Below are 72,089 nucleotides of genomic sequence, written 5' to 3'. Positions count from 1 at the left end.
AAATGGCTGGCCTTCTTCTCCACTGCTGATGTTGTCTATAGTCAAGATGGAACTTTGGAGTCTTTTGCTAAGAAGATAGAGACGTGAGTCATTTGCAAAGGAATGACACGGTTCACTACGTGGACCCTATGGAGCTTCGGGATCAGTAGAATGATAGTGCTGGATGATCAAAGCAATATGCAGCATTTTGGCAGGAAGTGTCTGCTTTATGACGTCCATTAGTAGCACTTACCTGCCAGAAAAATGAACATTCCGTGAGGTTTGCCCCCATCGCTGGAAATATAGCAGGTGCGTTTGCAGTGTTTCTCTTTTTTGGAAAGCCTCAATCTGTAAAGATGGAGGCTCAGCTAGTCAGGAAACACCATTTTAAATTTAAGCCATTTTAGAGCCAATCTGGGAATCAGGACCCTTTACTCCAACCCAACAATGTATGAACACAATACATAATTTTACTGAACACTATTTTTGCATAAGATAACAGTGTATTAACTTAATTTGTAACAATGCTATATACAGAGGCAAAAATGCTTCAGTGAACAACATATAACTATTACATAACAATTCAATATTAAAACAATACTGCGGCAATGTAGAAATAATATAGACAATGCACGACGGTAATATAAGCACATTATACTGTGTCATACAGTAAAAAGTGTATAACATATAACAATGTTAAACATAAAGCTAAAATGCAGCAGATAACATTTCATAACAGTGATACATGAACATTTTACATAGGGACAAAATGCTATGTCAGATAACATTAGGTAAATATGATGCCAAACAATGTAATATACCATCGTAATGCAGCGGTAAAGTACACCAATTTAGCCGGAATCTTTCTTTGACCGCTGTTTGGTCTCCACCATGATGCTGAGAGTTAAATGGCTGGCCTTCTCCACTGCTGATGTTGTCTACAGTCAAGATGGAACATAGGAGTCTTTTGCTAAGAAGATAGAGACATCAGTCATTTGCAAAGGAATGACACGGTTCACTACATGGGACCCCATGGAGCTCCAAGATCAGTAGGATGAACGTGCTGGATGATCAAAGCAATATACAGCATTTTGGCAGGAAGTGTCTGCTTGATGATGTCCATTAGTAGCACTTACCTGCCAGAAGAAGGATCATTCCGTGAGGTTTGCCCCATCGCTGGATCTATAGCAGGTACATTTGCAATGTTTCTTCTATTTGGTACGCCTCAATCTGTAAAGAATGAGGCTCAGCTAGTCAGGAAACACATTTTTAATTTAAACCATTTTCGAGCCAATCAGTGAATCAGGACCCTTTACTCCAACCCAACAATGTATAAACACAATACATTTTTTTACTGAACACTATTTTTGCATAAGATAACAGTGTATTAACTTAATATGTAACAATGCTATATACAGAGGCAAAAATGCTTCAGTGAACAACATTTAACTATTACATAACAATTTAATATTAATACAATACTGCGGCAATGTACAAATAATATAGACAATGCACGACGGTAATATAAGCACATTATACAGTGTCATACAGTAAAAAAGTGTATAAAATATATAACAATGTTAAATATAAAGCTAAAATACAGCAGATAACATTTCATAACAGTGATACATCAACATTTTACATAGGGACAAAATGCTATGTCAGATAACATTAGGTAAATATAATGCCAAACAATGTAATATAGCGTCGTAATGCAGCGGTAAAGTACACCAATTTAGCCGGAATCTTTCTTTGACCGCTGTTTGGTCTCCACCATGATGCTGAGAGTTAAATGGCTGGCCTTCTTCTCCACTGCTGATGTTGTCTACAGTCAAGATGGAACGTAGGAGTCTTTTGCTAAGAAGATAGAGACATGAGTCATTTGCAAAGGAATTACACGGTTCACTACATGGGACCCCATGGAGCTCCGGGATCAGTAGGATGAAAGTGCTGGATAATCAAAGCAATATACAGCATTTTGGCAGGAAGTGTCTGCTTGATGACGTCCATTAGTAGCACTTACCTGCCAGAAGAAGGATCATTCCGTGAGGTTTGCCCCATCGCTGGATCTATAGCAGGTACATTTGCAATGTTTCTTCTATTTGGTAAGCCTCAATCTGTAAAGAATGAGGCTCAGCTAGTCAGGAAACACCATTTTTAATTTAAACCATTTTCGAGCCAATCAGTGAATCAGGACCCTTTACTCCAACCCAACAATGTATAAACACAATACATAATTTTACTGAACTCTATTTTTGCATAAGATAACAGTGTATTAACTTAATATGTAACAAAGCTATATACAGAGGCAAAAATGCTTCAGTGAACAACATATAACTATTACATAACAATTTAATATTAATACAATACTGCGGCAATGTACAAATAATATAGACAATGCACGACGGTAATATAAGTACATTATACAGTGTCATACAGTAAAAAAGTGTATAACATATATAACAATGTTAAATATAAAGCTAAAATACAGCAGATAACATTTCATACCAGTGATACATCAACATTTTACATATGGACAAAATGCTATGTCAGATAACATTAGGTAAATATAATGCCAAACAATGTAATATAGCGTCGTAATGCAGCGGTAAAGTACACCAATTTAGCCGGAATGTTTCTTAGACCGCTGTTTGGTCTCCACCATGATGCTGAGAGTTAAATGGCTGGCCTTCTTCTCCACTGCTGATGTTGTCTACAGTCAAGATGGAACTTAGGAGTCTTTTGCTAAGAAGATAGAGACATGAGTAATTTGCAAAGGAATTACACGGTTCATTACATGGGACCCCATGGAGCTCCGGGATCAGTAGGATGAAAGTGCTGGATAATCAAAGCAATATACAGCATTTTGGCAGGAAGTGTCTGCTTGATGACGTCTATTAGTAGCACTTACCTGCCAGAAGAAGGATCATTCCGTGAGGTTTGCCCCATCGCTGGATCTATAGCAGGTACATTTGCAATGTTTCTTCTATTTGGAAAGCCTCAATCTGTAAAGAATGAGGCTCAGCTAGTCAGGAAACACCATTTTTAATTTAAACCATTTTCGAGCCAATCAGTGAATCAGGACCCTTTACTCCAACCCAACAATATATAAACACAATACATAATTTTACTGAACACTATTTTTGCATAAGATAACAGTGTATTAACTTAATATGTAACAATGCTATATACAGAGGCAAAAATGCTTCAGTGAACAGCATATAACTATTACATAACAATTTAATATTAATACAATACTGCGGCAATGTACAAATAATATAGACAATGCACGACGGTAATATAAGCACATTATACTGTGTCATACAGTAAAAAAGTTTATAACATATATAACAATGTTAAATATAAAGCTAAAATGCAGCAGATAACATTTCATAACAGTGATACATCAACATTTTACATAGGGACAAAATGCTATGTCAGATAACATTAGGTAAATATAATGCCAAACAATGTAATATAGCGTCGTAATGCAGCGGTAAAGTACACCAATTTAGCCGGAATCTTTCTTAGACCGCTGTTTGGTCTCCACCATGATGCTGAGAGTTAAATGGCTGGCCTTCTTCTCCACTGCTGATGTTGTCTACAGTCAAGATGGAACTTAGGAGTCTTTTGCTAAGAAGATAGAGACATCAGTCATTTGCATAGGAATGACACGGTTCACTACATGGGACCCCATGGAGCTCCGGGATCAGTAGGATGAAAGTGCTGGATAATCAAAGCAATATACAGCATTTTGGCAGGAAGTGTCTGCTTGATGACGTCCATTAGTAGCACTTACCTGCCAGAAGACGGATCATTCCGTGAGGTTTGCCCCATCGCTGGATCTATAGCAGGTACATTTGCAATGTTTCTTCTATTTGGTAAGCCTCAATCTGTAAAGAATGAGGCTCAGCTAGTCAGGAAACACCATTTTTAATTTAAACCATTTTCGAGCCAATCAGTGAATCAGGACCCTTTACTCCAACCCAACAATATATAAACACAATACATAATTTTACTGAACACTATTTTTGCATAAGATAACAGTGTATTAACTTAATATGTAACAATGCTATATACAGAGGCAAAAATGCTTCAGTGAACAGCATATAACTATTACATAACAATTTAATATTAATACAATACTGCGGCAATGTACAAATAATATAGACAATGCACGACGGTAATATAAGCACATTATACTGTGTCATACAGTAAAAAAGTGTATAACATATATAACAATGTTAAATATAAAGCTAAAATGCAGCAGATAACATTTCATAACAGTGATACATCAACATTTTACATAGGGACAAAATGCTATGTCAGATAACATTAGGTAAATATAATGCCAAACAATGTAATATAGCGTCGTAATGCAGCGGTAAAGTACACCAATTTAGCCGGAATCTTTCTTTGACCGCTGTTTGGTCTCCACCATGATGCTGAGAGTTAAATGGCAGGCCTTCTTCTCCACTGCTGATGTTGTCTATAGTCAAGATGGAACTTTGGAGTCTTTTGCTAAGAAGATAGAGACATGAGTCATTTGCAAAGGAATGACACGGTTCACTACGTGGACCCTATGGAGCTTCGGGATCAGTAGGATGATAGTGCTGGATGATCAAAGCAATATACAGCATTTTGGCAGGAAGTGTCTGCTTTATGACGTCCATTAGTAGCACTTACCTGTCAGAAAAATGAACATTCCGTGAGGTTTGCCCCCATCGCTGGAAATATAGCAGGTGCGTTTGCAGTGTTTCTCTTTTTTGGAAAGCCTCAATCTGTAAAGATGGAGGCTCAGCTAGTCAGGAAACACCATTTTAAATTTAAGCCATTTTAGAGCCAATCTGGGAATCAGGACCCTTTACTCCAACCCAACAATGTATGAACACAATACATAATTTTACTGAACACTATTTTTGCATAAGATAACAGTGTTTTAACTTAATTTGTAACAATGCTATATACAGAGGCAAAAATGCTTCAGTGAACAACATATAACTATTACATAACAATTCAATATTAAAACAATACTACGGCAATGTAGAAATAATATAGACAATGCACGACGGTAATATAAGCACATTATACTGTGTCATACAGTAAAAAGTGTATAACATATAACAATGTTAAACATAAAGCTAAAATGCAGCAGATAACATTTCATAACAGTGATACATGAACATTTTACATAGGGACAAAATGCTATGTCAGATAACATTAGTTAAATATGATGCCAAACAATGTAATATAGCATCGTAATGCAGCGGTAAAGTACACCAATTTAGCCGGAATCTTTCTTTGACCCCTGTTTGGTCTCCACCATGATGCTGAGAGTTAAATGTCTGGCCTTCTCCACTGCTGATGTTGTCTACAGTCAAGATAGAATGTAGGAGTCTTTTGCTAAAAAGATAGAGACATCAGTCATTTGCAAAGGAATGACACGGTTCACTACATGGGACCCCATGGAGCTCCAAGATCAGTAGGATGAAAGTGCTGGACGATCAAAGCAATATACAGCATTTTGGCAGGAAGTGTCTGCTTGATGATGTCCATTAGTAGCACTTACCTGCCAGAAGAAGGATCATTCCGTGAGGTTTGCCCCATCGCTGGATCTATAGCAGGTACATTTGCAATGTTTCTTCTATTTGGTACGCCTCAATCTGTAAAGAATGAGGCTCAGCTAGTCAGGAAACACATTTTAATTTAAACCATTTTCGAGCCAATCAGTGAATCAGGACCCTTTACTCCAACCCAACAATGTATAAACACAATACATTTTTTTACTGAACACTATTTTTGCATAAGATAACAGTGTATTAACTTAATATGTAACAATGCTATATACAGAGGCAAAAATGCTTCAGTGAACAACATTTAACTATTACATAACAATTTAATATTAATACAATACTGCGGCAATGTACAAATAATATAGACAATGCACGACGGTAATATAAGCACATTATACAGTGTCATACAGTAAAAAAGTGTATAACATATATAACAATGTTAAATATAAAGCTAAAATACAGCAGATAACATTTCATAACAGTGATACATCAACATTTTACATAGGGACAAAATGCTATGTCAGATAACATTAGGTAAATATAATGCCAAACAATGTAATATAGCGTCGTAATGCAGCGGTAAAGTACACCAATTTAGCCGGAATCTTTCTTTGACCGCTGTTTGGTCTCCACCATGATGCTGAGAGTTAAATGGCTGGCCTTCTTCTCCACTGCTGATGTTGTCTACAGTCAAGATGGAACGTAGGAGTCTTTTGCTAAGAAGATAGAGACATGAGTCATTTGCAAAGGAATTACACGGTTCACTACATGGGACCCCATGGAGCTCCGGGATCAGTAGGATGAAAGTGCTGGATAATCAAAGCAATATACAGCATTTTGGCAGGAAGTGTCTGCTTGATGACGTCCATTAGTAGCACTTACCTGCCAGAAGAAGGATCATTCCGTGAGGTTTGCCCCATCGCTGGATCTATAGCAGGTACATTTGCAATGTTTCTTCTATTTGGTAAGCCTCAATCTGTAAAGAATGAGGCTCAGCTAGTCAGGAAACACCATTTTTAATTTAAACCATTTTCGAGCCAATCAGTGAATCAGGACCCTTTACTCCAACCCAACAATGTATAAACACAATACATAATTTTACTGAACTCTATTTTTGCATAAGATAACAGTGTATTAACTTAATATGTAACAAAGCTATATACAGAGGCAAAAATGCTTCAGTGAACAACATATAACTATTACATAACAATTTAATATTAATACAATACTGCGGCAATGTACAAATAATATAGACAATGCACAACGGTAATATAAGTACATTATACAGTGTCATACAGTAAAAAAGTGTATAACATATATAACAATGTTAAATATAAAGCTAAAATACAGCAGATAACATTTCATACCAGTGATACATCAACATTTTACATATGGACAAAATGCTATGTCAGATAACATTAGGTAAATATAATGCCAAACAATGTAATATAGCGTCGTAATGCAGCGGTAAAGTACACCAATTTAGCCGGAATGTTTCTTAGACCGCTGTTTGGTCTCCACCATGATGCTGAGAGTTAAATGGCTGGCCTTCTTCTCCACTGCTGATGTTGTCTACAGTCAAGATGGAACTTAGGAGTCTTTTGCTAAGAAGATAGAGACATGAGTAATTTGCAAAGGAATTACACTGTTCATTACATGGGACCCCATGGAGCTCCGGGATCAGTAGGATGAAAGTGCTGGATAATCAAAGCAATATACAGCATTTTGGCAGGAAGTGTCTGCTTGATGACGTCTATTAGTAGCACTTACCTGCCAGAAGAAGGATCATTCCGTGAGGTTTGCCCCATCGCTGGATCTATAGCAGGTACATTTGCAATGTTTCTTCTATTTGGAAAGCCTCAATCTGTAAAGAATGAGGCTCAGCTAGTCAGGAAACACCATTTTTAATTTAAACCATTTTCGAGCCAATCAGTGAATCAGGACCCTTTACTCCAACCCAACAATATATAAACACAATACATAATTTTACTGAACACTATTTTTGCATAAGATAACAGTGTATTAACTTAATATGTAACAATGCTATATACAGAGGCAAAAATGCTTCAGTGAACAGCATATAACTATTACATAACAATTTAATATTAATACAATACTGCGGCAATGTACAAATAATATAGACAATGCACGACGGTAATATAAGCACAATATACTGTGTCATACAGTAAAAAAGTTTATAACATATATAACAATGTTAAATATAAAGCTAAAATGCAGCAGATAACATTTCATAACAGTGATACATCAACATTTTACATAGGGACAAAATGCTATGTCAGATAACATTAGGTAAATATAATGCCAAACAATGTAATATAGCGTCGTAATGCAGCGGTAAAGTACACCAATTTAGCCGGAATCTTTCTTTGACCGCTGTTTGGTCTCCACCATGATGCTGAGAGTTAAATGGCTGGCCTTCTTCTCCACTGCTGATGTTGTCTACAGTCAAGATGGAACTTAGGAGTCTTTTGCTAAGAAGATAGAGACATGAGTCATTTGCAAAGGAATTACACGGTTCACTACATGGGACCCCATGGAGCTCCGGGATCAGTAGGATGAAAGTGCTGGATAATCAAAGCAATATACAGCATTTTGGCAGGAAGTGTCTGCTTGATGACGTCCATTAGTAGCACTTACCTGCCAGAAGACGGATAATTCCCTGAGGTTTGCCCCATCGCTGGATCTATAGCAGGTACATTTGCAATGTTTCTTCTATTTGGTAAGCCTCAATCTGTAAAGAATGAGGCTCAGCTAGTCAGGAAACACCATTTTTAATTTAAACCATTTTCGAGCCAATCAGTGAATCAGGACCCTTTACTCCAACCCAACAATATATAAACACAATACATAATTTTACTGAACACTATTTTTGCATAAGATAACAGTGTATTAACTTAATATGTAACAATGCTATATACAGAGGCAAAAATGCTTCAGTGAACAGCATATAACTATTACATAACAATTTAATATTAATACAATACTGCGGCAATGTACAAATAATATAGACAATGCACGACGGTAATATAAGCACATTATACTGTGTCATACAGTAAAAAAGTGTATAACATATATAACAATGTTAAATATAAAGCTAAAATGCAGCAGATAACATTTCATAACAGTGATACATCAACATTTTACATAGGGACAAAATGCTATGTCAGATAACATTAGGTAAATATAATGCCAAACAATGTAATATAGCGTCGTAATGCAGCGGTAAAGTACACCAATTTAGCCGGAATCTTTCTTTGACCGCTGTTTGGTCTCCACCATGATGCTGAGAGTTAAATGGCAGGCCTTCTTCTCCACTGCTGATGTTGTCTATAGTCAAGATGGAACTTTGGAGTCTTTTGCTAAGAAGATAGAGACATGAGTCATTTGCAAAGGAATGACACGGTTCACTACGTGGACCCTATGGAGCTTCGGGATCAGTAGGATGATAGTGCTGGATGATCAAAGCAGTATACAGCATTTTGGCAGGAAGTGTCTGCTTTATGACGTCCATTAGTAGCACTTACCTGTCAGAAAAATGAACATTCCGTGAGGTTTGCCCCCATCGCTGGAAATATAGCAGGTGCGTTTGCAGTGTTTCTCTTTTTTGGAAAGCCTCAATCTGTAAAGATGGAGGCTCAGCTAGTCAGGAAACACCATTTTAAATTTAAGCCATTTTAGAGCCAATCTGGGAATCAGGACCCTTTACTCCAACCCAACAATGTATGAACACAATACATAATTTTACTGAACACTATTTTTGCATAAGATAACAGTGTATTAACTTAATTTGTAACAATGCTATATACAGAGGCAAAAATGCTTCAGTGAACAACATATAACTATTACATAACAATTCAATATTAAAACAATACTGCGGCAATGTAGAAATAATATAGACAATGCACGACGGTAATATAAGCACATTATACTGTGTCATACAGTAAAAAGTGTATAACATATAACAATGTTAAACATAAAGCTAAAATGCAGCAGATAACATTTCATAACAGTGATACATGAACATTTTACATAGGGACAAAATGCTATGTCAGATAACATTAGTTAAATATGATGCCAAACAATGTAATATAGCATCGTAATGCAGCGGTAAAGTACACCAATTTAGCCGGAATCTTTCTTTGACCCCTGTTTGGTCTCCACCATGATGCTGAGAGTTAAATGGCTGGCCTTCTCCACTGCTGATGTTGTCTACAGTCAAGATAGAATGTAGGAGTCTTTTGCTAAAAAGATAGAGACATCAGTCATTTGCAAAGGAATGACACGGTTCACTACATGGGACCCCATGGAGCTCCAAGATCAGTAGGATGAAAGTGCTGGACGATCAAAGCAATATACAGCATTTTGGCAGGAAGTGTCTGCTTGATGATGTCCATTAGTAGCACTTACCTGCCAGAAGAAGGATCATTCCGTGAGGTTTGACCCATCGCTGGATCTATAGCAGGTACATTTGCAATGTTTCTTCTATTTGGTAAGCCTCAATCTGTAAAGAATGAGGCTCAGCTAGTCAGGAAACACCATTTTTAATTTAAACCTTTTTCGAGCCAATCTGGGAATCAGGACCCTTTACTCCAACCCAACAATGTATAAACACAATACATAATTTTACTGAACACTATTTTTGCATAAGATAACAGTGTATTAACTTAATATGTAACAATGCTATATACAGAGGCAAAAATGCTTCAGTGAACAGCATATAACTATTACATAACAATTTAATATTAATACAATACTGCGGCAATGTACAAATAATATAGACAATGCACGACGGTAATATAAGCACATTATACTGTGTCATACAGTAAAAAAGTGTATAACATATATAACAATGTTAAATATAAAGCTAAAATGCAGCAGATAACATTTCATAACAGTGATACATCAACATTTTACATAGGGACAAAATGCTATGTCAGATAACATTAGGTAAATATAATGCCAAACAATGTAATATAGCGTCATAATGCAGCGGTAAAGTTCACCAATTTAGCCGGAATCTTACTTTGACCGCTGTTTGGTCTCCACCATGATGCTGAGAGTTAAATGGCTGGCCTTCTTCTCCACTGCTGATGTTGTCTATAGTCAAGATGGAACTTTGGAGTCTTTTGCTAAGAAGATAGAGTCATGAGTCATTTGCAAAGGAATGACATGGTTCACTACGTGGACCCTATGGAGCTTCGGGATCAGTAGGATGAAAGTGCTGGACGATCAAAGCAATATACAGCATTTTGGCAGGAAGTGTCTGCTTGATGACGTCCATTAGTAGCACTTACCTGCCAGAAGAAGGATCATTCCGTGAGGTTTGCCCCCATCGCTGGATCTATAACAGGTACATTTGCACTGTTTCTTCTTTTTGGTAAGCCTCAATCTGTAAAGACTGAGGCTCAGATAGTCGGGAAACACCATTTTTAATTTAAACCATTTTCGAGCCAATCAGTGAATCAGGACCCTTTCCTCCAACCCAACAATGTATAAACACAATACATAATTTTATTGAACACTATTTTTGCATAAGATAACAGTGTATTAACTTAATATGTAACAATGCTATATACAGAGGCAAAAATGCTTCAGTGAACAGCATATAACTATTACATAACAATTTAATATTAATACAATACTGCGGCAATGTACAAATAATATAGACAATGCACGACGGTAATATAAGCACATTATACTGTGTCATACAGTAAAAAAGTGTTTAACATATATAACAATGTTAAATATAAAGCTAAAATGCAGCAGATAACATTTCATAACAGTGATACATCAACATTTTACATAGGGACAAAATGCTATGTCAGATAACATTAGGTAAATATAATGCCAAACAATGTAATATAGCGTCGTAATGCAGCGGTAAAGTACACCAATTTAGCCGGAATCTTTCTTTGACCGCTGTTTGGTCTCCACCATGATGCTGAGAGTTAAATGGCTGGCCTTCTTCTCCACTGCTGATGTTGTCTATAGTCAAGATGGAACTTTGGAGTCTTTTGCTAAGAAGATAGAGACATGAGTCATTTGCAAAGGAATGACACGGTTCACTACGTGGACCCTATGGAGCTTCGGGATCAGTAGGATGATAGTGCTGGATGATCAAAGCAATATACAGCATTTTGGCAGGAAGTGTCTGCTTTATGACGTCCATTAGTAGCACTTACCTGTCAGAAAAATGAACATTCCGTGAGGTTTGCCCCTATCGCTGGAAATATAGCAGGTGCGTTTGCAGTGTTTCTCTTTTTTGGAAAGCCTCAATCTGTAAAGATGGAGGCTCAGCTAGTCAGGAAACACCATTTTAAATTTAAGCCATTTTAGAGCCAATCTGGGAATCAGGACCCTTTACTCCAACCCAACAATGTATGAACACAATACATAATTTTACTGAACACTATTTTTGCATAAGATAACTGTGTATTAACTTAATTTGTAACAATGCTATATACAGAGGCAAAAATGCTTCAGTGAACAACATATAACTATTACATAACAATTCAATATTAAAACAATACTGCGGCAATGTAGAAATAATATAGACAATGCACGACGGTAATATAAGCACATTATACTGTGTCATACAGTAAAAAGTGTATAACATATAACAATGTTAAACATAAAGCTAAAATGCAGCAGATAACATTTCATAACAGTGATACATGAACATTTTACATAGGGACAAAATGCTATGTCAGATAACATTAGGTAAATATGATGCCAAACAATATAATATAGCATCGTAATGCAGCGGTAAAGTACACCAATTTAGCCGGAATCTTTCTTTGACCGCTGTTTGGTCTCCACCATGATGCTGAGAGTTAAATGGCTGGCCTTCTCCACTGCTGATGTTGTCTACAGTCAAGATGGAACGTAGGAGTCTTTTGCTAAGAAGATAGAGACATCAGTCATTTGCAAAGGAATGACACGGTTCACTACATGGGACCCCATGGAGCTCCAAGATCAGTAGGATGAAAGTGCTGGAGGATCAAAGCAATATACAGCATTTTGGCAGGAAGTGTCTGCTTGATGATGTCCATTAGTAGCACTTACCTGCCAGAAGAAGGATCATTCTGTGAGGTTTGCCCCATCGCTGGATCTATAGCAGGTACATTTGCAATGTTTCTTCTATTTGGTAAGCCTCAATCTGTAAAGAATGAGGCTCAGCTAGTCAGGAAACACATTTTTAATTTAAACCATTTTCGAGCCAATCAGTGAATCAGGACCCTTTACTCCAACCCAACAATGTATAAACACAATACATAATTTTACTGAACACTATTTTTGCATAAGATAACAGTGTATTAACTTAATATGTAACAATGCTATATACAGAGGCAAAAATGCTTCAGTGAACAACATATAACTATTACATAACAATTTAATATTAATACAATACTGCGGGAATGTACATATAATATAGACAATGCACGACGGTAATATAAGCACATTATACTTTGTCATACAGTAAAAAAGTGTATAACATATATAACAATGTTAAATATAAAGCTAAAATGCAGCAGATAACATTTCATAACAGTGATACATCAACATTTTACATAGGGACAAAATGCTATGTCAGATAACATTAGGTAAATATAATGCCAAACAATGTAATATAGCGTCGTAATGCAGCGGTAAAGTACACCAATTTAGCCGGAATCTTTCTTTGACCGCTGTTTGGTCTCCACCATGATGCTGAGAGTTAAATGGCTGGCCTTCTTCTCCACTGCTGATGTTGTCTACAGTCAAGATGGAACTTAGGAGTCTTTTGCTAAGAAGATAGAGACATGAGTCATTTGCAAAGGAATGACACGGTTCACTACATGGGACCCCATGGAGCTCCGGGATCAGTAGGATGAAAGTGCTGGACGATCAAAGCAATATACAGCATTTTGGCAGGAAGTGTCTGCTTGATGACGTCCATTAGTAGCACTTACCTGCCAGAAGAAGGATCATTCCGTGAGGTTTGCCCCCATCGCTGGATCTATAACAGGTACATTTGCACTGTTTCTTCTTTTTGGTAAGCCTCAATCTGTAAAGACTGAGGCTCAGATAGTCGGGAAACACCATTTTTAATTTAAACCATTTTCGAGCCAATCAGTGAATCAGGACCCTTTCCTCCAACCCAACAATGTATAAACACAATACATAATTTTACTGAACACTATTTTTGCATAAGATAACAGTGTATTAACTTAATATGTAACAATGCTATATACAGAGGCAAAAATGCTTCAGTGAACAGCATATAACTATTACATAACAATTTAATATTAATACAATACTGCGGCAATGTACAAATAATATAGACAATGCACGACGGTAATATAAGCACATTATACTGTGTCATACAGTAAAAAAGTGTATAACATATATAACAATGTTAAATATAAAGCTAAAATGCAGCAGATAACATTTCATAACAGTGATACATCAACATTTTACATAGGGACAAAATGCTATGTCAGATAACATTAGGTAAATATAATGCCAAACAATGTAATATAGCGTCGTAATGCAGCGGTAAAGTACACCAATTTAGCCGGAATCTTTCTTTGACCGCTGTTTGGTCTCCACCATGATGCTGAGAGTTAAATGGCTGGCCTTCTTCTCCACTGCTGATGTTGTCTATAGTCAAGATGGAACTTTGGAGTCTTTTGCTAAGAAGATAGAGACATGAGTCATTTGCAAAGGAATGACACGGTTCACTACGTGGACCCTATGGAGCTTCGGGATCAGTAGGATGATAGTGCTGGATGATCAAAGCAATATACAGCATTTTGGCAGGAAGTGTCTGCTTTATGACGTCCATTAGTAGCACTTACCTGTCAGAAAAATGAACATTCCGTGAGGTTTGCCCCCATCGCTGGAAATATAGCAGGTGCGTTTGCAGTGTTTCTCTTTTTTGGAAAGCCTCAATCTGTAAAGATGGAGGCTCAGCTAGTCAGGAAACACCATTTTAAATTTAAGCCATTTTAGAGCCAATCTGGGAATCAGGACCCTTTACTCCAACCCAACAATGTATGAACACAATACATAATTTTACTGAACACTATTTTTGCATAAGATAACAGTGTATTAACTTAATTTGTAACAATGCTATATACAGAGGCAAAAATGCTTCAGTGAACAACATATAACTATTACATAACAATTCAATATTAAAACAATACTGCGGCAATGTAGAAATAATATAGACAATGCACGACGGTAATATAAGCACATTATACTGTGTCATACAGTAAAAAGTGTATAACATATAACAATGTTAAACATAAAGCTAAAATGCAGCAGAAAACATTTCATAACAGTGATACATGAACATTTTACATAGGGACAAAATGCTATGTCAGATAACATTAGGTAAATATGATGCCAAACAATATAATATAGCATCGTAATGCAGCGGTAAAGTACACCAATTTAGCCGGAATCTTTCTTTGACCGCTGTTTGGTCTCCACCATGATGTTGAGAGTTAAATGGCTGGCCTTCTCCACTGCTGATGTTGTCTACAGTCAAGATGGAACATAGGAGTCTTTTGCTAAGAAGATAGAGACATCAGTCATTTGCAAAGGAATGACACGGTTCACTACATGGGACCCCATGGAGCTCCAAGATCAGTAGGATGAAAGTGCTGGAGGATCAAAGCAATATACAGCATTTTGGCAGGAAGTGTCTGCTTGATGATGTCCATTAGTAGCACTTACCTGCCAGAAGAAGGATCATTCCGTGAGGTTTGCCCCATCGCTGGATCTATAGCAGGTACATTTGCAATGTTTCTTCTATTTGGTAAGCCTCAATCTGTAAAGAATGAGGCTCAGCTAGTCAGGAAACACATTTTTAATTTAAACCATTTTCGAGCCAATCAGTGAATCAGGACCCTTTACTCCAACCCAACAATGTATAAACACAATACATAATTTTACTGAACACTATTTTTGCATAAGATAACAGTGTATTAACTTAATATGTAACAATGCTATATACAGAGGCAAAAATGCTTCAGTGAACAACATATAACTATTACATAACAATTTAATATTAATACAATACTGCGGCAATGTACAAATAATATAGACAATGCACGACGGTAATATAAGCACATTATACAGTGTCATACAGTAAAAAAGTGTATAACATATATAACAATGTTAAATATAAAGCTAAAATACAGCAGATAACATTTCATAACAGTGATATATCAACATTTTACATAGGGACAAAATGCTATGTCAGATAACATTAGGTAAATATAATGCCAAACAATGTAATATAGCGTCGTAATGCAGCGGTAAAGTACACCAATTTATCCGGAAACTTTCTTTGACCGCTGTTTGGTCTCCACCATGATGCTGAGAGTTAAATGGCTGGCCTTCTTCTCCACTGCTGATGTTGTCTACAGTCAAGATGGAACTTAGGAGTCTTTTGCTAAGAAGATAGAGACATGAGTCATTTGCAAAGGAATTACACGGTTCACTACATGGGACCCCATGGAGCTCCGGGATCAGTAGGATGAAAGTGCTGGATAATCAAAGCAATATACAGCATTTTGGCATTAAGTGTCTGCTTGATGACGTCCATTAGTAGCACTTACCTGCCAGAAGAAGGATCTTTCCGTGAGGTTTGCCCCATCGCTGGATCTATAGCAAGTACATTTGCAATGTTTCTTCTATTTGGTAAGCCTCAATCTGTAAAGAATGAGGCTCAGCTAGTCAGGAAACACCATTTTTAATTTAAACCATTTTCGAGCCAATCAGTGAATCAGGACCCTTTACTCCAACCCAACAATGTATAAACACAATACATAATTTTACTGAACACTATTTTTGCATAAGATAACAGTGTATTAACTTAATATGTAACAATGCTATATACAGAGGCAAAAATGCTTCAGTGAACAGCATATAACTATTACATAACAATTTAATATTAATACAATACTGCGGCAATGTACAAATAATATAGACAATGCACGACGGTAATATAAGCACATTATACTGTGTCATACAGTAAAAAAGTTTATAACATATATAACAATGTTAAATATAAAGCTAAAATGCAGCAGATAACATTTCATAACAGTGATACATCAACATTTTACATAGGGACAAAATGCTATGTCAGATAACATTAGGTAAATATAATGCCAAACAATGTAATATAGCGTCGTAATGCAGCGGTAAAGTACACCAATTTAGCCGGAATCTTTCTTAGACCGCTGTTTGGTCTCCACCATGATGCTGAGAGTTAAATGGCTGGCCTTCTTCTCCACTGCTGATGTTGTCTACAGTCAAGATGGAACTTAGGAGTCTTTTGCTAAGAAGATAGAGACATGAGTCATTTGCAAAGGAATTACACGGTTCACTACATGGGACCCCATGGAGCTCCGGGATCAGTAGGATGAAAGTGCTGGATAATCAAAGCAATATACAGCATTTTGGCAGGAAGTGTCTGCTTGATGACGTCCATTAGTAGCACTTACCTGCCAGAAGACGGATAATTCCCTGAGGTTTGCCCCATCGCTGGATCTATAGCAGGTACATTTGCAATGTTTCTTCTATTTGGTAAGCCTCAATCTGTAAAGAATGAGGCTCAGCTAGTCAGGAAACACCATTTTTAATTTAAACCATTTTCGAGCCAATCAGTGAATCAGGACCCTTTACTCCAACCCAACAATATATAAACACAATACATAATTTTACTGAACACTATTTTTGCATAAGATAACAGTGTATTAACTTAATATGTAACAATGCTATATACAGAGGCAAAAATGCTTCAGTGAACAGCATATAACTATTACATAACAATTTAATATTAATACAATACTGCGGCAATGTACAAATAATATAGACAATGCACGACGGTAATATAAGCACATTATACTGTGTCATACAGTAAAAAAGTGTATAACATATATAACAATGTTAAATATAAAGCTAAAATGCAGCAGATAACATTTCATAACAGTGATACATCAACATTTTACATAGGGACAAAATGCTATGTCAGATAACATTAGGTAAATATAATGCCAAACAATGTAATATAGCGTCGTAATGCAGCGGTAAAGTACACCAATTTAGCCGGAATCTTTCTTTGACCGCTGTTTGGTCTCCACCATGATGCTGAGAGTTAAATGGCAGGCCTTCTTCTCCACTGCTGATGTTGTCTATAGTCAAGATGGAACTTTGGAGTCTTTTGCTAAGAAGATAGAGACATGAGTCATTTGCAAAGGAATGACACGGGTCACTACGTGGACCCTATGGAGCTTCGGGATCAGTAGGATGATAGTGCTGGATGATCAAAGCAGTATACAGCATTTTGGCAGGAAGTGTCTGCTTTATGACGTCCATTAGTAGCACTTACCTGTCAGAAAAATGAACATTCCGTGAGGTTTGCCCCCATCGCTGGAAATATAGCAGGTGCGTTTGCAGTGTTTCTCTTTTTTGGAAAGCCTCAATCTGTAAAGATGGAGGCTCAGCTAGTCAGGAAACACCATTTTAAATTTAAGCCATTTTAGAGCCAATCTGGGAATCAGGACCCTTTACTCCAACCCAACAATGTATGAACACAATACATAATTTTACTGAACACTATTTTTGCATAAGATAACAGTGTATTAACTTAATTTGTAACAATCTATATACAGAGGCAAAAATGCTTCAGTGAACAACATATAACTATTACATAACAATTCAATATTAAAACAATACTGCGGCAATGTAGAAATAATATAGACAATGCACGACGGTAATATAAGCACATTATACTGTGTCATACAGTAAAAAGTGTATAACATATAACAATGTTAAACATAAAGCTAAAATGCAGCAGATAACATTTCATAACAGTGATACATGAACATTTTACATAGGGACAAAATGCTATGTCAGATAACATTAGTTAAATATGATGCCAAACAATGTAATATAGCATCGTAATGCAGCGGTAAAGTACACCAATTTAGCCGGAATCTTTCTTTGACCCCTGTTTGGTCTCCACCATGATGCTGAGAGTTAAATGGCTGGCCTTCTCCACTGCTGATGTTGTCTACAGTCAAGATAGAATGTAGGAGTCTTTTGCTAAAAAGATAGAGACATCAGTCATTTGCAAAGGAATGACACGGTTCACTACATGGGACCCCATGGAGCTCCAAGATCAGTAGGATGAAAGTGCTGGACGATCAAAGCAATATACAGCATTTTGGCAGGAAGTGTCTGCTTGATGATGTCCATTAGTAGCACTTACCTGCCAGAAGAAGGATCATTCCGTGAGGTTTGACCCATCGCTGGATCTATAGCAGGTACATTTGCAATGTTTCTTCTATTTGGTAAGCCTCAATCTGTAAAGAATGAGGCTCAGCTAGTCAGGAAACACCATTTTTAATTTAAACCTTTTTCGAGCCAATCTGGGAATCAGGACCCTTTACTCCAACCCAACAATGTATAAACACAATACATAATTTTACTGAACACTATTTTTGCATAAGATAACAGTGTATTAACTTAATATGTAACAATGCTATATACAGAGGCAAAAATGCTTCAGTGAACAGCATATAACTATTACATAACAATTTAATATTAATACAATACTGCGGCAATGTACAAATAATATAGACAATGCACGACGGTAATATAAGCACATTATACTGTGTCATACAGTAAAAAAGTGTATAACATATATAACAATGTTAAATATAAAGCTAAAATGCAGCAGATAACATTTCATAACAGTGATACATCAACATTTTACATAGGGACAAAATGCTATGTCAGATAACATTAGGTAAATATAATGCCAAACAATGTAATATAGCGTCATAATGCAGCGGTAAAGTTCACCAATTTAGCCGGAATCTTACTTTGACCGCTGTTTGGTCTCCACCATGATGCTGAGAGTTAAATGGCTGGCCTTCTTCTCCACTGCTGATGTTGTCTATAGTCAAGATGGAACTTTGGAGTCTTTTGCTAAGAAGATAGAGTCATGAGTCATTTGCAAAGGAATGACATGGTTCACTACGTGGACCCTATGGAGCTTCGGGATCAGTAGGATGAAAGTGCTGGACGATCAAAGCAATATACAGCATTTTGGCAGGAAGTGTCTGCTTGATGACGTCCATTAGTAGCACTTACCTGCCAGAAGAAGGATCATTCCGTGAGGTTTGCCCCCATCGCTGGATCTATAACAGGTACATTTGCACTGTTTCTTCTTTTTGGTAAGCCTCAATCTGTAAAGACTGAGGCTCAGATAGTCGGGAAACACCATTTTTAATTTAAACCATTTTCGAGCCAATCAGTGAATCAGGACCCTTTCCTCCAACCCAACAATGTATAAACACAATACATAATTTTATTGAACACTATTTTTGCATAAGATAACAGTGTATTAACTTAATATGTAACAATGCTATATACAGAGGCAAAAATGCTTCAGTGAACAGCATATAACTATTACATAACAATTTAATATTAATACAATACTGCGGCAATGTACAAATAATATAGACAATGCACGACGGTAATATAAGCACATTATACTGTGTCATACAGTAAAAAAGTGTTTAACATATATAACAATGTTAAATATAAAGCTAAAATGCAGCAGATAACATTTCATAACAGTGATACATCAACATTTTACATAGGGACAAAATGCTATGTCAGATAACATTAGGTAAATATAATGCCAAACAATGTAATATAGCGTCGTAATGCAGCGGTAAAGTACACCAATTTAGCCGGAATCTTTCTTTGACCGCTGTTTGGTCTCCACCATGATGCTGAGAGTTAAATGGCTGGCCTTCTTCTCCACTGCTGATGTTGTCTATAGTCAAGATGGAACTTTGGAGTCTTTTGCTAAGAAGATAGAGACATGAGTCATTTGCAAAGGAATGACACGGTTCACTACGTGGACCCTATGGAGCTTCGGGATCAGTAGGATGATAGTGCTGGATGATCAAAGCAATATACAGCATTTTGGCAGGAAGTGTCTGCTTTATGACGTCCATTAGTAGCACTTACCTGTCAGAAAAATGAACATTCCGTGAGGTTTGCCCCTATCGCTGGAAATATAGCAGGTGCGTTTGCAGTGTTTCTCTTTTTTGGAAAGCCTCAATCTGTAAAGATGGAGGCTCAGCTAGTCAGGAAACACCATTTTAAATTTAAGCCATTTTAGAGCCAATCTGGGAATCAGGACCCTTTACTCCAACCCAACAATGTATGAACACAATACATAATTTTACTGAACACTATTTTTGCATAAGATAACTGTGTATTAACTTAATTTGTAACAATGCTATATACAGAGGCAAAAATGCTTCAGTGAACAACATATAACTATTACATAACAATTCAATATTAAAACAATACTGCGGCAATGTAGAAATAATATAGACAATGCACGACGGTAATATAAGCACATTATACTGTGTCATACAGTAAAAAGTGTATAACATATAACAATGTTAAACATAAAGCTAAAATGCAGCAGATAACATTTCATAACAGTGATACATGAACATTTTACATAGGGACAAAATGCTATGTCAGATAACATTAGGTAAATATGATGCCAAACAATATAATATAGCATCGTAATGCAGCGGTAAAGTACACCAATTTAGCCGGAATCTTTCTTTGACCGCTGTTTGGTCTCCACCATGATGCTGAGAGTTAAATGGCTGGCCTTCTCCACTGCTGATGTTGTCTACAGTCAAGATGGAACGTAGGAGTCTTTTGCTAAGAAGATAGAGACATCAGTCATTTGCAAAGGAATGACACGGTTCACTACATGGGACCCCATGGAGCTCCAAGATCAGTAGGATGAAAGTGCTGGAGGATCAAAGCAATATACAGCATTTTGGCAGGAAGTGTCTGCTTGATGATGTCCATTAGTAGCACTTACCTGCCAGAAGAAGGATCATTCTGTGAGGTTTGCCCCATCGCTGGATCTATAGCAGGTACATTTGCAATGTTTCTTCTATTTGGTAAGCCTCAATCTGTAAAGAATGAGGCTCAGCTAGTCAGGAAACACATTTTTAATTTAAACCATTTTCGAGCCAATCAGTGAATCAGGACCCTTTACTCCAACCCAACAATGTATAAACACAATACATAATTTTACTGAACACTATTTTTGCATAAGATAACAGTGTATTAACTTAATATGTAACAATGCTATATACAGAGGCAAAAATGCTTCAGTGAACAACATATAACTATTACATAACAATTTAATATTAATACAATACTGCGGCAATGTACAAATAATATAGACAATGCACGACGGTAATATAAGCACATTATACAGTGTCATACAGTAAAAAAGTGTATAACATATATAACAATGTTAAATATAAAGCTAAAATACAGCAGATAACATTTCATAACAGTGATATATCAACATTTTACATAGGGACAAAATGCTATGTCAGATAACATTAGGTAAATATAATGCCAAACAATGTAATATAGCGTCGTAATGCAGCGGTAAAGTACACCAATTTATCCGGAAACTTTCTTTGACCGCTGTTTGGTCTCCACCATGATGCTGAGAGTTAAATGGCTGGCCTTCTTCTCCACTGCTGATGTTGTCTACAGTCAAGATGGAACTTAGGAGTCTTTTGCTAAGAAGATAGAGACATGAGTCATTTGCAAAGGAATTACACGGTTCACTACATGGGACCCCATGGAGCTCCGGGATCAGTAGGATGAAAGTGCTGGATAATCAAAGCAATATACAGCATTTTGGCATTAAGTGTCTGCTTGATGACGTCCATTAGTAGCACTTACCTGCCAGAAGAAGGATCTTTCCGTGAGGTTTGCCCCATCGCTGGATCTATAGCAAGTACATTTGCAATGTTTCTTCTATTTGGTAAGCCTCAATCTGTAAAGAATGAGGCTCAGCTAGTCAGGAAACACCATTTTTAATTTAAACCATTTTCGAGCCAATCAGTGAATCAGGACCCTTTACTCCAACCCAACAATGTATAAACACAATACATAATTTTACTGAACACTATTTTTGCATAAGATAACAGTGTATTAACTTAATATGTAACAATGCTATATACAGAGGCAAAAATGCTTCAGTGAACAACATATAACTATTACATAACAATTTAATATTAATACAATACTGCGGGAATGTACATATAATATAGACAATGCACGACGGTAATATAAGCACATTATACTTTGTCATACAGTAAAAAAGTGTATAACATATATAACAATGTTAAATATAAAGCTAAAATGCAGCAGATAACATTTCATAACAGTGATACATCAACATTTTACATAGGGACAAAATGCTATGTCAGATAACATTAGGTAAATATAATGCCAAACAATGTAATATAGCGTCGTAATGCAGCGGTAAAGTACACCAATTTAGCCGGAATCTTTCTTTGACCGCTGTTTGGTCTCCACCATGATGCTGAGAGTTAAATGGCTGGCCTTCTTCTCCACTGCTGATGTTGTCTACAGTCAAGATGGAACTTAGGAGTCTTTTGCTAAGAAGATAGAGACATGAGTCATTTGCAAAGGAATGACACGGTTCACTACATGGGACCCCATGGAGCTCCGGGATCAGTAGGATGAAAGTGCTGGACGATCAAAGCAATATACAGCATTTTGGCAGGAAGTGTCTGCTTGATGACGTCCATTAGTAGCACTTACCTGCCAGAAGAAGGATCATTCCGTGAGGTTTGCCCCCATCGCTGGATCTATAACAGGTACATTTGCACTGTTTCTTCTTTTTGGTAAGCCTCAATCTGTAAAGACTGAGGCTCAGATAGTCGGGAAACACCATTTTTAATTTAAACCATTTTCGAGCCAATCAGTGAATCAGGACCCTTTCCTCCAACCCAACAATGTATAAACACAATACATAATTTTACTGAACACTATTTTTGCATAAGATAACAGTGTATTAACTTAATATGTAACAATGCTATATACAGAGGCAAAAATGCTTCAGTGAACAGCATATAACTATTACATAACAATTTAATATTAATACAATACTGCGGCAATGTACAAATAATATAGACAATGCACGACGGTAATATAAGCACATTATACTGTGTCATACAGTAAAAAAGTGTATAACATATATAACAATGTTAAATATAAAGCTAAAATGCAGCAGATAACATTTCATAACAGTGATACATCAACATTTTACATAGGGACAAAATGCTATGTCAGATAACATTAGGTAAATATAATGCCAAACAATGTAATATAGCGTCGTAATGCAGCGGTAAAGTACACCAATTTAGCCGGAATCTTTCTTTGACCGCTGTTTGGTCTCCACCATGATGCTGAGAGTTAAATGGCTGGCCTTCTTCTCCACTGCTGATGTTGTCTATAGTCAAGATGGAACTTTGGAGTCTTTTGCTAAGAAGATAGAGACATGAGTCATTTGCAAAGGAATGACACGGTTCACTACGTGGACCCTATGGAGCTTCGGGATCAGTAGGATGATAGTGCTGGATGATCAAAGCAATATACAGCATTTTGGCAGGAAGTGTCTGCTTTATGACGTCCATTAGTAGCACTTACCTGTCAGAAAAATGAACATTCCGTGAGGTTTGCCCCCATCGCTGGAAATATAGCAGGTGCGTTTGCAGTGTTTCTCTTTTTTGGAAAGCCTCAATCTGTAAAGATGGAGGCTCAGCTAGTCAGGAAACACCATTTTAAATTTAAGCCATTTTAGAGCCAATCTGGGAATCAGGACCCTTTACTCCAACCCAACAATGTATGAACACAATACATAATTTTACTGAACACTATTTTTGCATAAGATAACAGTGTATTAACTTAATTTGTAACAATGCTATATACAGAGGCAAAAATGCTTCAGTGAACAACATATAACTATTACATAACAATTCAATATTAAAACAATACTGCGGCAATGTAGAAATAATATAGACAATGCACGACGGTAATATAAGCACATTATACTGTGTCATACAGTAAAAAGTGTATAACATATAACAATGTTAAACATAAAGCTAAAATGCAGCAGAAAACATTTCATAACAGTGATACATGAACATTTTACATAGGGACAAAATGCTATGTCAGATAACATTAGGTAAATATGATGCCAAACAATATAATATAGCATCGTAATGCAGCGGTAAAGTACACCAATTTAGCCGGAATCTTTCTTTGACCGCTGTTTGGTCTCCACCATGATGTTGAGAGTTAAATGGCTGGCCTTCTCCACTGCTGATGTTGTCTACAGTCAAGATGGAACATAGGAGTCTTTTGCTAAGAAGATAGAGACATCAGTCATTTGCAAAGGAATGACACGGTTCACTACATGGGACCCCATGGAGCTCCAAGATCAGTAGGATGAAAGTGCTGGAGGATCAAAGCAATATACAGCATTTTGGCAGGAAGTGTCTGCTTGATGATGTCCATTAGTAGCACTTACCTGCCAGAAGAAGGATCATTCCGTGAGGTTTGCCCCATCGCTGGATCTATAGCAGGTACATTTGCAATGTTTCTTCTATTTGGTAAGCCTCAATCTGTAAAGAATGAGGCTCAGCTAGTCAGGAAACACATTTTTAATTTAAACCATTTTCGAGCCAATCAGTGAATCAGGACCCTTTACTCCAACCCAACAATGTATAAACACAATACATAATTTTACTGAACACTATTTTTGCATAAGATAACAGTGTATTAACTTAATATGTAACAATGCTATATACAGAGGCAAAAATGCTTCAGTGAACAACATATAACTATTACATAACAATTTAATATTAATACAATACTGCGGCAATGTACAAATAATATAGACAATGCACGACGGTAATATAAGCACATTATACAGTGTCATACAGTAAAAAAGTGTATAACATATATAACAATGTTAAATATAAAGCTAAAATACAGCAGATAACATTTCATAACAGTGATATATCAACATTTTACATAGGGACAAAATGCTATGTCAGATAACATTAGGTAAATATAATGCCAAACAATGTAATATAGCGTCGTAATGCAGCGGTAAAGTACACCAATTTATCCGGAAACTTTCTTTGACCGCTGTTTGGTCTCCACCATGATGCTGAGAGTTAAATGGCTGGCCTTCTTCTCCACTGCTGATGTTGTCTACAGTCAAGATGGAACTTAGGAGTCTTTTGCTAAGAAGATAGAGACATGAGTCATTTGCAAAGGAATTACACGGTTCACTACATGGGACCCCATGGAGCTCCGGGATCAGTAGGATGAAAGTGCTGGATAATCAAAGCAATATACAGCATTTTGGCATTAAGTGTCTGCTTGATGACGTCCATTAGTAGCACTTACCTGCCAGAAGAAGGATCTTTCCGTGAGGTTTGCCCCATCGCTGGATCTATAGCAAGTACATTTGCAATGTTTCTTCTATTTGGTAAGCCTCAATCTGTAAAGAATGAGGCTCAGCTAGTCAGGAAACACCATTTTTAATTTAAACCATTTTCGAGCCAATCAGTGAATCAGGACCCTTTACTCCAACCCAACAATGTATAAACACAATACATAATTTTACTGAACACTATTTTTGCATAAGATAACAGTGTATTAACTTAATATGTAACAATGCTATATACAGAGGCAAAAATGCTTCAGTGAACAACATATAACTATTACATAACAATTTAATATTAATACAATACTGCGGGAATGTACATATAATATAGACAATGCACGACGGTAATATAAGCACATTATACTTTGTCATACAGTAAAAAAGTGTATAACATATATAACAATGTTAAATATAAAGCTAAAATGCAGCAGATAACATTTCATAACAGTGATACATCAACATTTTACATAGGGACAAAATGCTATGTCAGATAACATTAGGTAAATATAATGCCAAACAATGTAATATAGCGTCGTAATGCAGCGGTAAAGTACACCAATTTAGCCGGAATCTTTCTTTGACCGCTGTTTGGTCTCCACCATGATGCTGAGAGTTAAATGGCTGGCCTTCTTCTCCACTGCTGATGTTGTCTATAGTCAAGATGGAACTTTGGAGTCTTTTGCTAAGAAGATAGAGACATGAGTCATTTGCAAAGGAATGACACGGTTCACTACGTGGACCCTATGGAGCTTCGGGATCAGTAGGATGATAGTGCTGGATGATCAAAGCAATATACAGCATTTTGGCAGGAAGTGTCTGCTTTATGACGTCCATTAGTAGCACTTACCTGTCAGAAAAATGAACATTCCGTGAGGTTTGCCCCCATCGCTGGAAATATAGCAGGTGCGTTTGCAGTGTTTCTCTTTTTTGGAAAGCCTCAATCTGTAAAGATGGAGGCTCAGCTAGTCAGGAAACACCATTTTAAATTTAAGCCATTTTAGAGCCAATCTGGGAATCAGGACCCTTTACTCCAACCCAACAATGTATGAACACAATACATAATTTTACTGAACACTATTTTTGCATAAGATAACAGTGTATTAACTTAATTTGTAACAATGCTATATACAGAGGCAAAAATGCTTCAGTGAACAACATATAACTATTACATAACAATTCAATATTAAAACAATACTGCGGCAATGTAGAAATAATATAGACAATGCACGACGGTAATATAAGCACATTATACTGTGTCATACAGTAAAAAGTGTATAACATATAACAATGTTAAACATAAAGCTAAAATGCAGCAGAAAACATTTCATAACAGTGATACATGAACATTTTACATAGGGACAAAATGCTATGTCAGATAACATTAGGTAAATATGATGCCAAACAATATAATATAGCATCGTAATGCAGCGGTAAAGTACACCAATTTAGCCGGAATCTTTCTTTGACCGCTGTTTGGTCTCCACCATGATGCTGAGAGTTAAATGGCTGGCCTTCTCCACTGCTGATGTTGTCTACAGTCAAGATGGAACATAGGAGTCTTTTGCTAAGAAGATAGAGACATCAGTCATTTGCAAAGGAATGACACGGTTCACTACATGGGACCCCATGGAGCTCCAAGATCAGTAGGATGAAAGTGCTGGAGGATCAAAGCAATATACAGCATTTTGGCAGGAAGTGTCTGCTTGATGATGTCCATTAGTAGCACTTACCTGCCAGAAGAAGGATCATTCCGTGAGGTTTGCCCCATCGCTGGATCTATAGCAGGTACATTTGCAATGTTTCTTCTATTTGGTAAGCCTCAATCTGTAAAGAATGAGGCTCAGCTAGTCAGGAAACACATTTTTAATTTAAACCATTTTCGAGCCAATCAGTGAATCAGGACCCTTTACTCCAACCCAACAATGTATAAACACAATACATAATTTTACTGAACACTATTTTTGCATAAGATAACAGTGTATTAACTTAATATGTAACAATGCTATATACAGAGGCAAAAATGCTTCAGTGAACAACATATAACTATTACATAACAATTTAATATTAATACAATACTGCGGCAATGTACAAATAATATAGACAATGCACGACGGTAATATAAGCACATTATACAGTGTCATACAGTAAAAAAGTGTATAACATATATAACAATGTTAAATATAAAGCTAAAATACAGCAGATAACATTTCATAACAGTGATATATCAACATTTTACATAGGGACAAAATGCTATGTCAGATAACATTAGGTAAATATAATGCCAAACAATGTAATATAGCGTCGTAATGCAGCGGTAAAGTACACCAATTTAGCCGGAATCTTTCTTTGACCGCTGTTTGGTCTCCACCATGATGCTGAGAGTTAAATGGCTGGCCTTCTTCTCCACTGCTGATGTTGTCTACAGTCAAGATGGAACTTAGGAGTCTTTTGCTAAGAAGATAGAGACATGAGTCATTTGCAAAGGAATTACACGGTTCACTACATGGGACCCCATGGAGCTCCGGGATCAGTAGGATGAAAGTGCTGGATAATCAAAGCAATATACAGCATTTTGGCAGGAAGTGTCTGCTTGATGACGTCCATTAGTAGCACTTACCTGCCAGAAGAAGGATCTTTCCTGAGGTTTGCCCCATCGCTGGATCTATAGCAAGTACATTTGCAATGTTTCTTCTATTTGGTAAGCCTCAATCTGTAAAGAATGAGGCTCAGCTAGTCAGGAAACACCATTTTTAATTTAAACCATTTTCGAGCCAATCAGTGAATCAGGACCCTTTACTCCAACCCAACAATGTATAAACACAATACATAATTTTACTGAACACTATTTTTGCATAAGATAACAGTGTATTAACTTAATATGTAACAATGCTATATACAGAGGCAAAAATGCTTCAGTGAACAACATATAACTATTACATAACAATTTAATATTAATACAATACTGCGGGAATGTACATATAATATAGACAATGCACGACGGTAATATAAGCACATTATACTGTGTCATACTGTAAAAAAGTGTATAACATATATAACAATGTTAAATATAAAGCTAAAATGCAGCAGATAACATTTCATAACAGTGATACATCAACATTTTACATAGGGACAAAATGCTATGTCAGATAACATTAGGTAAATATAATGCCAAACAATGTAATATAGCGTCGTAATGCAGCGGTAATGTACACCAATTTAGCCGGAATCTTTCTTTGACCGCTGTTTGGTCTCCACCATGATGCTGAGAGTTAAATGGCTGGCCTTCTTCTCCACTGCTGATGTTGTCTACAGTCAAGATGGAACTTAGGAGTCTTTTGCTAAGAAGATAGAGACATGAGTCATTTGCAAAGGAATGACACGGTTCACTACATGGGACCCCATGGAGCTCCGGGATCAGTAGGATGAAAGTGCTGGACGATCAAAGCAATATACAGCATTTTGGCAGGAAGTGTCTGCTTGATGACGTCCATTAGTAGCACTTACCTGCCAGAAGAAGGATCATTCCGTGAGGTTTGCCCCCATCGCTGGATCTATAACAGGTACATTTGCACTGTTTCTTCTTTTTGGTAAGCCTCAATCTGTAAAGACTGAGGCTCAGATAGTCGGGAAACACCATTTTTAATTTAAACCATTTTCGAGCCAATCAGTGAATCAGGACCCTTTCCTCCAACCCAACAATGTATAAACACAATACATAATTTTACTGAACACTATTTTTGCATAAGATAACAGTGTATTAACTTAATATGTAACAATGCTATATACAGAGGCAAAAATGCTTCAGTGAACAGCATATAACTATTACATAACAATTTAATATTAATACAATACTGCGGCAATGTACAAATAATATAGACAATGCACGACGGTAATATAAGCACATTATACTGTGTCATACAGTAAAAAAGTGTATAACATATATAACAATGTTAAATATAAAGCTAAAATGCAGCAGATAACATTTCATAACAGTGATACATCAACATTTTACATAGGGACAAAATGCTATGTCAGATAACATTAGGTAAATATAATGCCAAACAATGTAAAATAGCGTCGTAATGCAGCGGTAAAGTACACCAATTTAGCCGGAATCTTTCTTTGACCGCTGTTTGGTCTCCACCATGATGCTGAGAGTTAAATGGCTGGCCTTCTTCTCCACTGCTGATGTTGTCTATAGTCAAGATGGAACTTTGGAGTCTTTTGCTAAGAAGATAGAGACATGAGTCATTTGCAAAGGATTGACACGGTTCACTACGTGGACCCTATGGAGCTTCGGGATCAGTAGGATGATAGTGCTGGATGATCAAAGCAATATACAGCATTTTGGCAGGAAGTGTCTGCTTTATGACGTCCATTAGTAGCACTTACCTGTCAGAAAAATGAACATTCCGTGAGGTTTGCCCCCATCGCTGGAAATATAGCAGGTGCGTTTGCAGTGTTTCTCTTTTTTGGAAAGCCTCAATCTGTAAAGATGGAGGCTCAGCTAGTCAGGAAACACCATTTTAAATTTAAGCCATTTTAGAGCCAATCTGGGAATCAGGACCCTTTACTCCAACCCAACAATGTATGAACACAATACATAATTTTACTGAACACTATTTTTGCATAAGATAACAGTGTATTAACTTCATTTGTAACAATGCTATATACAGAGGCAAAAATGCTTCAGTGAACAACATATAACTATTACATAACAATTCAATATTAAAACAATACTGCGGCAATGTAGAAATAATATAGACAATGCACGATGGTAATATAAGCACATTATACTGTGTCATACAGTAAAAAGTGTATAACATATAACAATGTTAAATATAAAGCTAAAATGCAGCAGATAACATTTCATAACAGTGATACATGAACATTTTACATAAGGACAAAATGCTATGTCAGATAACATTAGGTAAATATGATGCCAAACAATGTAATATAGCATCGTAATGCAGCGGTAAAGTACACCAATTTAGCCGGAATCTTTCTTTGACCGCTGTTTGGTCTCCACCATGATGCTGAGAGTTAAATGGCTGGCCTTCTCCACTGCTGATGTTGTCTACAGTCAAGATGGAATGTAGGAGTCTTTTGCTAAGAAGATAGAGACATCAGTCATTTGCAAAGGAATGACACGGTTCACTACATGGGACCCCATGGAGCTCCGAGATCAGTAGGATGAAAGTGCTGGAGGATCAAAGCAATATACAGCATTTTGGCAGGAAGTGTCTGCTTGATGATGTCCATTAGTAGCACTTACCTGCCAGAAGAAGGATCATTCCGTGAGGTTTGCCCCCATCGCTGGATCTATAACAGGTACATTTGCACTGTTTCTTCTTTTTGGTAAGCCTCAATCTGTAAAGACTGAGGCTCAGATAGTCGGGAAACACCATTTTTAATTTAAACCATTTTCGAGCCAATCAGTGAATCAGGACCCTTTCCTCCAACCCAACAATGTATAAACACAATACATAATTTTACTGAACACTATTTTTGCATAAGATAACAGTGTACTAACTTAATATGTAACAATGCTATATACAGAGGCAAAAATGCTTCAGTGAACAACATATAACTATTACATAACAATTTAATATTAATACAATACTGCGGCAATGTACAAATAATATAGACAATGCACGACGGTAATATAAGCACATTATACTGTGTCATACAGTAAAAAAGTGTATAACATATATAACAATGTTAAATATAAAGCTAAAATGCAGCAGATAACATTTCATAACAGGGATACATCAACATTTTACATAGGGACAAAATGCTATGTCAGATAAAATTAGGTAAATATAATGCCAAACAATGTAATATAGCGTCGTAATGCAGCGGTAAAGTACACCAATTTAGCCGGAATCTTTCTTTGACCGCTGTTTGGTCTCCACCATGATGCTGAGAGTTAAATGGCTGGCCTTCTTCTCCACTGCTGATGTTGTCTACAGTCAAGATGGAACTTAGGAGTCTTTTGCTAAGAAGATAGAAACATGAGTCATTTACAAAGGAATGACACGGTTCACTACATGGGACCCCATGGAGCTCCGGGATCAGTAGGATGAAAGTGCTGGACGATCAAAGCAATATACAGCATTTTGGCAGGAAGTGTCTGCTTGATGACGTCCATTAGTAGCACTTACCTGCCAGAAGAAGGATCATTCCGTGAGGTTTGCCCCCATCGCTGGATCTATAGCAGGTACATTTGCACTGTTTCTTCTTTTTGGTAAGCCTCAATCTGTAAAGACTGAGGCTCAGATAGTCGGGAAACACCATTTTTAATTTAAACCATTTTCGAGCCAATCAGTGAATCAGGACCCTTTACTCCAACCCAACAATGTATAAACACAATACATAATTTTACTGAACACTATTTTTCATAAGATAACATTGTATTAACTTAATATGTAACAATGCTATATACAGAGGCAAAAATGCTTCAGAGAACAGCATATAACTATTACATAACAATTTAATATTAATACAATACTGCGGCAATGTACAAATAATATAGACAATGCACGACGCTAATATAAGCACATTATACTGTGTCATACAGTAAAAAAGTGTATAACATATATAACAATGTTAAATATAAAGCTAAAATGCAGCAGATAACATTTCATAACAGTGATACATCAACATTTTACATAGGGACAAAATGCTATGTCAGATAACATTAGGTAAATATAATGCCCACCAAATGTAATATAGCGTCGTAATGCAGCGGTAAAGTACACCAATTTAGCCGGAATCTTTCTTTGACCGCTGTTTGGTCTCCACCATGATGCTGAGAGTTAAATGGCTGGCCTTCTTCTCCACTGCTGATGTTGTCTATAGTCAAGATGGAACTTCGGAGTCTTTTGCTAAGAAGATAGAGACATGAGTCATTTGCAAAGGAATGACAAGATTCACTACGTGGACCCTATGGAGCTTCGGGATCAGTAGGATGATAGTGCTGGATGATCAAAGCAATATACAGCATTTTGGCTGGAAGAGTCTGCTTGATGACATCCATTAGTAGCACTTACCTGTCAGAAAAATGAACATTCCGTAAGGTTTGCCCCCATCGCTGGATCTAGAGCAGGTGCGTTTGCAGTGTTTCTCTTTTTTGGAAAGCCTCAATCTGTAAAGATGGAGGCTCAGCTAGTCAGGAAACACCATTTTAAATTTAAGCCATTTTCGAGCCAATCTGGGAATCAGGACCCTTTACTCCAACACATCAATGTATAAACACAATACATAATTTTACTGAACAGTATTTTTGCAAAAGATAACAGTGTTTTAACTTAATATGTAACAATGCTATATACAGAGGCAAAAATGCTTCAGTGAACAACATATAACTATTACATAACAATTTAATATTAAAACAATACTGCGGGAATATACAAATAATATAGACAATGCACGACGGTAATATAAGCACATTATACTGTGTCATACAGTAAAAAAGTGTATAACATATATAACAATGTTAAATATAAAGCTAAAATGCAGCAGATAACATTTCATAACAGTGATACATCAACATTTTACATAGGGACAAAATGCTATGTCAGATAACATTAGGTAAATATAATGCCAAACAATGTAATATAGCGTCGTAATGCAGCGGTAAAGTACACCAATTTAGCCGGAATCTTTCTTTGACCGCTGTTTGGTCTCCACCATGATGCTGAGAGTTAAATGGCTGGCCTTCTTCTCCACTGCTGATGTTGTCTACAGTCAAGATGGAACTTAGGAGTCTTTTGCTAAGAAGATAGAGACATGAGTCATTTGCAAAGGAATGACACGGTTCACTACGTGGACCCTATGGAGCTTCGGGATCAGTAGGATGATAGTGCTGGATGATCAAAGCAATATACAGCATTTTGGCAGGAAGTGTCTGCTTTATGACGTCCATTAGTAGCACTTACCTGTCAGAAAAATGAACATTCCGTGAGGTTTGCCCCCATCGCTGGAAATATAGCAGGTGCGTTTGCAGTGTTTCTCTTTTTTGAAAAGTCTCTATCTGTAAAGATGGAGGCTCAGCTAGTCAGGAAACACCATTTTAAATTTAAGCCATTTTAGAGCCAATCTGGGAATCAGGACCCTTTACTCCAACCCAACAATGTATGAACACAATACATAATTTTACTGAACACTATTTTTGCATAAGATAACAGTGTATTAACTTAATTTGTAACAATGCTATATACAGAGGCAAAAATGCTTCAGTGAACAACATATAACTATTACATAACAATTCAATATTAAAACAATACTGCGGCAATGTAGAAATAATATAGACAATGCACGATGGTAATATAAGCACATTATACTGTGTCATACAGTAAAAAGTGTATAACATATAACAATGTTAAACATAAAGCTAAAATGCAGCAGATAACATTTCATAACAGTGATACATGAACATTTTACATAGGGACAAAATGCTATGTCAGATAACATTAGGTAAATATGATGCCAAACAATGTAATATAGCATCGTAATGCAGCGGTAAAGTACACCAATTTAGCCGGAATCTTTCTTTGACCGCTGTTTGGTCTCCACCATGATGCTGAGAGTTAAATGGCTGGCCTTCTCCACTGCTGATGTTGTCTACAGTCAAGATGGAATGTAGGAGTCTTTTGCTAAGAAGATAGAGACATCAGTCATTTGCAAAGGAATGACACGGTTCACTACATGGGACCCCATGGAGCTCCGAGATCAGTAGGATGAAAGTGCTGGAGGATCAAAGCAATATACAGCATTTTGGCAGGAAGTGTCTGCTTGATGATGTCCATTAGTAGCACTTACCTGCCAGAAGAAGGATCATTCCGTGAGGTTTGCCCCCATCGCTGGATCTATAGCAGGTACATTTGTACTGTTTCTTCTTTTTGGTAAGCCTCAATCTGTAAAGACTGAGGCTCAGATAGTCGGGAAACACCATTTTTAATTTAAACCATTTTCGAGCCAATCAGTGAATCAGGACCCTTTACTCCAACCCAACAATGTATAAACACAATACATAATTTTACTGAACACTATTTTTGCATAAGATAACAGTGTATTAACTTAATATGTAACAATGCTATATACAGAGGCAAAAATGCTTCAGAGAACAGCATATAACTATTACATAACAATTTAATATTAATACAATACTGCAGCAATGTACAAATAATATAGACAATGCACAACGGTAATATAAGCACATTATACTGTGTCATACAGTAAAAAAGTGTATAACATATATAACAATGTTAAATATAAAGCTAAAATGCAGCAGATAACATTTCATAACAGTGATACATCAACATTTTACATAGGGACAAAATGCTATGTCAGATAACATTAGGTAAATATAATGCCCAACAATGTAATATAGCGTCGTAATGCAGCGGTAAAGTACACCAATTTAGCCGGAATCTTTCTTTGACCGCTGTTTGGTCTCCACCATGATGCTGAGAGTTAAATGGCTGGCCTTCTTCTCCACTGCTGATGTTGTCTATAGTCAAGATGGAACTTAGGAGTCTTTTGCTAAGAAGATAGAGACATGAGTCATTTGCAAAGGAATGACAAGATTCACTACGTGGACCCTATGGAGCTTCGGGATCAGTAGGATGATAGTGCTGGATGATCAAAGCAATATACAGCATTTTGGCTGGAAGAGTCTGCTTGATGACATCCATTAGTAGCACTTACCTGTCAGAAAAATGAACATTCCGTAAGGTTTGCCCCCATCGCTGGATCTAGAGCAGGTGCGTTTGCAGTGTTTCTCTTTTTTGGAAAGCCTCAATCTGTAAAGATGGAGGCTCAGCTAGTCAGGAAACACCATTTTAAATTTAAGCCATTTTCGAGCCAATCTGGGAATCAGGACCCTTTACTCCAACACATCAATGTATAAACACAATACATAATTTTACTGAACAGTATTTTTGCAAAAGATAACAGTGTTTTAACTTAATATGTAACAATGCTATATACAGAGGCAAAAATGCTTCAGTGAACAACATATAACTATTACATAACAATTTAATATTAAAACAATACTGCGGGAATATACAAATAATATAGACAATGCACGACGGTAATATAAGCACATTATACTGTGTCATACAGTAAAAAAGTGTATAACATATATAACAATGTTAAATATAAAGCTAAAATGCAGCAGATAACATTTCATAACAGTGATACATCAACATTTTACATAGGGACAAAATGCTATGTCAGATAACATTAGGTAAATATTAGGGGTGTGCACCGGCCACTTTTCGTGTTTTGTGTTTTGGTTTTGGATCTGGATCTTTCTTCGTGTTTTGGATCTGGATTGGTTTTGCCAAAACCACCCTTCCGTGTTTTGGGTTCTGGGTTTTGTGTTTTGGATCTGTATTTTTTTGAAAAAAACCCATAAAAACAGCTAAAATCACAGAATTTGTAGGTTTTTCTGCTCCTATGCTATTATTAACCTCAATAACCTTAATTTCCACTCATTTCCAGTCTATTCTGAACACCTCACACCTCACAATAGTGTTTTTATGTCCAAAAGGTTGCACCGAGGTAGCTGGATGACTATGCTAAGCGACACGAGTGGGCAGCACAAACACGTGACCCATCTAGGCGTGATACTGCAGTGGCAGAGAGGATGGCAGTTTGAAAAACTAGGCCCCAAACTGTACATAGTGCAAAGAAAAAAAAGAGGTGCAAGATGGAATTGTCCTTGGGCCCTCCCACCCACCCTTATGTTGTATAAACAGGACATGCACACATTAACAAACCAATCATTTCAGCGCCAGGGTCTGCCACACAACTGTGGCTGAAATGATTGGTTCGTTTGGGCCCCCACAAAACAAGCTGGCAATTAATGTGTCCCTGCACAAACTGGCCCTACGGAGTCAAGATATCATCCTCATCCTCCTCATCCACCGATTCCTCACCCTCTTCAGTGTGTACATCCTCATCCTCACAAAGTATTATCTCGTCCCCACTTGAATCCACCACCACAGGTCCCTCTGTACGTTCTGGAGGCTGGTCTCCCTGGAAGAGCTGATAATTCATTTTGATGAACATCATCTTCTTCACATTCTGTGGAAGCAACCTCCTACGCCTTTCGCTGACAAGGTTCCCGGCTGCACTAAACACTCTTTCGGAGTACACACTGGAGGGGGGGCAACTCAGGTAAAATAGAGCCAGTTTGTACAGGGGCCTCCAAATTGCCTCTTTTTCCTGCCAGTACAGGTATGGACTGTCTGACATGCCTACTTGGATGCTGTCACCGATGTAATCCTCCACCATTCTGTCAATGGTGACAGTATCATATGCAGTGACAGTAGACATGTCAGAAATTGTTGCCAGGTCCTTCAGTCCGGACCAGATGTCCAAACTTGGTCCTGCCTGCCCTGCATCACCGCCAGCGGGTTGCTTAGGATACCAAGTTTTTTCCTGGCAGCCCCAGTTGCGGGAGAAAATGAAGAAGGAGCCGTTGACGTGTCACGTTCCGCTTCAGCTGACAGTGTGTTCACCAGCAGGTCTTTGCACCTCTGCAGGCTTGTGTCGGCCGGAAAGAGAGACACCACATAGGCTTTAAACCTAGGATCGAGCACGGTGGCCAAAATGTAGTGGTCTGATTTCAACAGATTGACCACCCTGGAATCCTGGCAAAGCGAATGAAGGGCTTCATCCACAAGTCCCACAAGCTGAGCGGAATCGCTCCGTCTTAGCTCCTCCTTCACTTTCTCCAGCTGCTTCTGCAAAAGCCTGATGAGGGGAATGACCTGACTCAAGCTGGCAGTGTCTGAACTGACTTCACGTGTGGCAAGTTCGAAGGGCTGGAGAACCTTGCACAACACGGAAATCATTCTCCACTGCACTTGAGTCAGGTGCATACCCCCTCCTTTGCCTATGTCATAGGTGGATGTATAGGCTTGTATGGCCTTTTGCTGCTCCTCCATCCTCTGAAGCATATAGAGGGTTGAGTTCCACCGCGTCACAACCTCTTGCTTCAGGTGATGGCGGGGCAGGTTCAAGAGTGTTTGCTGGCGCTCCAGTCTTCGGCACGCAGTCGCTGAATGGCGAAAGTGGCCAGAAATTTTTCGGGCCACCCAAAGCGTCTCCTGCACGCCCCTGTCACTTTTCAGAAAATTCTGCACCACCAAGTTTATTGTGTGAGCAAAACATGGGACGTGCTGGAATTTGCCCAGATGTAATGCCCGCACAATATTGGTGGCATTGTCAGATATCACAAATCCCCAGGAGAGTCTAAGTGGGGTAAGCCACTGGGCGATGATTTCCCTCAGTTTCTCTAAGAGGTTGTCGGCGGTGTGCCTCTTACTGAAACCGGTGATACACAGCGTAGCCTGCCTTGTAACGAGCTGGCGTTTCTGAGATGCTGCTACTGGTGACGCTGCTGCTGTTGCTGCGTAAGGTGATACATCTACCCAGTGGGCTGTCACAGTCATATAGTCCTTAGTCTGCCCTGTTCCACTTGTCCACATGTCCGTGGTTAAGTGGACATTGTGTACAACGGCATTTTTCAGGACACTGAGGACACTTTTTCTGACGTTTCTGTACAGTCTCGGTATCGCCTGCCTAGTGAAGTGGAATCTAGACGGGATTTGGAACCGGGGACACACTACCTCCATCAATTGTCTAAATCCCACTGCACTAATGGCGGATACCGGACGCATGTCTAACACCAACATAGCAGTCAAGGCCTCAGTTATACGTTTTGCTTCAGGATGACTGCTGTCGTACTTCATCCTCCTCGCTAAGGACTGTTGGAGGGTCAATTGTTTAGTAAAAGTAGTGGTGTTCCTACTTCCTCTCTGGGATGATGAACGACTCCCAGCAGCAGCAACAGCAGCAGCGGCAGCAGTAGGCGTAGCAATGCAGGATCCTCCAGAGGAATCCCGGATAGGAGAGTCAGTCATGCCAGTGACATGGCCTGCAGGACTACTTCCGATCCTGACTAAGGAGGAAATTGACGAGGAGGGAGTTGACGGTGTGGTTTGCAGGCGCTTGGATACAACAGGACAACGGGATTTAGGTGTCCCTGGACTGCTTACGGTCTTAGCCAAAGTTTCTGAACTTGACAGTAACTTTTTATGAACGCGCTGCAGGTGCCGTATAAGGGAGGATGTTCCTAGGTGGTTGACGTCCCTACCCCTACTTATTTCACCTTTACATATGGTACATATGGCAAGACAGTTGTTGTCTGGATTTGGATAGAAATATTGCCAGACCAAAGAGGTGGAATGTTTGGTCTTCTGCCCAGGCATGACCGTGATGGGCTTTTTCATCCCACGGACAACAACTGTCTCCCCCGGAGCCTGAATTAAACAAACCACATCACCATCAGAATCCTCCTCGCCAACTTCCTCCTCAGCGCCAGCTACACCAGTATCCTCATCCTGTTGTACTTCAACAGTGATATCTTCAATTTGCATATCAGCAAGTGGACTGTGGGTGCTCCTTTCAGCACTTGCAGGGGGTGTGCAAATGGTGGAAAGAGCCACCTCTTCCCGTCCAGTGCTGGGAAGGTCAGGCATCGCAACCACCACCACACTTGGACTCTCCTTGGGGATTTGTGATATCTTCTTAGAAAGCACAGTTCTTCGCTGTGCTTTTGCCAGCTTAACTCTTTTGATTTTTTTAGTGGGAGGAGGGCTTCCATCGTCATGTGAAGCTGAACCACTAGTCATGAACATACTAGGGATCGACCTTAGCCGTTCCTTGCCACTCCGTGTCGTAAATGGCATATTGGCAAGTTTACGTTTCTCTTCAGTTGATTTAAATGTCTTTTTCAAGGTCATTTTCCTGAACTTTGCCATTTGGGATTGTATGTGCCCTCTACTATGACATTGGGCATCGGCCTTGGCAGACGACGTTGATGGCATGTTATCGTCTATGTCATGACTAGTGGCAGCAGCTTCAGCACTAGGAGGAAGTGGTTCTTGATCTTTCTCTATTTTATTTTTATCGGAGAAAGTTTGGTCCTCCATTTATGTTATATCGATTTGATATATACGTGCGGCTAAACACAGAAAATATTTTTTTTTTTGGTTTGGACTGGAGTGTACTTTGGGGGTTACAGCACCCTTTAACGGTCAAGCCAGCCGGCCCTTATGACACAGGCGCACTCTTGGCACTACTTTGTTGATGCACGTGCGGCTACTGCGCACACAATTCACAAACACTGAAAATAATTTTTTTTTTGGTTTGGACTGGAGTGTACTTTGGGGGTTACAGCACCCTTTAATTGTCAAGCCAGCCGGCCCTTTACTTATGACACAGGCGCACGCTTGGCACTACTTTGTTGATGCACGTGCGGCTACTGCGCACACAATTCACAAACACAGAAAATAATTTTTTTTTGGTTTGGACTGGAGTGTACTTTCGGGGGTTACAGCACCCTTAACGGTCAAGCCAGCCGGCCCTTTACTTATGACACAGACGCACGCTTGGCACTACTTTGTTGATGCACGTGCGGCTACTGCGCACACAATTCACAAACACAGAAAATAATTTTTTTTTTGGTTTGGACTGGAGTGTACTTTCGGGGGTTACAGCACGCTTAACGGTCAAGCCAGCCGGCCCTTTACTTATGACACAGGCGCACGCTTGGCACTACTTTGTTGAAGCACGTGCGGCTACTGCGCACACAATTCACAAACACAGAAAATAATTTTTTTTTTGGTTTGGACTGGAGTGTACTTTCGGGGGTTACAGCACCCTTAATGGTCAAGCCAGCCAGCCCTTTACTTATGACACAGGGGCACGCTTGGCACTACTTTGTTGATGCACGTGCGGCTACTGCGCACACAATTGACAAACACAGAAAATAATTTTTTTTTGGTTTGGACTGGAGTGTACTTTCGGGGGTTACAGCACCCTTTAACGGTCAAGCCAGCCGGCCCTTTACTTATGACACAGGCGCACGCTTGGCACTACTTTGTTGATGCACGTGCGGCTACTGCGCACACAATTCACAAACACAGAAAATAATTTTTTTTTTGGTTTGGACTGGAGTGTACTCTCAGGGGTTACAGCACCCTTAACGGTCAAGCCAGCCGGCCCTTTACTTATGACACAGGCGCACGCTTGGCACTACTTTGTTGATGCACGTGCGGCTACTGCGCACACAATTTACAAACACAGAAAATAATTTTTTTTTGGTTTGGACTGGAGTGTACTTTCGGGGGTTACAGCACCCTTTAACGGTCAAGCCAGCCGGCCCTTTACTTATGACACAGGCGCACGCTTGGCACTACTTTGTTGATGCACGTGCGGCTACTGCGCACACAATTCACAAACACAGAAAATAATTTTTTTTTTGGTTTGGACTGGAGTGTACTTTCGGGGGTTACAGCACCCTTAACTGTCAAGCCAGCCGGCCCTTTACTTATGACACAGGCGCACGCTTGGCACTACTTTGTTGATGCACGTGCGGCTACTGCGCACACAATTTACAAACACAGAAAATAATTTTTTTTTGGTTTGGACTGGAGTGTACTTTTGGGGGTTACAGCACCCTTTAACGGTCAAGCCAGCCGGCCCTTTACTTATGACACAGGCGCACGCTTGGCACTACTTTGTTGATGCACGTGCGGCTACTGCGCACACAATTCACAAACACAGAAAATAATTTTTTTTTTGGTTTGGACTGGAGTGTACTTTCGGGGGTTACAGCACCCTTAACTGTCAAGCCAGCCGGCCCTTTACTTATGACACAGGCGCACGCTTGGCACTACTTTGTTGATGCACGTGCGGCTACTGCGCACACAATTCACAAACACAGAAAATAATTTTTTTTTTGGTTTGGACTGGAGTGTACTTTCGGGGGTTACAGCACCCTTAACGGTCAAGCCAGCCGGCCCTTTACTTATGACACAGGCGCACGCTTGGCACTACTTTGTTGATGCACGTGCGGCTACTGCGCACACAATTCACAAACACAGAAAATAATTTTTTTTTTGGTTTGGACTGGAGTGTACTTTCGGGGGTTACAGCACCCTTAATGGTCAAGCCAGCCGGCCCTTTACTTATGACACAGGCGCACGCTTGGCACTACTTTGTTGATGCTCGTGCAGCTACTGCGCACACAATTCACAAACACAGAAAATAATTTTTTTTTTGGTTTGGACTGGAGTGTACTTTCGGGGGTTACAGCACCCTTAACGGTCAAGCCAGCCGGCCCTTTACTTATGACACAGGCGCACGCTTGGCACTACTTTGTTGATGCACGTGCGGCTACTGCGCACACAATTCACAAACACAGAAAATAATTTTTTTTTGGGTTTGGACTGGAGTGTACTTTCGGGGGTTACAGCACCCTTAACGGTCAAGCCAGCCGGCCCTTTACTTATGACACAGGCGCACGCTTGGCACTACTTTGTTGATGCACGTGCGGCTACTGCGCACACAATTCACAAACACAGAAAATAATTTTTTTTTTGGTTTGGACTGGAGTGTACTTTCGGGGGTTACAGCACCCTTAACGGTCAAGCCAGCCGGCCCTTTACTTATGACACAGGTGCACGCTTGGCACTACTTTGTTGATGCACGTGCGGCTACTGCGCACACAATTCACAAACACAGAAAATAATTTTTTTTTTGGTTTGGACTGGAGTGTACTTTCGGGGGTTACAGCACCCTTAACGGTCAAGCCAGCCGGCCCTTTACTTATGACACAGGCGCACGCTTGGCACTACTTTGTTGATGCACGTGCGGCTACTGCGCACACAATTCACAAACACAGAAAATAATTTTTTTTTTGGTTTGGACTGGAGTGTACTTTCGGGGGTTACAGCACCCTTAACGGTCAAGCCAGCCGGCCCTTTACTTATGACACAGGCGCACGCTTGGCACTACTTTGTTGATGCACGTGCGGCTACTGCGCACACAATTCACAAACACAGAAAATAATTTTTTTTTTGGTTTGGACTGGAGTGTACTTTCGGGGGTTACAGCACCCTTAACGGTCAAGCCAGCCGGCCCTTTACTTATGACACAGGCGCACGCTTGGCACTACTTTGTTGATGCACGTGCGGCTACTGCGCACACAATTCACAAACACAGAAAATAATTTTTTTTTTGGTTTGGACTGGAGTGTACTTTCGGGGGTTACAGCACCCTTAACGGTCAAGCCAGCCGGCCCTTTACTTATGACACAGGCGCACGCTTGGCACTACTTTGTTGATGCACGTGCGGCTACTGCGCACACAATTCACAAACACAGAAAATAATTTTTTTTTTGGTTTGGACTGGAGTGTACTTTCGGGGGTTACAGCACCCTTAACGGTCAAGCCAGCCGGCCCTTTACTTATGACACAGGCGCACGCTTGGCACTACTTTGTTGATGCACGTGCGGCTACTGCGCACACAATTCACAAACACAGAAAATAATTTTTTTTTTGGTTTGGACTGGAGTGTACTTTCGGGGGTTACAGCACCCTTAACGGTCAAGCCAGCCGGCCCTTTACTTATGACACAGGCGCACGCTTGGCACTACTTTGTTGATGCACGTGCGGCTACTGCGCACACAATTCACAAACACAGAAAATAATTTTTTTTTTGGTTTGGACTGGAGTGTACTTTCGGGGGTTACAGCACCCTTAACGGTCAAGCCAGCCGGCCCTTTACTTATGACACAGGCGCACGCTTGGCACTACTTTGTTGATGCACGTGCGGCTACTGCGCACACAATTCACAAACACAGAAAATAATTTTTTTTTTGGTTTGGACTGGAGTGTACTTTCGGGGGTTACAGCACCCTTAACGGTCAAGCCAGCCGGCCCTTTACTTATGACACAGGCGCACGCTTGGCAATACTTTGTTGATGCACGTGCGGCTACTGCGCACACAATTCACAAACACAGAAAATAATTTTTTTTTTGGTTTGGACTGGAGTGTACTTTCGGGGGTTACAGCACCCTTAACGGTCAAGCCAGCCGGCCCTTTACTTATGACACAGGCGCACGCTTGGCACTACTTTGTTGATGCACGTGTGGCTACTGCGCACACAATTCACAAACACAGAAAATATATTATTTTTTTAGCACTTGGGGGGAGCACCCCTGATGGACAGAGCACCCCCTGGACAACACTGCAGCACTCCTTTAGGACTGGGACACTGCACAGGACTTTGGAGTGGACACAGCCCCTATGGAGAACTGACTGCACAACACAGTCCAGCCAGCCCCTATGGACTTTGAAGTAGTGGACACAGCCCCTATTAACAACAGCAGCACAGCACAACACAGCCAGCCCCTATGGACTTTGAAGTAGTGGACAACAGCAGCACTACACTACACTACACTACACAGCCCTAACTCCCACCCTCCCTCTTCACTGTCCACAGCCGAGTGAGAAAATGGCGCCGACGTGGGTACCTTATATAGGATCCAAAACCCGCGAGACTCGGAAGGCGGGATGATGACGTTTTGCCTCGATTTCAGATCCGAGTCAGGCGGGAAAAGTCGAGCCTGATTCGGATCGGACTTGGATCGGGGGGGCTCGGGGGGGTTCGGATTTCAGAAATCCGAACCCGCTCACCCCTAGTAAATATAATGCCAAACAATGTAATATAGCGTCGTAATGCAGCGGTAAAGTACACCAATTTAGCCGGAATCTTTCTTTGACCGCTGTTTGGTCTCCACCATGATGCTGAGAGTTAAATGGCTGGCCTTCTTCTCCACTGCTGATGTTGTCTACAGTCAAGATGGAACTTAGGAGTTTTTTGCTAAGTAGATAGAGACATGAGTCATTTGCAAAGGAATGACACGGTTCACTACATGGGACCCCATGGAGCTCCGGGATCAGTAGGATGAAAGTGCTGGACGATCAAAGCAATATACAGCATTTTGGCAGGAAGTGTCTGCTTGATGACGTCCATTAGTAGCACTTACCTGCCAGAAGAAGGATCATTCCGTGAGGTTTGCCCCCATCGCTGGATCTATAACAGGTACATTTGCACTGTTTCTTCTTTTTGGTAAGCCTCAATCTGTAAAGACTGAGGCTCAGATAGTCGGGAAACACCATTTTTAATTTAAACCATTTTCGAGCCAATCAGTGAATCAGGACCCTTTCCTCCAACCCAACAATGTATAAACACAATACATAATTTTACTGAACACTATTTTTGCATAAGATAACAGTGTATTAACTTAATATGTAACAATGCTATATACAGAGGCAAAAATGCTTCAGTGAACAGCATATAACTATTACATAACAATTTAATATTAATACAATACTGCGGCAATGTACAAATAATATAGACAATGCACGACGGTAATATAAGCACATTATACTGTGTCATACAGTAAAAAAGTGTATAACATATATAACAATGTTAAATATAAAGCTAAAATGCAGCAGATAACATTTCATAACAGTGATACATCAACATTTTACATAGGGACAAAATGCTATGTCAGATAACATTAGGTAAATATAATGCCAAACAATGTAATATAGCGTCGTAATGCAGCGGTAAAGTACACCAATTTAGCCGGAATCTTTCTTTGACCGCTGTTTGGTCTCCACCATGATGCTGAGAGTTAAATGGCTGGCCTTCTTCTCCACTGCTGATGTTGTCTATAGTCAAGATGGAACTTTGGAGTCTTTTGCTAAGACGATAGAGACATGAGTCATTTGCAAAGGAATGACACGGTTCACTACGTGGACCCTATGGAGCTTCGGGATCAGTAGGATGATAGTGCTGGATGATCAAAGCAATATACCGCATTTTGGCAGGAAGTGTCTGCTTTATGACGTCCATTAGTAGCACTTACCTGTCAGAAAAATTAACATTCCGTGAGGTTTGCCCCCATCGCTGGAAATATAGCAGGTGCGTTTGCAGTGTTTCTCTTTTTTGGAAAGCCTCAATCTGTAAAGATGGAGGCTCAGCTAGTCAGGAAACACCATTTTAAATTTAAGCCATTTTAGAGCCAATCTGGGAATCAGAACCCTTTACTCCAACCCAACAATGTATGAACACAATACATAATTTTACTGAACACTATTTTTGCATAAGATAACAGTGTATTAACTTAATTTGTAACAATGCTATATACAGAGGCAAAAATGCTTCAGTGAACAACATATAACTATTACATAACAATTCAATATTAAAACAATACTGCGGCAATGTAGAAATAATATAGAAAATGCACGATGGTAATACAAGCACATTATACTGTGTCATACAGTAAAAAGTGTATAACATATAACAATGTTAAACATACAGCTAAAATGCAGCAGATAACATTTCATAACAGTGATACATGAACATTTTACATAGGGACAAAATGCTATGTCAGATAACATTAGGTAAATATGATGCCAAACAATGTAATATAGCATCGTAATGCAGCGGTAAAGTACACCAATTTAGCCGGAATCTTTCTTTGACCGCTGTTTGGTCTCCACCATGATGCTGAGAGTTAAATGGCTGGCCTTCTCCACTGCTGATGTTGTCTACAGTCAAGTTGGAATGTAGGAGTCTTTTGCTAAGAAGATAGAGACATCAGTCATTTGCAATGGAATGACACGGTTCACTACATGGGACCCCATGGAGCTCCAAGATCAGTAGGATGAAAGTGCTGGAGGATCAAAGCAATATACAGCATTTTGACAGGAAGTGTCTGCTTGATGATGTCCATTAGTAGCACTTACCTGCCAGAAGAAGGATCATTCCGTGAGGTTTGCCCCATCGCTGGATCTATAGCAGGTACATTTGCAATGTTTCTTCTATTTGGTAAGCCTCAATCTGTAAAGAATGAGGCTCAGCTAGTCAGGAAACACCATTTTTAATTTAAACCATTTTCGGCCAATCAGTGAATCAGGACCCTTTACTCCAACCCAACAATGTATAAACACAATACATAATTTTACTGAACACTATTTTTGCATAAGATAACAGTGTATTAACTTAATATGTAACAATGCTATATACAGAGGCAAAAATGCTTCAGTGAACAACATATAACTATTACATAACAATTTAATATTAATACAATACTGCGGCAATGTACAAATAATATAGACAATGCACGACGGTAATATAAGCACATTATATAGTGTCATACAGTAAAAAAGTGTATAACATATATAACAATGTTAAATATAAAGCTAAAATGCAGCAGATAACATTTCATAACAGTGATACATCAACATTTTACATAGGGACAAAATGCTATGTCAGATAAAATTAGGTAAATATAATGCCAAACAATGTAATATAGCGTCGTAATGCAGCGGTAAAGTACACCAATTTAGCCGGAATCTTTCTTTGACCGCTGTTTGGTCTCCACCATGATGCTGAGAGTTAAATGGCTGGCCTTCTTCTCCACTGCTGATGTTGTCTACAGTCAAGATGGAACTTAGGAGTCTTTTGCTAAGAAGATAGAGACATGAGTCATTTACAAAAGAATGACACGGTTCACTACATGGGACCCCATGGAGCTCCGGGATCAGTAGGATGAAAGTGCTGGACGATCAAAGCAATATACAGCATTTTGGCAGGAAGTGTCTGCTTGATGACGTCCATTAGTAGCACTTACCTGCCAGAAGAAGGATCATTCCGTGAGGTTTGCCCCCATCGCTGGATCTTAAGCAGGTTCATTTGCACTGTTTCTTCTTTTTGGTAAGCCTCAATCTGTAAAGACTGAGGCTCAGATAGTCGGGAAACACCATTTTTAATTTAAACCATTTTCGAGCCAATCAGTGAATCAGGACCCTTTACTCCAACCCAACAATGTATAAACACAATACATAATTTTACTGAACACTATTTTTGCATAAGATAACAGTGTCATTAGTCAAGATGGAACTTAAGAGTCTTTTGCTAAGAAGATAGAGACATGAGTCATTTGCAAAGGAATGACAAGATTCACTACGTGGACCCTATGGAGCTTCGGGATCAGTAGGATGATAGTGCTGGATGATCAAAGCAATATACAGCATTTTGGCTGGAAGAGTCTGCTTGATGACATCCATTAGTAGCACTTACCTGTCAGAAAAATGAACATTCCGTAAGGTTTGCCCCCATCGCTGGATCTAGAGCAGGTGCGTTTGCAGTGTTTCTCTTTTTTGGAAAGCCTCAATCTGTAAAGATGGAGGCTCAGCTAGTCAGGAAACACCATTTTAAATTTAAGCCATTTTCGAGCCAATCTGGGAATCAGGACCCTTTACTCCAACACATCAATGTATAAACACAATACATAATTTTACTGAACAGTATTTTTGCAAAAGATAACAGTGTTTTAACTTAATATGTAACAATGCTATATACAGAGGCAAAAATGCTTCAGTGAACAACATATAACTATTACATAACAATTTAATATTAAAACAATACTGCGGGAATATACAAATAATATAGACAATGCACGACGGTAATATAAGCACATTATACTGTGTCATACAGTAAAAAAGTGTATAACATATATAACAATGTTAAATATAAAGCTAAAATGCAGCATATAACATTTCATAACAGTGATACATCAACATTTTACATAGGGACAAAATGCTATGTCAGATAACATTAGGTAAATATAATGCCAAACAATGTAATATAGCGTCGTAATGCAGCGGTAAAGTACACCAATTTAGCCGGAATCTTTCTTTGACCGCTGCTTGGTCTCCACCATGATGCTGAGAGTTAAATGGCTGGCCTTCTTCTCCACTGCTGATGTTGTCTATAGTCAAGATGGAACTTTGGAGTCTTTTGCTAAGAAGATAGAGACATGAGTCATTTGCAAAGGAATGACACGGTTCACTACGTGGACCCTATGGAGCTTCGGGATCAGTAGGATGATAGTGCTGGATGATCAAAGCAATATACAGCATTTTGGCAGGAAGTGTCTGCTTTATGACGTCCATTAGTAGCACTTACCTGTCAGAAAAATGAACATTCCGTGAGGTTTGCCCCCATCGCTGGAAATATAGCAGGTGCGTTTGCAGTGTTTCTCTTTTTTGGAAAGCCTCAATCTGTAAAGATGGAGGCTCAGCTAGTCAGGAAACACCATTTTAAATTTAAGCCATTTTAGAGCCAATCTGGGAATCAGGACCCTTTACTCCAACCCAACAATGTATGAACACAATACATAATTTTACTGAACACTATTTTTGCATAAGATAACAGTGTATTAACTTAATTTGTAACAATGCTATATACAGAGGCAAAAATGCTTCAGTGAACAACATATAACTATTACATAACAATTCAATATTAAAACAATACTGCGGCAATGTAGAAATAATATAGACAATGCACGATGGTAATATAAGCACATTATACTGTGTCATACAGTAAAAAGTGTATAACATATAACAATGTTAAACATAAAGCTAAAATGCAGCAGATAACATTTCATAACAGTGATACATGAACATTTTACATAGGGACAAAATGCTATGTCAGATAACATTAGGTAAATATGATGCCAAACAATGTAATATAGCATCGTAATGCAGTGGTAAAGTACACCAATTTAGCCGGAATCTTTCTTTGACCGCTGTTTGGTCTCCACCATGATGCTGAGAGTTAAATGGCTGGCCTTCTCCACTGCTGATTTTGTCTACAGTCAAGATGAAATGTAGGAGTCTTTTCCTAATAAGATAGAGACATCAGTCATTTGCAAAGGAATGACACGGTTCACTACATGGGACCCCATGGAGCTCCAAGATCAGTAGGATGAAAGTGCTGGAGGATCAAAGCAATATACAGCATTTTGGCAGGAAGTGTCTGTTTGATGATGTCCATTAGTAGCACTTTCCTGCAAGAAGAAGGATCATTCCGTGAGGTTTGCCCCATCGCTGGATCTATAGCAGGTACATTTGCAATGTTTCTTCTATTTGGTAAGCCTCAATCTGTAAAGAATGAGGCTCAGCTAGTCAGGAAACACCATTTTTAATTTAAACCATTTTCGAGCCATTCAGTGAATCAGGACCCTTTACTCCAACCCAACAATGTATAAACACAATACATAATTTTACTGAACACTATTTTTGCATAAGATAACAGTGTCATTAGTCAAGATGGAACTTAAGAGTCTTTTGCTAAGAAGATAGAGACATGAGTCATTTGCAAAGGAATGACACGGTTCACTACATGGGACCCCATGGAGCTCCGGGATCAGTAGGATGAAAGTGCTGGATGATCAAAGCAATATACAGCATTTTGGCAGGATGTGTCTGCTTGATGACGTCCATTAGTAGCACTTACCTGCCAGAAGAAGGATCAATCCGTGAGGTTTGCCCCCATCATTGGATCTTAAGCAGGTACATTTACACTGTTTCTTCTTTTTGGTAAGCCTCAATCTGTAAAGACTGAGGCTCGGATAGTCGGGAAACACCATTTTTAATTTAAGCCATTTTTGAGCCAATCTGGGAATCAGGACCCTTTACTCCAACACATCAATGTATAAACACAATACATAATTTTACTGAACAGTATTTTTGCAAAAGATAACAGTGTTTTAACTTAATATGTAACAATGCTATATACAGAGGCAAAAATGCTTCAGTGAACAACATATAACTATTACATAACAATTTAATATTAATACAATACTGCGGCAATGTAGAAATAATATAGACAATGCACGACGGTAATATAAGCACATTATACTGTGTCATACAGTAAAAAATTGTATAACATATATAACAATGTTAAATATAAAGCTAAAATGCAGCAGATAACATTTCATAACAGTGATACATCAACATTTTACATAGGGACAAAATGCTATGTCAGATAACATTAGCTAAATATAATGCCAAACAATGTAATATAGCGTCGTAATGCAGCGGTAAAGTACACAAATTTAGCCGGAATCTTTCTTTGACCGCTGTTTAGTCTCCACCATGATGCTGAGAGTTAAATGGCTGGCCTTCTCCACTGCTGATGTTGTCTACAGTCAAGATGGAACTTTGGAGTCTTTTGCTAAGACGATAGAGACATGAGTCATTTGCAAAGGAATGACACGGTTCACTACGTGGACCCTATGGAGCTTCGGGATCAGTAGGATGATAGTGCTGGATGATCAAAGCAATATACCGCATTTTGGCAGGAAGTGTCTGCTTTATGACGTCCATTAGTAGCACTTACCTGTCAGAAAAATTAACATTCCGTGAGGTTTGCCCCCATCGCTGGAAATATAGCAGGTGCGTTTGCAGTGTTTCTCTTTTTTGGAAAGCCTCAATCTGTAAAGATGGAGGCTCAGCTAGTCAGGAAACACCATTTTAAATTTAAGCCATTTTAGAGCCAATCTGGGAATCAGAACCCTTTACTCCAACCCAACAATGTATGAACACAATACATAATTTTACTGAACACTATTTTTGCATAAGATAACAGTGTATTAACTTAATTTGTAACAATGCTATATACAGAGGCAAAAATGCTTCAGTGAACAACATATAACTATTACATAACAATTCAATATTAAAACAATACTGCGGCAATGTAGAAATAATATAGAAAATGCACGATGGTAATACAAGCACATTATACTGTGTCATACAGTAAAAAGTGTATAACATATAACAATGTTAAACATACAGCTAAAATGCAGCAGATAACATTTCATAACAGTGATACATGAACATTTTACATAGGGACAAAATGCTATGTCAGATAACATTAGGTAAATATGATGCCAAACAATGTAATATAGCATCGTAATGCAGCGGTAAAGTACACCAATTTAGCCGGAATCTTTCTTTGACCGCTGTTTGGTCTCCACCATGATGCTGAGAGTTAAATGGCTGGCCTTCTCCACTGCTGATGTTGTCTACAGTCAAGTTGGAATGTAGGAGTCTTTTGCTAAGAAGATAGAGACATCAGTCATTTGCAATGGAATGACACGGTTCACTACATGGGACCCCATGGAGCTCCAAGATCAGTAGGATGAAAGTGCTGGAGGATCAAAGCAATATACAGCATTTTGACAGGAAGTGTCTGCTTGATGATGTCCATTAGTAGCACTTACCTGCCAGAAGAAGGATCATTCCGTGAGGTTTGCCCCATCGCTGGATCTATAGCAGGTACATTTGCAATGTTTCTTCTATTTGGTAAGCCTCAATCTGTAAAGAATGAGGCTCAGCTAGTCAGGAAACACCATTTTTAATTTAAACCATTTTCGGCCAATCAGTGAATCAGGACCCTTTACTCCAACCCAACAATGTATAAACACAATACATAATTTTACTGAACACTATTTTTGCATAAGATAACAGTGTATTAACTTAATATGTAACAATGCTATATACAGAGGCAAAAATGCTTCAGTGAACAACATATAACTATTACATAACAATTTAATATTAATACAATACTGCGGCAATGTACAAATAATATAGACAATGCACGACGGTAATATAAGCACATTATATAGTGTCATACAGTAAAAAAGTGTATAACATATATAACAATGTTAAATATAAAGCTAAAATGCAGCAGATAACATTTCATAACAGTGATACATCAACATTTTACATAGGGACAAAATGCTATGTCAGATAAAATTAGGTAAATATAATGCCAAACAATGTAATATAGCGTCGTAATGCAGCGGTAAAGTACACCAATTTAGCCGGAATCTTTCTTTGACCGCTGTTTGGTCTCCACCATGATGCTGAGAGTTAAATGGCTGGCCTTCTTCTCCACTGCTGATGTTGTCTACAGTCAAGATGGAACTTAGGAGTCTTTTGCTAAGAAGATAGAGACATGAGTCATTTACAAAAGAATGACACGGTTCACTACATGGGACCCCATGGAGCTCCGGGATCAGTAGGATGAAAGTGCTGGACGATCAAAGCAATATACAGCATTTTGGCAGGAAGTGTCTGCTTGATGACGTCCATTAGTAGCACTTACCTGCCAGAAGAAGGATCATTCCGTGAGGTTTGCCCCCATCGCTGGATCTTAAGCAGGTTCATTTGCACTGTTTCTTCTTTTTGGTAAGCCTCAATCTGTAAAGACTGAGGCTCAGATAGTCGGGAAACACCATTTTTAATTTAAACCATTTTCGAGCCAATCAGTGAATCAGGACCCTTTACTCCAACCCAACAATGTATAAACACAATACATAATTTTACTGAACACTATTTTTGCATAAGATAACAGTGTCATTAGTCAAGATGGAACTTAAGAGTCTTTTGCTAAGAAGATAGAGACATGAGTCATTTGCAAAGGAATGACAAGATTCACTACGTGGACCCTATGGAGCTTCGGGATCAGTAGGATGATAGTGCTGGATGATCAAAGCAATATACAGCATTTTGGCTGGAAGAGTCTGCTTGATGACATCCATTAGTAGCACTTACCTGTCAGAAAAATGAACATTCCGTAAGGTTTGCCCCCATCGCTGGATCTAGAGCAGGTGCGTTTGCAGTGTTTCTCTTTTTTGGAAAGCCTCAATCTGTAAAGATGGAGGCTCAGCTAGTCAGGAAACACCATTTTAAATTTAAGCCATTTTCGAGCCAATCTGGGAATCAGGACCCTTTACTCCAACACATCAATGTATAAACACAATACATAATTTTACTGAACAGTATTTTTGCAAAAGATAACAGTGTTTTAACTTAATATGTAACAATGCTATATACAGAGGCAAAAATGCTTCAGTGAACAACATATAACTATTACATAACAATTTAATATTAAAACAATACTGCGGGAATATACAAATAATATAGACAATGCACGACGGTAATATAAGCACATTATACTGTGTCATACAGTAAAAAAGTGTATAACATATATAACAATGTTAAATATAAAGCTAAAATGCAGCAGATAACATTTCATAACAGTGATACATCAACATTTTACATAGGGACAAAATGCTATGTCAGATAACATTAGGTAAATATAATGCCAAACAATGTAATATAGCGTCGTAATGCAGCGGTAAAGTACACCAATTTAGCCGGAATCTTTCTTTGACCGCTGCTTGGTCTCCACCATGATGCTGAGAGTTAAATGGCTGGCCTTCTTCTCCACTGCTGATGTTGTCTATAGTCAAGATGGAACTTTGGAGTCTTTTGCTAAGAAGATAGAGACATGAGTCATTTGCAAAGGAATGACACGGTTCACTACGTGGACCCTATGGAGCTTCGGGATCAGTAGGATGATAGTGCTGGATGATCAAAGCAATATACAGCATTTTGGCAGGAAGTGTCTGCTTTATGACGTCCATTAGTAGCACTTACCTGTCAGAAAAATGAACATTCCGTGAGGTTTGCCCCCATCGCTGGAAATATAGCAGGTGCGTTTGCAGTGTTTCTCTTTTTTGGAAAGCCTCAATCTGTAAAGATGGAGGCTCAGCTAGTCAGGAAACACCATTTTAAATTTAAGCCATTTTAGAGCCAATCTGGGAATCAGGACCCTTTACTCCAACCCAACAATGTATGAACACAATACATAATTTTACTGAACACTATTTTTGCATAAGATAACAGTGTATTAACTTAATTTGTAACAATGCTATATACAGAGGCAAAAATGCTTCAGTGAACAACATATAACTATTACATAACAATTCAATATTAAAACAATACTGCGGCAATGTAGAAATAATATAGACAATGCACGATGGTAATATAAGCACATTATACTGTGTCATACAGTAAAAAGTGTATAACATATAACAATGTTAAACATAAAGCTAAAATGCAGCAGATAACATTTCATAACAGTGATACATGAACATTTTACATAGGGACAAAATGCTATGTCAGATAACATTAGGTAAATATGATGCCAAACAATGTAATATAGCATCGTAATGCAGTGGTAAAGTACACCAATTTAGCCGGAATCTTTCTTTGACCGCTGTTTGGTCTCCACCATGATGCTGAGAGTTAAATGGCTGGCCTTCTCCACTGCTGATTTTGTCTACAGTCAAGATGAAATGTAGGAGTCTTTTCCTAATAAGATAGAGACATCAGTCATTTGCAAAGGAATGACACGGTTCACTACATGGGACCCCATGGAGCTCCAAGATCAGTAGGATGAAAGTGCTGGAGGATCAAAGCAATATACAGCATTTTGACAGGAAGTGTCTGTTTGATGATGTCCATTAGTAGCACTTTCCTGCAAGAAGAAGGATCATTCCGTGAGGTTTGCCCCATCGCTGGATCTATAGCAGGTACATTTGCAATGTTTCTTCTATTTGGTAAGCCTCAATCTGTAAAGAATGAGGCTCAGCTAGTCAGGAAACACCATTTTTAATTTAAACCATTTTCGAGCCATTCAGTGAATCAGGACCCTTTACTCCAACCCAACAATGTATAAACACAATACATAATTTTACTGAACACTATTTTTGCATAAGATAACAGTGTCATTAGTCAAGATGGAACTTAAGAGTCTTTTGCTAAGAAGATAGAGACATGAGTCATTTGCAAAGGAATGACACGGTTCACTACATGGGACCCCATGGAGCTCCGGGATCAGTAGGATGAAAGTGCTGGATGATCAAAGCAATATACAGCATTTTGGCAGGATGTGTCTGCTTGATGACGTCCATTAGTAGCACTTACCTGCCAGAAGAAGGATCAATCCGTGAGGTTTGCCCCCATCATTGGATCTTAAGCAGGTACATTTACACTGTTTCTTCTTTTTGGTAAGCCTCAATCTGTAAAGACTGAGGCTCGGATAGTCGGGAAACACCATTTTTAATTTAAGCCATTTTTGAGCCAATCTGGGAATCAGGACCCTTTACTCCAACACATCAATGTATAAACACAATACATAATTTTACTGAACAGTATTTTTGCAAAAGATAACAGTGTTTTAACTTAATATGTAACAATGCTATATACAGAGGCAAAAATGCTTCAGTGAACAACATATAACTATTACATAACAATTTAATATTAATACAATACTGCGGCAATGTAGAAATAATATAGACAATGCACGACGGTAATATAAGCACATTATACTGTGTCATACAGTAAAAAATTGTATAACATATATAACAATGTTAAATATAAAGCTAAAATGCAGCAGATAACATTTCATAACAGTGATACATCAACATTTTACATAGGGACAAAATGCTATGTCAGATAACATTAGCTAAATATAATGCCAAACAATGTAATATAGCGTCGTAATGCAGCGGTAAAGTACACAAATTTAGCCGGAATCTTTCTTTGACCGCTGTTTAGTCTCCACCATGATGCTGAGAGTTAAATGGCTGGCCTTCTCCACTGCTGATGTTGTCTACAGTCAAGATGGAACTTAGGAGTCTTTTGCTAAGAAGATAGAGACATGAGTCATTTGCAAAGGAATGACAAGATTCACTACGTGGACCCTATGGAGCTTCGGGATCAGTAGGATGATAGTGCTGGATGATCAAAGCAATATACAGCATTTTGGCTGGAAGAATCTGCTTGATGACGTCCATTAGTAGCACTTACCTGTCACAAAAATGAACATTCCGTAAGGTTTGCCCCCATCGCTGGATCTATAGCAGGTGCGTTTGCAGTGTTTCTCTTTTTTGGAAAGCCTCAATCTGTAAAGATGGAGGCTCAGCTAGTCAGGAAACACCATTTTAAATTTAAGCCATTTTCAAGCCAATCTGGGAATCAGGACCCTTTACTCCAACACATCAATGTATAAACACAATACATAATTTTACTGAACAGTATTTTTGCAAAAGATAACAGTGTTTTAACTTAATATGTAACAATGCTATATACAGAGGCAAAAATGCTTCAGTGAACAACATATAACTATTACATAACAATTTAATATTAAAACAATACTGCAGGAATGTACAAATTATATAGACAATGCACGACGGTAATATAAGCACATTATACTGTGTCATACAGTAAAAAAGTGTATAACATATATAACAATGTTAAATATAAAGCTAAAATGCAGCAGATAACATTTCATAACAGTGATACATCAACATTTTACATAGGGACAAAATGCTATGTCAGATAACATTAGGTAAATATAATGCCAAACAATGTAATATAGCGTCGTAATGCAGCGGTAAAGTACACCAATTTTGCCGGAATCTTTCTTTGACCGCTGTTTGGTCTCCACCATGATGCTGAGAGTTAAATGGCTGGCCTTCTCCACTGCTGATGTTGTCTACGGTCAAGATGGAACTTAGGAGTATTTTGCTAAGAAGATAGAGACATGAGTCATTTGCAAAGGAATCACACGGTTCACTACGTGGACCCTATGGAGCATCGGGATCAGTAGGATGATAGTGCTGGATGATCAAAGCAATATACAGCATTTTGGCAGGAATTGTCTGCTTGATGACGTCCATTAGTAGCACTTACCTGTCAGAAGAAGGATCATTCGTGAGGTTTGACCCCCATCGCTGGATCTATAACAGGTGCGTTTGCAGTGTTACTCTTTTTGGAAAGCCTCAATCTGTAAAGATTGAGGCTCAGCTAGTCAGGATACACCATTTTTAATTTAATCCATTTTCGAGCCAATCAGTGAATCAGGACCCTTTACTCCAAGCCAACAATGTATAAACACAATACATAATTTTACTGAACACTATTTTTGCATAAGATAACAGTGTATTAACTTAATATGTAATAATGCTGTATACAGAGGCAAAAATGCTTCAGTGAACAACATATAACTATTACATAACAATTCAATATTAAAACAATACTGCGGCAATGTAGAAATAATATAGACAATGCACGACGGTAATATAAGCACATTATACTGGGCAGCACAGACGGTGTAATGCTTAGCGTTACTGCCTCACAGTACTGAGGTCGTTGGGTCGATACCCACTATGGCCCTAACTGTGTGGAGTTTGTATATTCTCCCTGTGCTTGCGTGGTTTTCCTCCGGGTACTCCGGTTTCCTCCCACACTCCAAAAATATACTAGTAGGTTAATTGGCTCCTAACAAAATTACCCCTAGTATGTATGTGTGTGTGTGTGTGTGAAAGGGAATATAGAGTCTAAGCTCCATTGGGCAGGGACTGATGTGAATGACCAATTATTCTCTGTAAAGCGCTGCGGAAAATGTGTGCGTTATATAAAAAACTGGTAATAAATAATAAATAAATAAATACTGTCATACAGGAAAAAGTGTATAACATATAACAATGTTAAACATAAAGCTAAAATGCAGCAGATAACATTTCATAACAGTGATACATGATCATTTAATATAGGACAAAATGCTATGTCAGATAACATTTTGTAAATATGATGCCAAACAATGTAATAAAGCGTCGTAATGCAGCTGTAAAGTACACCAATTTAGCCGTAATCTTTCTTTGACCGCTGTTTGGTCTCCACCATGATGCTGAGAGTTAAATGGCTGGCCTTCTTCTCCACTGCTGATGTTGTCTACAGTCAAGATGGAACTTAGGAGTCTTTTGCTAAGAAGATAGAGACATGAGTCATTTGCAAAGGAATGACACGGTTCACTATGTGGACCCCATGGAGCTCCGGGATCAGTAGGATGAAAGTGCTGGACGATCAAAGCAATATACAGCATTTTGGCAGGAAGTGTCTGCTTGATGACGTCCATTAGTAGCACTTACCTGCCAGAAGAAGGTTCATTCCGTGAGGTTTGCCCCCATCGCTGGATCTTAAGCAGGTACATTTGCACTGTTTCTTCTTTTTGGTAAGCCTCAATCTGTAAAGACTGAGGCTCAGATAGTCGGGAAACACCATTTTTAATTTAAACCATTTTCGAGCCAATCAGTGAATCAGGACCCTTTCCTCCAACCCAACAATGTATATACACAATACATAATTTTACTGAACACTATTTTTTGCATAAGATAACAGTGTATTAACTTAATATGTAACAATGCTATATACAGAGGCAAAAATGCTTCAGTGAACAACATATAAGTATTACATAACAATTTAATATTAATACAATACTGCGGCAATGTACAAATAATATAGACAATTCACGACGGTAATATAAGCACATTATACTGTGTCATACAGTAAAAAAGTGTATAACATATATAACAATGTTAAATATAAAGCTAAAATTCAGCAGATAACATTTCATAACAGTGATACATCAACATTTTACATAGGGACAAAATGCTATGTCAGATAACATTAGGTAAATATAATGCCAAACAATGTAATATAGCGTCGTAATGCAGCGGTAAAGTACACCAATTTAGCCGGAATCTTTCTTTGACCGCTGTTTGGTCTCCACCATGATGCTGAGAGTTAAATGGCTGGCCTTCTTCTCCATTGCTGATGTTGTCTATAGTCAAGATGCCTCTGTATATAGCATTGTTACATATTTGGAGTCTTTTGCTAAGAAGATAGAGACATGAGTCATTTGCAAAGGAATGACAAGGTTCACTACGTGGACCCTATGGAGCTTCTGGATCAGTAGGATGATAGTGCTGGATGATCAAAGCAATATACAGCATTTTGGCAGGAAGAGTCTACTTGATGACGTCCATTAGTAGCACTTACCTGTCAGAAAAATGAACATTCCGTGAGGTTTGCCCCCATCGCTGGATCTATAGCAGGTGCGTTTGCAGTGTTTCTCTTTTTTGGAAAGCCTCAATCTGTAAAGATGGAGGCTCAGCTAGTCAGGAAACACCATTTTAAATTTAAGCCATTTTCGAGCCAATCTGGGAATCAGGACCCTTTACACCAACACATCAATGTATAAACACAATACATAATTTTACTGAACAGTATTTTTGCAAAAGATAACAGTGTTTTAACTTAATATGTAACAATGCTATATACAGAGGCAAAAATGCTTCAGTGAACAACATATAACTATTACATAACAATTTAATATTAATACAATACTGCGGCATTGTACAAATAATATAGACAATGCACGACGGTAATATAAGCACATTATACTGTGTCATACAGTAAAAAAGTGTATAACATATATAACTAGGGATGTGCGCCGGACCATTTTTGCCGGATTTGGATTTGGTTCTAATTCGTCGTCCGGCTTTGGATTTGGATTTGGATTTGCCAAACTGCGTTGACTGGCTTTGGATTTGGATTTGGATTTGGATTTGGATTTTTTTACAATAATTGACAAAAAAAGCTAAAATCACATAAATTGGTCTTTTTTTTCTTCCTAGAGTATTATTAACCTCAATAACATTAATTTCCAGTCAATTTAGACCATATCACAGCTTATAATATTGTTTTCAACATTATTGGCCAAAGGTTGCAGTGAGCCGACTGGTTACACTAAGCGACAAAGCAGCGGCACAACGACACAGACACCACAGTATAAAGCACATCTATGACACATTGCCACACAGCAGTGGCAGAAATGAAAAGTAGTGCACCCACCCAGTGGGGTACGGCCAGCAGAGTCACAGTACTTGTTTACAAAGTGGGCTACGGCCCTAGGAGTCACAGTGCACAATCTTATTCGCATTACACCGCACATAGGGCCTGATTCACATTACACCATAAAGTAGTGTCTCTTATTTATGTTACGACACACAGTAGTGCCCCTTTTACACAATGCCCACAGTAGTGACCCTTTTACACAATGCCCACAGTAGCGGTGTCCCTTACACAATGTCCCCCAGCAGTGGTGCCCCCTATGCAGTCCCTTTAGTAGTAGGGTCCACTATGCAGTGCCCCCAGTAGAATGCCCCCCAGTAGTATGCCCCCCATTAGCAGGCCCCCCCAGTAGTATTCCCCCCATTAGCATGCCACCCAGTAGTATGCCCCCCATTAGCAGGCCCCCCCAGTAGTATGCCCCCCATTATCATGCCACCCAGTAGTATGCCCCCCAGTAGTATGGCCCCCCCAGTAGTATGGCCCCCCCAGTAGTAGGCTGCCCCAGTAGCAGGCCCCCCCCAGTAGTAGGCTGCCCCTGTTGTAGCCCCCCCTGTAGTATGGGCCCCCCCTGTATTATGGCCCCCCCTGTAGTAGGCTGCCCCAGTAGCAGCCCCCCCTCACTAGTATGGCCCCCGCCAGTAGCAGGCCCCTCAGTAGTATGGCCCCCCCAGTAGCAGACCCCCCAGTAGTATAGCCCCCCCAGTAGCAGGCCCCTCCAGTAGTATAGCCCCCCCAGTAGCAGACCCCCCCCAGTAGCGCCCCCGGCCCTTGCACAAATTAAAAAATAAAAACTTACCTGTATCCCCGCTCCCGCGCCGTCCGCTCTGTCACACGCTGAGGAGGGAGCCGGAAGACGGAGCTCATGTGTGAGCTCCAGCCGGCTCCATCCGTGCAGCAGCCAATGAGAGTCTGTGTGACTCTCATTGGCTGCTGTAACAAACACACAGCTGCCGCTGGCGGCTGTGTGTCTGTGTCTGTGTAGGGCAGAGCGCTATCACTGCGCTCTGCCCTACACACGAGGAGACCTGATGTCGGATTCTCTAGTGAGAATCCGACATCAGGCGGCCGCCGTTCGGCCCCGAACGGGGATCTGAGTCAGGCGGTGAACACCCGAACAGGGTTCGGGTGGACTCGGATCCCCAATGTTCGGAGCGGTTCGGATTCCACAGAATCCGAACCGCTCATCTCTATATATAACAATGTTAAATATAAAGCTAAAATGCAGCAGATAACATTTCATAACAGTGATACATCAACATTTTACATAGGGACAAAATGCTATGTCAGATAACATTAGGTAAATATAATGCCAAACAATGTAATATAGCGTCGTAATGCAGCGGTAAAGTACACCAATTTTGCCGGAATCTTTCTTTGACCGCTGTTTGGTCTCCACCATGATGCTGAGAGTTAAATGGCTGGCCTTCTCCACTGCTGATGTTGTCTACAGTCAAGATGGAACTTAGGAGTATTTTGCTAAGAAGATAGAGACATGAGTCATTTGCAAAGGAATCACACGGTTCACTACGTGGACCCTATGGAGCATCGGGATCAGTAGGATGATAGTGCTGGATGATCAAAGCAATATACAGCATTTTGGCAGGAATTGTCTGCTTGATGACGTCCATTAGTAGCACTTACCTGTCAGAAGAAGGATCATTCGTGAGGTTTGACCCCCATCGCTGGATCTATAACAGGTGCGTTTGCAGTGTTACTCTTTTTGGAAAGCCTCAATCTGTAAAGATTGAGGCTCAGCTAGTCAGGAAACACCATTTTTAATTTAAACCATTTTCGAGCCAATCAGTAAATCAGGACCCTTTACTCCAAGCCAACAATGTATAAACACAATACATAATTTTACTGAACACTATTTTTGCATAAGATAACAGTGTATTAACTTAATATGTAACAATGCTATATACAGAGGCAAAAATGCTTCAGTGAACAACATATAACTATTACATAACAATTCAATATTAAAACAATACTGCGGCAATGTAGAAATAATATAGACAATGCACGACGGTAATATAAGCACATTATACTGGGCAGCACAGACGGTGTAATGCTTAGCGTTACTGCCTCACAGTACTGAGGTCGTTGGGTCGATACCCACTATGGCCCTAACTGTGTGGAGTTTGTATATTCTCCCTGTGCTTGCGTGGGTTTCCTCCGGGTACTCCGGTTTCCTCCCACACTCCAAAGATATACTAGTAGGTTAATTGGCTCCTAACAAAATTACCCCTAGTATGTATGTGTGTGTGTGTGTGTGATAGGGAATATAGAGTGTAAGCTCCACTGGGCAGGGACTGATGTGAATGACCAAATATTCTCTGTAAAGCGCTGCGGAAAATGTGTGCGTTATATAAAAAACTGGTAATAAATAATAAATAAATAAATACTGTCATACAGGAAAAAGTGTATAACATATAACAATGTTAAACATATAGCTAAAATGCAGCAGATAACATTTCATAACAGTGATACATGAACATTTAATATAGGACAAAATGCTATGTCAGATAACATTAGGTAAATATGATGCCAAACAATGTAATAAAGCGTCGTAATGCAGCGGTAAAGTACACCAATTTAGCCGGAATCTTTCTTTGACCACTGTTTGGTCTCCACCTTGATGCTGAGAGTTATATGGCTGGCCTTCTTCTCCACTGCTGATGTTGTCTATAGTCAAGATGGAACTTAGGAGTCTTTTGCTAAGAAGATAGAGACATGAGTCATTTGCAAAGGAATCACACGGTTCACTACGTGGACCCTATGGAGCTTCGGGATCAGTAGGATGATAGTGCTGGATGATCAAAGCAATATACAGCATTTTGGCAGGAATTGTCTGCTTGATGACGTCCATTAGTAGCACTTACCTGTCAGAAGAAGGATCATTCCGTGAGGTTTGCCCCCATCGCTGGATCTATAACAGGTGCGTTTGCAGTGTTACTTCTTTTTGGAAAGCCTCAATCTGTAAAGATTGAGGCTCAGCTAGTCAGGAAACACCATTTTTAATTTAAACCATTTTTGAGCCAATCAGTGAATCAGGACCCTTTACTCCAACCCAACAATGTATAAACACAATACATAATTTTACTGAACACTATTTTTGCATAAGATAACAGTGTATTAACTTAATATGTAACAATGCTATATACAGAGGCAAAAATGCTTCAGTGAACAACATATAACTATTACATAACAATTTAATATTAATACAATACTGCGGCAATGTACAAATAATATAGACAATGCACGACGGTAATATAAGCACATTATACTGTGTCATACAGTAAAAAAGTGTATAACATATATAACAATGTTAAATATAAAGCTAAAATGCAGCAGATAACATTTCATAACAGTGATACATCAACATTTTACATAGGGACAAAATGCTATGTCAGATAACATTAGGTAAATATAATGCCAAACAATGTAATATAGCGTCGTAATGCAGTGGTAAAGTACACCAATTTAGCCGGAATCTTTCTTTGACCGCTGTTTGGTCTCCACCATGATGCTGAGAGTTAAATGGCTGGCCTTCTTCTCCACTGCTGATGTTGTCTATAGTCAAGATGGAACTTAGGAGTCTTTTGCTAAGAAGATAGAGACATGAGTCATTTGCAAAGGAATGACAAGATTCACTACGTGGACCATATGGAGCTTCGGGATCAGTAGGATGATAGTGCTGGAAGATCAAAGCAATATACAGCATTTTGGCTGGAAGAATCTGCTTGATGACGTCCATTAGTAGCACTTACCTGTCAGAAAAATGAACATTCCGTAAGGTTTGCCCCCATTGCTGGATCTATAGCAGGTGCGTTTGCAGTGTTTCTCTTTTTTGGAAAGCCTCAATCTGTAAAGATGGAGGCTCAGCTAGTCAGGAAACACCATTTTAAATTTAAGCCATTTTCGAGCCAATCTGGGAATCAGGACCCTTTACTCCAACACATCAATGTATAAACACAATACATAATTTTACTGAACAGTATTTTTGCAAAAGATAACAGTGTTTTAACTTAATATGTAACAATGCTATATACAGAGGCAAAAATGCTTCAGTGAACAACATATAACTATTACATAACAATTTAATATTAAAACAATATTGCGGGAATGTACAAATTATATAGACAATGCACAACGGTAATATAAGCACATTATACTGTGTCATACAGTAAAAAGTGTATAACATATACCAATGTTAAACATAAAGCTAAAATGCAGCAGATAACATTTCATAACAGTGATACATCAACATTTAATATAGGACAAAATGCTATGTCAGATAACATTAGGTAAATATGATGCCAAACAATGTAATATAGCGTCGTAATGCAGCGGTAAAGTACACAAACTTAGCCGGAATCTTTCTTTGACCGCTGTTTGGTCTCCACCATGATGCTGAGAGTTAAATGGCTGGCCATCTCCACTGCTGATGTTGTCTACAGTCAAGATGGAACGTAGGAGTCTTTTGCTAAGAAGATAGAGACATCAGTCATTTGCAAAGGAATGACACGGTTCACTACGTGGACCCGATGGAGCATCGGGATCAGTAGGATGATAGTGCTGGATGATCAAAGCAATATACAGCATTTTGGCAGGAAGTGTCTGCTTGATGACGTCCATTAGTAGCACTTACCTGTCAGAAGAAGGATCATTCGTGAGGTTTGACCCCCATCGCTGGATCTATAGCAGGTGCGTTTGCAGTGTTTCTCTTTTTTGGAAAGCCTCAATCTGTAAAGATGGAGGCTCAGCTAGTCAGGAAACACCATTTTAAATTTAAGCCATTTTCGAGCCAATCTGGGAATCAGGACCCTTTACACCAACACATCAATGTATAAACACAATACATAATTTTACTGAACAGTATTTTTGCAAAAGATAACAGTGTTTTAACTTAATATGTAACAATGCTATATACAGAGGCAAAAATGCTTCAGTGAACAACATATAACTATTACATAACAATTTAATATTAATACAATACTGCGGCATTGTACAAATAATATAGACAATGCACGACGGTAATATAAGCACATTATACTGTGTCATACAGTAAAAAAGTGTATAACATATATAACTAGGGATGTGCGCCGGACCATTTTTGCCGGATTTGGATTTGGTTCTAATTCGTCGTCCGGCTTTGGATTTGGATTTGGATTTGCCAAACTGCGTTGACTGGCTTTGGATTTGGATTTGGATTTGGATTTGGATTTTTTTACAATAATTGACAAAAAAAGCTAAAATCACATAAATTGGTCTTTTTTTTCTTCCTAGAGTATTATTAACCTCAATAACATTAATTTCCAGTCAATTTAGACCATATCACAGCTTATAATATTGTTTTCAACATTATTGGCCAAAGGTTGCAGTGAGCCGACTGGTTACACTAAGCGACAAAGCAGCGGCACAACGACACAGACACCACAGTATAAAGCACATCTATGACACATTGCCACACAGCAGTGGCAGAAATGAAAAGTAGTGCACCCACCCAGTGGGGTACGGCCAGCAGAGTCACAGTACTTGTTTACAAAGTGGGCTACGGCCCTAGGAGTCACAGTGCACAATCTTATTCGCATTACACCGCACATAGGGCCTGATTCACATTACACCATAAAGTAGTGTCTCTTATTTATGTTACGACACACAGTAGTGCCCCTTTTACACAATGCCCACAGTAGTGACCCTTTTACACAATGCCCACAGTAGCGGTGTCCCTTACACAATGTCCCCCAGCAGTGGTGCCCCCTATGCAGTCCCTTTAGTAGTAGGGTCCACTATGCAGTGCCCCCAGTAGAATGCCCCCCAGTAGTATGCCCCCCATTAGCAGGCCCCCCCAGTAGTATTCCCCCCATTAGCATGCCACCCAGTAGTATGCCCCCCATTAGCAGGCCCCCCCAGTAGTATGCCCCCCATTATCATGCCACCCAGTAGTATGCCCTCCAGTAGTATGGCCCCCCCAGTAGTATGGCCCCCCCAGTAGTAGGCTGCCCCAGTAGCAGGCCCCCCCAGTAGTAGGCTGCCCCTGTTGTAGCCCCCCCTGTAGTATGGGCCCCCCCTGTATTATGGCCCCCCCTGTAGTAGGCTGCCCCAGTAGCAGCCCCCCCTCACTAGTATGGCCCCCGCCAGTAGCAGGCCCCTCAGTAGTATGGCCCCCCCAGTAGCAGACCCCCCAGTAGTATAGCCCCCCCAGTAGCAGGCCCCTCCAGTAGTATAGCCCCCCCAGTAGCAGACCCCCCCCAGTAGCGCCCCCGGCCCTTGCGCAAATTAAAAAATAAAAACTTACCTGTATCCCCGCTCCCGCGCCGTCCGCTCTGTCACACGCTGAGGAGGGAGCCGGAAGATGGAGCTCATGTGTGAGCTCCAGCCGGCTCCATCCGTGCAGCAGCCAATGAGAGTCTGTGTGACTCTCATTGGCTGCTGTAACAAACACACAGCTGCCGCTGGCGGCTGTGTGTCTGTGTCTGTGTAGGGCAGAGCGCTATCACTGCGCTCTGCCCTACACACGAGGAGACCTGATGTCGGATTCTCTAGTGAGAATCCGACATCAGGCGGCCGCCGTTCGGCCCCGAACGGGGATCTGAGTCAGGCGGTGAACACCCGAACAGGGTTCGGGTGGACTCGGATCCCCAATGTTCGGAGCGGTTCGGATTCCACAGAATCCGAACCGCTCATTTCTATATATAACAATGTTAAATATAAAGCTAAAATGCAGCAGATAACATTTCATAACAGTGATACATCAACATTTTACATAGGGACAAAATGCTATGTCAGATAACATTAGGTAAATATAATGCCAAACAATGTAATATAGCGTCGTAATGCAGCGGTAAAGTACACCAATTTTGCCGGAATCTTTCTTTGACCGCTGTTTGGTCTCCACCATGATGCTGAGAGTTAAATGGCTGGCCTTCTCCACTGCTGATGTTGTCTACAGTCAAGATGGAACTTAGGAGTATTTTGCTAAGAAGATAGAGACATGAGTCATTTGCAAAGGAATCACACGGTTCACTACGTGGACCCTATGGAGCATCGGGATCAGTAGGATGATAGTGCTGGATGATCAAAGCAATATACAGCATTTTGGCAGGAATTGTCTGCTTGATGACGTCCATTAGTAGCACTTACCTGTCAGAAGAAGGATCATTCGTGAGGTTTGACCCCCATCGCTGGATCTATAACAGGTGCGTTTGCAGTGTTACTCTTTTTGGAAAGCCTCAATCTGTAAAGATTGAGGCTCAGCTAGTCAGGAAACACCATTTTTAATTTAAACCATTTTCGAGCCAATCAGTGAATCAGGACCCTTTACTCCAAGCCAACAATGTATAAACACAATACATAATTTTACTGAACACTATTTTTGCATAAGATAACAGTGTATTAACTTAATATGTAACAATGCTATATACAGAGGCAAAAATGCTTCAGTGAACAACATATAACTATTACATAACAATTCAATATTAAAACAATACTGCGGCAATGTAGAAATAATATAGACAATGCACGACGGTAATATAAGCACATTATACTGGGCAGCACAGACGGTGTAATGCTTAGCGTTACTGCCTCACAGTACTGAGGTCGTTGGGTCGATACCCACTATGGCCCTAACTGTGTGGAGTTTGTATATTCTCCCTGTGCTTACGTGGGTTTCCTCCGGGTACTCCGGTTTCCTCCCACACTCCAAAGATATACTAGTAGGTTAATTGGCTCCTAACAAAATTACCCCTAGTATGTATGTGTGTGTGTGTGTGTGATAGGGAATATAGAGTGTAAGCTCCACTGGGCAGGGACTGATGTGAATGACCAAATATTCTCTGTAAAGCGCTGCGGAAAATGTGTGCGTTATATAAAAAACTGGTAATAAATAATAAATAAATAAATACTGTCATACAGGAAAAAGTGTATAACATATAACAATGTTAAACATAAAGCTAAAATGCAGCAGATAACATTTCATAACAGTGATACATGAACATTTAATATAGGACAAAATGCTATGTCAGATAACATTAGGTAAATATGATGCCAAACAATGTAATAAAGCGTCGTAATGCAGCGGTAAAGTACACCAATTTAGCCGGAATCTTTCTTTGACCACTGTTTGGTCTCCACCTTGATGCTGAGAGTTATATGGCTGGCCTTCTTCTCCACTGCTGATGTTGTCTATAGTCAAGATGGAACTTAGGAGTCTTTTGCTAAGAAGATAGAGACATGAGTCATTTGCAAAGGAATCACACGGTTCACTACGTGGACCCTATGGAGCTTCGAGATCAGTAGGATGATAGTGCTGGATGATCAAAGCAATATACAGCATTTTGGCAGGAATTGTCTGCTTGATGACGTCCATTAGTAGCACTTACCTGTCAGAAGAAGGATCATTCCGTGAGGTTTGCCCCCATCGCTGGATCTATAACAGGTGCGTTTGCAGTGTTACTTCTTTTTGGAAAGCCTCAATCTGTAAAGATTGAGGCTCAGCTAGTCAGGAAACACCATTTTTAATTTAAACCATTTTTGAGCCAATCAGTGAATCAGGACCCTTTACTCCAACCCAACAATGTATAAACACAATACATAATTTTACTGAACACTATTTTTGCATAAGATAACAGTGTATTAACTTAATATGTAACAATGCTATATACAGAGGCAAAAATGCTTCAGTGAACAACATATAACTATTACATAACAATTTAATATTAATACAATACTGCGGCAATGTACAAATAATATAGACAATGCACGACGGTAATATAAGCACATTATACTGTGTCATACAGTAAAAAAGTGTATAACATATATAACAATGTTAAATATAAAGCTAAAATGCAGCAGATAACATTTCATAACAGTGATACATCAACATTTTACATAGGGACAAAATGCTATGTCAGATAACATTAGGTAAATATAATGCCAAACAATGTAATATAGCGTCGTAATGCAGTGGTAAAGTACACCAATTTAGCTGGAATCTTTCTTTGACCGCTGTTTGGTCTCCACCATGATGCTGAGAGTTAAATGGCTGGCCTTCTTCTCCACTGCTGATGTTGTCTATAGTCAAGATGGAACTTAGGAGTCTTTTGCTAAGAAGATAGAGACATGAGTCATTTGCAAAGGAATGACAAGATTCACTACGTGGACCCTATGGAGCTTCGGGATCAGTAGGATGATAGTGCTGGATGATCAAAGCAATATACAGCATTTTGGCTGGAAGAATCTGCTTGATGACGTCCATTAGTAGCACTTACCTGTCAGAAAAATGAACATTCCGTAAGGTTTGCCCCCATTGCTGGATCTATAGCAGGTGCGTTTGCAGTGTTTCTCTTTTTTGGAAAGCCTCAATCTGTAAAGATGGAGGCTCAGCTAGTCAGGAAACACCATTTTAAATTTAAACCATTTTCGAGCCAATCTGGGAATGAGGACCCTTTACTCCAACACATCAATGTATAAACACAATACATAATTTTACTGAACAGTATTTTTGCAAAAGATAACAGTGTTTTAACTTAATATGTAACAATGCTATATACAGAGGCAAAAATGCTTCAGTGAACAACATATAACTATTACATAACAATTTAATATTAAAACAATATTGCGGGAATGTACAAATTATATAGACAATGCACAACGGTAATATAAGCACATTATACTGTGTCATACAGTAAAAAGTGTATAACATATACCAATGTTAAACATAAAGCTAAAATGCAGCAGATAACATTTCATAACAGTGATACATCAACATTTAATATAGGACAAAATGCTATGTCAGATAACATTAGGTAAATATGATGCCAAACAATGTAATATAGCGTCGTAATGCAGCGGTAAAGTACACAAACTTAGCCGGAATCTTTCTTTGACCGCTGTTTGGTCTCCACCATGATGCTGAGAGTTAAATGGCTGGCCATCTCCACTGCTGATGTTGTCTACAGTCAAGATGGAACGTAGGAGTCTTTTGCTAAGAAGATAGAGACATCAGTCATTTGCAAAGGAATGACACGGTTCACTACGTGGACCCGATGGAGCATCGGGATCAGTAGGATGATAGTGCTGGATGATCAAAGCAATATACAGCATTTTGGCAGGAAGTGTCTGCTTGATGACGTCCATTAGTAGCACTTACCTGTCAGAAGAAGGATCATTCGTGAGGTTTGACCCCCATCGCTGGATCTATAACAGGTGCGTTTGCAGTGTTACTCTTTTTGGAAAGCCTCAATCTGTAAAGATTGAGGCTCAGCTAGTCAGGAATCACCATTTTTAATTTAAACCATTTTCGAGCCAATCAGTGAATCAGGACCCTTTACTCCAAGCCAACAATGTATAAACACAATGCATAATTTTACTGAACACTATTTTTGCATAAGATAACAGTGTATTAACTTAATATGTAACAATGCTATATACAGAGGCAAATATGCTTCAGTGAACAACATATAACTATTACATAACAATTCAATATTAAAACAATACTGCGGCAATGTAGAAATAATATAGACAATGCACGACGGTAATATAAGCACATTATACTGGGCAGCACAGACGGTGTAATGCTTAGCGTTACTGCCTCACAGTACTGAGGTCGTTGGGTCGATACCCACTATGGCCCTAACTGTGTGGAGTTTGTATATTCTCCCTGTGCTTGCGTGGGTTTCCTCCGGGTACTCCGGTTTCCTCCCACACTCCAAAGATATACTAGTAGGTTAATTGGCTCCTAACAAAATTACCCCTAGTATGTATGTGTGTGTGTGTGTGTGATAGGGAATATAGAGTGTAAGCTCCACTGGGCAGGGACTGATGTGAATGACCAAATATTCTCTGTAAAGCGCTGCGGAAAATGTGTGCGTTATATAAAAAACTGGTAATAAATAATAAATAAATAAATACTGTCATACAGGAAAAAGTGTATAACATATAACAATGTTAAACATAAAGCTAAAATGCAGCAGATAACATTTCATAACAGTGATACATGAACATTTAATATAGGACAAAATGCTATGTCAGATAACATTAGGTAAATATGATGCCAAACAATGTAATAAAGCGTCGTAATGCAGCGGTAAAGTACACCAATTTAGCCGGAATCTTTCTTTGACCACTGTTTGGTCTCCACCTTGATGCTGAGAGTTATATGGCTGGCCTTCTTCTCCACTGCTGATGTTGTCTATAGTCAAGATGGAACTTAGGAGTCTTTTGCTAAGAAGATAGAGACATGAGTCATTTGCAAAGGAATCACACGGTTCACTACGTGGACCCTATGGAGCTTCGGGATCAGTAGGATGATAGTGCTGGATGATCAAAGCAATATACAGCATTTTGGCAGGAATTGTCTGCTTGATGACGTCCATTAGTAGCACTTACCTGTCAGAAGAAGGATCATTCCGTGAGGTTTGCCCCCATCGCTGGATCTATAACAGGTGCGTTTGCAGTGTTACTTCTTTTTGGAAAGCCTCAATCTGTAAAGATTGAGGCTCAGCTAGTCAGGAAACACCATTTTTAATTTAAACCATTTTTGAGCCAATCAGTGAATCAGGACCCTTTACTCCAACCCAACAATGTATAAACACAATACTTAATTTTACTGAACACTATTTTTGCATAAGATAACAGTGTATTAACTTAATATGTAACAATGCTATATACAGAGGCAAAAATGCTTCAGTGAACAACATATAACTATTACATAACAATTTAATATTAATACAATACTGCGGCAATGTACAAATAATATAGACAATGCACGACGGTAATAT

This window comes from Taudactylus pleione, unplaced genomic scaffold (genome assembly GCF_031769625.1).
Source record: "Taudactylus pleione unplaced genomic scaffold, aTauple2 ptg000026l, whole genome shotgun sequence".
Classification (NCBI taxonomy): Eukaryota; Metazoa; Chordata; class Amphibia; order Anura; family Myobatrachidae; genus Taudactylus; species Taudactylus pleione.
The sequence above is the reverse complement of the archived record's forward strand: the minus strand, read 5'-3'. Positions refer to the sequence as shown.